The sequence below is a fragment of the Apteryx mantelli genome, chromosome Z, assembly GCF_036417845.1.
Source record: "Apteryx mantelli isolate bAptMan1 chromosome Z, bAptMan1.hap1, whole genome shotgun sequence".
In the NCBI taxonomy this organism is placed as follows: Eukaryota; Metazoa; Chordata; class Aves; order Apterygiformes; family Apterygidae; genus Apteryx; species Apteryx mantelli.
This window is the reverse complement of record NC_090020.1, coordinates 50,906,610-50,978,698: the sequence shown is the minus strand read 5'-3', so window position 1 is coordinate 50,978,698 and position 72,089 is coordinate 50,906,610. Positions and strand designations below refer to the sequence as shown.

The 72,089-nt window shown below is 39.5% G+C and overlaps 1 protein-coding gene across 1 annotated transcript; it reads right to left on the bottom strand.

The window, feature by feature from the left end:
* Nucleotides 1-15,800: 15,800 nt before the first annotated feature.
* PCSK1 (proprotein convertase subtilisin/kexin type 1) lies at nt 15,801-43,278 on the bottom strand. Its single transcript, XM_067315411.1, has 14 exons — nt 43,099-43,278; nt 41,835-41,939; nt 38,318-38,428; nt 35,939-36,085; nt 35,418-35,494; nt 33,499-33,587; nt 29,433-29,605; nt 26,911-27,123; nt 25,576-25,676; nt 24,354-24,587; nt 22,649-22,806; nt 19,964-20,097; nt 18,091-18,252; nt 15,801-16,526 (listed from the first exon to the last, which is right to left on the bottom strand). Exons 1-14 carry the CDS (start codon nt 43,276-43,278, stop codon nt 16,164-16,166), a joined length of 2,247 nt encoding a protein of 748 aa, XP_067171512.1. The 3' UTR covers nt 15,801-16,163.
* Between the last annotated feature and the right edge of the window lie 28,811 nt (nt 43,279-72,089).

Here is a 72,089-nt window from a genome sequence, read left to right as displayed (position 1 = left end):
ATTTTGTACAATTATTATATTTTAACAAGCTCAATGAATTTCAAGGCAATCTGAACATTCTGCATGGTTTGTAGACATGTTTAATAGGAAGGCACCTGGCAGTGTTTCAATTACATGGTCTTCTTGTTAGCTAGGAGAATAGATATCTTTTTTTTCTTGCTGAGTGTGAAAATGACAACATCACAGTCTTCACACACCAAAACACAAAATACACCTTACACAATTCATTTTCCATTCCAAAATACATCTTATTTATTAGCATCTATCAGACCACAAAATGAAATCCAGGGAAAACAGCTCTATGTAGTTCAATGTGAACAGGTACTATCAAAAATACTATGACACTGGATGCAAAGTTAAAGCTGGTGGCATAGTACAACTTAATTGGGATGACTCACTGGACACTAAAAAGCTATGAAGGGATGAAGCAAAGCCTGGTCCTTCTATACCTCAGAAGCTCAAGAAGTAAAATTCTATGCACCTGACTGGCAGTGGGATCACCCTTCTCACTGCAAATTCACCATTTTCCCTGGTCTCAGAGAAGAGGGGGATCTGTGATAACTTTGGGCAGTTATTTGGCAATATGTGTCTGCATTTTGCTGAAAATTGAGACTGTTAGATGGGCAGCAAGAATGAAGTTAGGCAGGGATGAACCAGTGAAAAACCCCAAACACAAGCTGAATGTAAATTGATGTGGAAACATTGATTCCCTAGGTCTGCAGATATTAGTAAGGCTCTGGCCTTAGAAAATTATACGATGACATTCTCATATAGTATGTCCTCCCCTTCATCTTTCTGAGGCTGTTCATAACTTCTCTTTGAGATTACCAGAAATGGTTACAGAGTCTCTTCCCCGCAGCAGCAAAACTGGGAGGAAGCCTGGAGGCTTGACGGTAGACTTTCAGGTGAGTTTGAGGCTGGAAGAGCAGCGTGCGCTACTGAAGGGAAGGGCAGGTACAATAAAATGTGATAGAAGAGACTGCTTCTTCTAGACAGTATTGTCCTTCTAAATGAAAATTTCAGGTAGCATAAGCCCAGTGGCTAGAAGGGCTCTTATGCTATTCTAAGTCAGAATGATACCAAGGGGCTCCACATATCCAAGTTATTCAGGATTTAGGCTATATGTTGACAACAGAATGACAACCCTAACTGCCCCAAAAACAAAGCATGCGATCACACTAATTTACATATATGTACTCTGTTCACAGAGACATCAGCATTTGGAAGTCTGCTGTTCCCCATAAGCGGGAGAAATATGATTTGTACCTTATTTACAGTATAGTAACTCCCATTAGCCAGCAAAATAATACAGTGGCAAAAAGATAAGGAATGAAAGAACCAGTTACAGAGAAGCCATAAAGCACAAGGCAATAAATAACATCAGTAGCACTACTGAATGCCTTACATGACTTGAGCTTTGAGTACTGGGAAGTCCACATGCACAACTGAAACCTTCCTTTATTTGTCTGCCTTTCAATTACACATTTTCTCCCTCCTTTACTTACATTCCCTCCCCCACTTTTTTTTAATCTTTACCTACAATAGTAAGGAACACTTCTAAGGCTTTACAGCTGAACATACTGAAAAATGAACAGCCATCAAAAAAGCATACAGTCGTATACTCATATGCTTCTGTGAAAATATTACATTTATTCTTATAGGTGCTTCTGGTTAAGAAATAATATACTGTACTAGATAATCCTTGTCACTGAAAAGACTAACTGAATCTTAATACAGAAGTGAAACAGAGGTACCAAATAATGCACTGTGATTTCTATCACTAGCAACTTAGAATGTAGAAAACCCCTGAGCGGCAAGAAACAAGTGTTACCTGACAATATTATTGATTTTTTTATTTTGAAAGCATCACCAAATAAGCACTGGAGGGCAAGGTTGAAAGAAAGCAAAAAACAACAAGATTTGAATTGTAGTAAAATATTTGACATGCTAATGAAATTTCCTTCTGATAAATTAATGCAAATTGGCCTTGGAAGGAACAGTCTCAAAGTGGGTTAAAAAAAACATGAACAAAATGATAAGTGACAATATACCTAACCGGGGAGGGTTTGTTTAATATCATAGAAAAGAGATAGGTGTCAGGACTTGTTTTATTTAACATCCTCATTAATGATCTAGAAGAAGAAACAAACAGCAGGTAATGAGATTTGATACTTGGGAGGATTAGTTAGCACTAGTGAGAGCTGCAAATTATTGCAAAGCAATAGACACCAAAATCATGGGCAGAAAACAACAAAAGGCACAAAACAAAAAGGTAGAAAATAAATTTAATAAAAATATACCTGGGGAAATTTAAGCCAGAAGAAATACCGCTTCAGTAAAAAACCCAAAAAACTAGGAAGCAGGAACATGGGAAGAGGTTTAAGTATGAGAGCAGATGACTTATTACATATTGGATTCTATTTTGAAGATGTTGCAGCTAACATCAAAGAAATGTAAGGCTGTATCAGATGGCAGGGGGGTGACAAGCATTCACATCTCTGCACCATTTTGGAATATTGTGTTTGGTTGTTCCAGTCTGGACATTTCTGCCCAGGCACTTTCAGAAGAGAATTCAGAAAAGAGCAGTAAAGGTGATAGTGAAGGAGCTAGATGGATTGATCTCTGTGGAAAGATGAAAGTGATATGTGTTAGCTATTAAAGCATTGCTTGGCAAAGTAACAATTTTGAAAGGATGGAGAGCCTAGCAGTCATTTACATCTAAGGAGATACAGAAAAGCAATATGCAGCTCCGAGTACTGAAATCACATCACAAGTTAACCTGTCAAACAAGGAAAATGCAGTGTAACTCTTTCCAAATTATTTGGGCCTTAACATATATGGAAATTGCTACATTTGAGAATGGAGAAGTAATTTGAATAAATTCTCATGAAAACCTATAAAATCTTACATAGTTAATGAGATAGTAATGATGCAACATTAATATCTGCTTGATAAAATCACTCTTACACAAAGTAAAGATTATCATTTAGCTGGGCTCAGAAAGGCAGAGTGACAGCATAAAAAGCATATTTCTAAGCAGTTATAGATGGTTACAAAGTCTGATCACGTAACTCAAATAATGCAAAAGACATAGTCAATGCCTTCAGATGCTTTGCAAGGAATGTCTTAACTACTATTATGAAATGGGATTTATTAATAAAAAGAAGCCAAGCAATCAGACTTACCTGGGATCACTGCGATGCACACAACATAACTGACAGATGGTGTTAAGTGATCATTTCTAGTCAATACTTCAAAATCCTTCGAAAAGTTCTTGATCCCAGCTAACACTGACAAGCTTCTTGTTTTAGCATGCAGCACACAGAGCTGGCCTACAGCTCTCTGTTGGATCCACCTGCTGAAAGAGCAGGGTTTGAAAATCACACCAAGCAATACCAACAAACATCAGGGATTGCACTGGGGACAGCAGCCTGTAACCCCGTGCCACAGAAAACCAATTGCTTTCCATTAGCAATCACTTGCTAAATCCAGTAGCTAACCTAGAATGGAAGCACAGCTTTGTAAAAAGGTTGCAGCTTTTTTAGCTTTTCTGTCACTATCTTTTGCAGAATCAGTTCTTATTTACAGAATATGGTATTCCTCAGAGCAGTCTTATGTATTGTAAGGCAGTTTTCACAAGTACACATGCTAGCGTAGACCGCAGTGGAGTTACAAGAAGTGATAAAAGAAAGGGCACTGGAATTGGGATCTTAAACCTCACATGCAATTTGCTGATGCAGCAGGGCCAGGACTTGAAACCTGTGGTCAAAGCAAGAATTAGGTATTGCTCTGCCATTTTATAAGAACTACCCTGTTGATAAAAAAAACTTTTGAAAAATTTCTGGACAAGTTCAGTTACTTCTCCCTGACAGGGCTAGTAGGTAAATAAGGTTTATCTTGAGTTTATTTCCGGTGTATCCAGCTGTATTTGTTCTGCTCTTAATTTCACTTGGGTCATAATGGTATAGTAGTGGTGGTGATGGTATATAGAGTGATAGTAGCATCTTACCAGATATTGCACACATCCATGCAGCAGCAATAAGATCTCTAAAAATCTTACAAAGTTCAGTGGAAAGTAGAAACCCCACAGTGTATTTTTCATCTCAACAGAGCCATGCCAAATTGGAATTGAAGTCCGTAAGAAGTAATTCATTCAAGTTCATGGGAAAAATTAGGTACCACAGAGAGGTAATTTCTCCACACAATACAGACAAGTAAGAATCCTCAGCAGCAGTCAGTTATTTCTAATTTAATAAATACGAGTGTGACAGTCATCTGCCTTGAGGCTTGGCTCACTTCAGAATCAAATGTGGCAAACTAGCCATCAGGCAGCTTGGGAATAATACCAGAATTGAGCCCAATCCTTTCCATGGCTTTCCTAAATCCAGATTGGATCAGAGTAAGCTCAAGCCAAGATGCAGAACTGCCACTGCAGAAACGCAGAAAGGTCAGTAGACCCAAGAAGAGGCTCATCCATCCTCTCAGCTCCTTGACCCAAACTTTTCGATTCCTTCCCATCTTTCATGCTAAAAAGGAAGAGGGAGGTTTGCTGACTGGTAAAATATGTCAGCCCTCTAGCCACTGCACTTTGTGTAGGTGAGCTATTGCCTGTCTAATGACAATAACAGGGAGGCTCCTGGAGCTTCTCCAGCTTTGGTGCAAGGTTTAGGACTCTATCACAAAAAGATATTTGTTTTGTCACACAACCAGGGTCTCATGGACACCTATCCATGGACAAAATAATTGCTCTATCAAATGAGCTGTAGGAAAGTGAACACTTTGGTGACTTCTTCTTTTCCTTTTCAATCTTTCTGTGGGACACGATGTAATCTATTCATCCACAGCAGGTTTGTGAGTTCAGAAACTTTTAGCTATTCTCATTTGTCCTTTTCAGATCATCCTGGGTTGCAAGAAAGGATTCTCCTTTCTTCTCCTTGGTTTTTATCTGCTCTAGAATGGCTTTACTGAGAAAGAACACACAATAAAATGTCAAGTATCAAAGAGGCAGTCAGGTGTTTTTTCTCATTTCCAGTTGTAATACCACTGTGAATCATTTTTACTCTTCTCTGGGAGATAGCCTTCATTTTATGTCCTTAATCTCTGATTTGTAGTGGCTCTGGTTTATGATTTTCCTCAGAGAAAGCTGTTAACGGAGAGTATACTGTGATTCCTCATTTGTGTTATAATAAGCATATATAACTCCTAGAAAAAACCTGAGTTGGATTGATAAATGTTCTATACACAACACACGGAAGCCCCCTCTGACTGTCAGCTTCAGTAGAACTGCTTGTGGAGAAAGTTGCTCCTCTGCATCAGTTGAAACTGCAGAATTGGAAAGATGGATCCTACTCTAACAGAGGTAATAGCAAATGAAGCGCAAATCTCTCTGAACTAGCTCTTTACTGGGCTATGTGTTTCTGTCTGTCTTGAATAGAAAACAGAACCAGGTTGAAAAAGGTGCTGAGCACTATTCAGAGGGCAAGACCTCTCTGGAAGCTGATAGTTCTCTGTAAATCTCCAGTCTTTCTGTTCACAGCAAAACAAAGCTAACCATTTTTGTAAAGAAAATTCCTGAAGCTGATTATGATTCTTCAGAAAACAAAAACATTTCCTTGGCACATGAAAGATCATGACAAGAGTAGCAAATGTGAATGCCATAATCACAGGCATGGTCTTTGCCACTCAAAATTGTAAAGAACAGCTGTTGGGTAATGGGACAGATATGCTGAGTTGTGATTATTGTGATTATTGCCAGACTGAGTAGGATCTATATGTACAGAAAAACAATGCCAAAGCATCCCACTATTGTTTGACAGCCAAATCCTCCCTTCACCCTTTATTTCTCTGCATCGTGCTTCAGGCTCCAGTCTACTTGGCCTAGGGACTGTCATACACTATATATCTGCTAACTGTCTAATGCAATACAGCTTTACCTAGATAAGGCTATATTTATCTTGATGAATTTAGAGTTTTATTAATCATAACAAAGCACTACTGTGGATACACATATTACCTAAACTTAAAAATATCACAAATACTTTATAATCTGGTTGAGGGGGTTCCAAGCAACCTATTTATCGATGGGAATAGTTAGGGCATGTTAAGAATAATCCAAAATTGGAAGGATTTTAATGATCAGTTATACAGATGGCACAGCAAGCTACTAAAAAAGAAATGTGTCTGAAGATGACTCGGCCTTCCACTCTTGCAGGGTAGACAAAAGGTGATCTTGGCTCTGCTGCATTACTTTTCCAGTTAGCTGAAGTGCTAGTGCTCATCTTTCTCCTGGCCGTCTGCAGACTGGAAAAAATTAAAACCTAAGACAGTTGATAAAAAAATGGAGCTGTTGTTACTGTGACACTCCACTTTCCAGTTGTTGCCTAAAAAACAGTGTAAAACACTATCACTGAAGGAAAACTAATGCTACTCAAGACAGAAGTTAAAGTGATGCTTATCTTTATCAAGTAGTTTTATCATTCTGTTTTATATATAGATACATGCGTGCATATATCTATATATGTTATCCTGTAATCCTAGAGGAGAATAGCCATTATCTTCAAGCTGGTAATTCTGTTTCACATCTCTCTAAGACAGCCCTTGGCTAATTTATAGCTTTCTAGTCCTGAAGCTGCCCTTACTTCAGATTGGTCATAATCTGGAATTTACTTGGTACGCGTGAAGGTCTTGGTCGGGAACCAGTAAATTCCTATGTGTTATTGGGACTGTAAAGCATGAACACAATGTACAGATTAATCACACTGGGAGCTAACTGAATGAGATACTGGTTTTTGTAATTAATTTTACCACACCAAAAATGCACAGGGATCCCATATATGGTGTTTCTATTTAAATTAAAAGAGACTAGAAATGTTTAGGCCACTAAAACATATATATGAAAACATATACCAGCAAAACAGTTGCTTTTGCTGCTATAATTTGTTCTGTTTGGGGAACCAATATAAACTACACTGGTGAAATCACCCTTTCACTGGTAACAAGTGCACCTGAACTAGCCATGCCAGAAAACACTGTCCAGTGGAAATGAAATGTCAGTTGTTTTATGTTTGGATGGTAAGATGGAGATCAACAGATAGAAATAACTTTTTATTTGGACATTCTGGCAGAAGACTTTAGGCAGGGCTGGGCTCAGCTGGTCTAGCCTAGGCCTGTAGCTGAAGTCAGCTAAAATACCAGCTTGATTCTATCAACCCTGCAAAAATTATTCAAACTTTCACAGGTTTGGGGAAAAGATATATTTTTGCTAAATTCTTGTACTGCATGTGATCAGTGCCATGCAGGTAGATTCTAATAAAAAATCTACCTTAAATGAGTCTCTGAGGTTTGAGGGTAACAAAGGTTTTTCCCTGAAGCAAACAGATCATTTCTTTTTAAATGTAAGCAGCCAAAGACCTTGTTGACTCTGTTTCTTGATTTCTTTTGAACAGACATAATGACAACAGTACTGCCTAATAAAAACTGAGTGAGAGCAGATCAGCTCCATTTGTGATTCTGGAAAGAATAGCCTGATTCAGACCCTATAGGGAGACAGTGTAAGCTAGACATCAGCCTTTTTTATGTGCAAGGTGCAATGCAGTAAATTAAATCTCTTCCTCTTCCACTGTTACTTCCACCCACGCGAAGAAACTAATTGTATGACTCTGCACACTGCAGATGCAGGCAAACAGAAGACATTTGCAGGCTGAGCCTCATCTTTGTGTTAACAGAAAATGATTATGCTCATTTTAGTGCACAATCCCCTAGCCACACCTAGCAATCCATACAGGGATATGTCCAGACAGATGCAATATTGCTGGGGTTTAAAAAGATCCAAAGGGATTTAAGTACTCAAATGTCACTGAAAGTTGAAGGGGATCAGGTCCCTACTTCCTTGTGTCTCCATTTAAAATTTAAACAATGACACACTTGTCCATCGACGCACCTTTGCAAGAATAATGCTTTGTGGTGATGCTTCAGATAGGCGTGTACAGGCTTTTTGAACAGTGCAAAATGCTGAGCTGACACAACTGCCATTGACTTTGCTGAGAAAACTGAATAGTGAGCATCGCTAAAAGTAAGCATGCATATATGCATGTGCCTAAACATGGACAATGGCTTAGAATCTCATTCGGTAAAAAATAACAGTGGTGAAATCAAGGAACTAAGGTGATTAACACGAAGTGCAGAGCTGCTGAACCCTGGGTATCTGGAAATGCTGGCCTTTGGCTTTTGTAATGAGAATTCCGATAGGAAGGGACAATATGAAAGATTAAGAAAGCAATGAATTTTGGTATAAAACAAACCAAATCTGACTCACCAGCATGAGCAGCAGAAAGATCTTTAAAATTTGTCCTTTAAAGCCAGGGTAATGCAACTGAGAACTCCTTTGATAAAGAAGAGAATGAGAGATGCATAAAATCCACTCTTTTTTGTCTGGGTCTGTTTCCAAACTGCCATGTCTTTCTTTTCTCTTCCTTTCCACTGCGGTGTGGTAATGCCTGACTCATGTTACCTTAGGCCAGTTTCATCTCTCAGGTACCCTGTTGAACATTTAGAACAAGCCTATAAAGGCAATGGAGTCATAAAAAACATATGCCAAAGTAAGTAACAGCAGATCTGTCTTCAGACTGTTCTTCAATCCCCATGCATTTGTACAGCACTGTAATATGGAAGTAAATAACTTATTAGAATATGTTATGGTCTAGCTCCTTCTGTTAAATGTATAGCAGTCTCTGAACTTTATAAGAAGACTAAGGTCACACAGCTTCTAAATGTCTAAACATTTAAAATGTTTAGTAACAACATGAAACTAACTTGTATGGAAGAAAGATGTCCAAATATAGGACTTGCTTTGTGCTTTGTAAATGTTTCCCTTCCTAGGAGGGAAACGTTTGCCCTTTCCTAGGGAAAAGTGATTCACCATATTAGGTTGAGATCCAGCACACTGCAGTGTAAGCATCTCATGAAATTCAGTTGCACGCTGTATGGAAATCTGGGCATGACTCATGACACAATACAGAATTGCAAGCAGACATTTACAATAACTAAGTAGAACTTTTAAATCACATACCCTTACTCTGTGCTGAAGGATCCTGGAGCAGCAATCCTTTTGGATTCAGCCAAGCACTTAATCATGTGCTTAATCCCAGATATGTGCTTAAACAGGACATGAGAGTGATTTAAGAGAGTGAGTGAGATTAAGCACATGTTTAATGGTTTTATATGGCCCACAGCATGTGCTTAAATTACTTGCTAAACTAAAGACAGAATCGTCATCCAAGTAAATTTTGCCTGCAATCTGAGGGTTGCATGTTTCTTTACAGAGAACAATCCTGGACTGAAATTGAAGATCCTTGTAAAATTTCCGGTAGTGCTCACTGGATTGGAGGGTCACATTGTCTGAATGGATGCTTAATCTGACACAGCATCAGGCTGTTTTTTCAAAAGCACTGAACAGCCGTGCCCAGTTATGCTCGGCACCACTGAATACCAGCCTGGAGGGGAAGAGATGAAGGGAATATTCACCCTACCTAACTGTGGACACACAATTTGAACACCTGAATTAGGCACCTGATTCAGAAGTAAGTTGCTACCTACTCAGCAAGACAGTCTTCTCCATAGAGTGATTCAGGGTAACCTTTGAATCCTCTGGATGCTCTAAAGGAACTATTTCCACTAATTTTAAAGGAAACCTAAAGAAATACTCAAACCAGAGTGTTATGAATACCTTTCCCTCAAGAATTTCAAATCGGGTGCTCAAAGCCCTGACAGAAATTTTGACTGTAGTGTCTTCAAAAGAGACCTAAGATCCAGTATTTACAGTTCCTTATACAATACTTACCTATTGCCATTCAAACCCAGTATTTTTTAACTGTCTAAACCCTTCCATTCAAAACCCCCTACACAGTTATGACTATTTTTTTATAAGAATAGGGTTATTCTTCCATCAGTACAGCTGCAGAAATACAGAATTATTTGGCAAGATGTACCCCAGCTGTTAAAAGGATTATCAGATGAAGAAATCTCCCTTTCTCTCTGCTCCCACCAAAACCAGCTGCATTATCAATATTATATTGATGCAAAATCTGAGCAAATATATAGCTTTGAACTCTTGTTCCAGCATATTACTGCTGCTTCTTCTTCCTCATTCTTGTTCCTGCTAAGAGTCTGCTATCAAAGTGAGCTTACACAGAATCATGTAAACTTGTATGTAGATTTTCTTCATATAAAGGTATAAGCAGTGAACTGTACTGACTTCAGAAAGCTGGATGTTAAGTCACGGATTAACAAGTGTTTTTAATATCTACAGGTATTTTCAGAAAAGTTTCATTCAAGTATGGTGACCATTCTAATGCAGAATAACTGAAATATAATGTAAATATGAGAAATTAATAGCTATCTTTTTTAATTATTGTTTAATATGTTTATTACAAACTGTGAATTAGCATGAAGATAACTGAGTTACCTATTGATGTGTGACACTGAATATTGTCTTTACTTCCTGGATGTCTGTGATGCTGTGCATCACACTTTCACTATTCTTTAAATGTAGGACTTCAGCACTAATTCACTACATCTAATGGTGCTGCCATATGGCTTTATTCTTTGCCTAACCTTAACAGGACTGGTTCACATGAGCACTTTATGAATCAGCATATGTAAAGCTGCACGTCCTTAGTTCTAAGTGCATTTCCTTATCAGAATATATGGCACTACATTATGCTTCATGTTTATGATTTGAAACACTGACTGATAACATACAGGCATAGTCAAACAAAATGGTACAACATGAAACAACAACCAATTCATTTGTTTGGGGGAAAGACTATGACATCAGAAAGAAAGAATTATATACTCAGCTATATTTGATTGGTGGTAGTCAAATAGCTGAAATAATACAACCATTAAGATCTATTTTCTTGATAACTACCCATATCCACATAATACTATCTATTTATTTTTCTCTGGTATCTTAGTGGAACTTTGAGCATATTTGACCTATTTTTTCCATTGGGTATTTACTGTGTTGTTGGAAGCAAAATTTCTCGTTCTTTCTAGTCACATTATCCTTATAAAATGTAATAAGAGAAGCAATATTTTTAATGAGTACTTGTGCTATTAAATAGAAAAATGTTTACTGAAATGATTTTTAGGAGTGCCCAGCAGGACTGGAGTTTGAGCCTTTTCAGTCTGCAAGCATAAATATTACTAACTGATTCAGAGCAAAATATATGTTTCTAGAGTCGGCCCTTTCCAGAATGTTGTTACGACTGGATAGTTTCTAAGAGCTCTGGAAATGGGTTTTCTGAATGGAAAGATTTGATCATCTGGAAAGGCTTTAGTCTGTGCAGGTATTCTGCATCTGCATAAACTCAAAAGTCATGTCACATAATAATGACCAGAAAGACTTTTCCTAAAAGTTTTAGACTACAATTATTTTCAGAGCTGAACTAATTTAGAAGCCAGCTTTCCTTAGGTTTGTAATATTTGAAAAAAATCACTGATAGAGCTTGGTTTGCTGTTGCAGAAGGAATTTCTCAGATGTAACAACACTCCTTCTGTTACTCTTATGCACATGGAGTTAAGCATGATTGTCACTTCTGTGGAATTGTGATCTGTACATAAGATATATAATGATTCATAAACAAAGTTCAAATGTTTCCCCTTCCCATGAATGTGCTCTTTACATAAACAGACTATGCCTACTCCTAATTTCTGATATTAATATAATTTTAAAGCTGTTAACGTATTTCAGAGTTCCCTTTTTCTCTTTAAAAATAATTTTCTTTATATTGAAAATGCTTATGATTATTTTCAGCTTGAAATGATTTTGGGGGAGGTAAGAAAGATGAAAAATTTTTTGAAAACTGATTTTCTGAGTTTGGAGCTACAATATACATCTGATCAGAAACTCTGTGCTTGGATAACTCAAAAAGGCTAAAACTAGGAAGTTCAAACTCAATATGACATTTAAAAATCAAGCTGACTTGAGAGAAAACCCACTGGTTAGTGTGAAAGTCAGTTAATATTGCTTGTATGTACCTTTAGATTTTTTTAAACTACTTGAGAAAGGTATTTTCTACATACATTTATTTGAAGTATTTCTACTATGGATCTGTAGCTTATTTAAAGCACAAAAAATATTTTAACTTTCAAGACAGCATTTGTTAAGGCAGGTTTGTTAACTGAGCTGTAGTTACCTGAGACTTGAGAAGCAAACTAAATCTAAGTATAAAAATGGTTGACAAATCTTCAAACCACAGAAGTTAAAACTTTGGAAAGCTCAGACTTGTTCATCTCAGCTCAGTGTCTCCCTGAACATGGTCTCTTCTCGGTGTGACAGTGAGAGAAGGGGAAGTTCCATGGAGAAAGTTACATCTCTGAGGCCGTGGCTGGGCACCAGGGTAAGTTAGAGCAACCCACACAACTCCCTGAACTCTACGCAATTGCTTTATGCTTCCTAAGGAGTTGTTTGCCAAACGTTGCACTGCCAGCCTCGGGCACATAGGCACAGGCCTTTCCTTTCCTTACACCACAGGGGCTTGAAAGACAGCCAGAACAGGAGACATGTTCCTCTGTATAGACCAGCAAACAGCTTCCCCTGAAGAGACAGTTCTCCATAACCATTTACATTAAGGTTATATTAGGGCTTGTTTCTTTACTGTCTTGAAACTTGAGTAGTTGGAAAAAACATTTTAACCGCTACTACTCTGATGCAAGGAAATACGATCTGCATATTTAATTTGACCCCCTTGACTCATTCTTCTGTATTATTTATTTATACTTCTTCCAACACCTGTATGCCTGTATGTGAAATAAATAGGCAGAAGAGTGCTATATTTCAGACCCACAGTGACCAATACTGCGGTTAGCGGTGTCAGCAGCAGAACTTACTTTGACTTTGGTCATGAAAGCTAAGCACTGTAGTGTTCTTTCTTGCCAAGAAATCCTCAGCAATTCTTTGTTTTCAATAAATTACACATTCTCTCCACCCAACCCCTCTTTATTTATCAAGCCATACTTCCCAGTCAATTTAAGTCATTGGCTTGATTTTAGCTTATTGTTTTCTTTACAAAGGTTAAGACCACACACTCTGAGCTCTGCTAACACACTGTATTATGCTACTAGTAGACAAATTTTAACATCACATCACATACAGTTGCAGTTGCTGTTGGAACATGCTTTTTAAAAAATACCTTTATTGGATGAAATTGTCTCTTTCCCAAGAAAAATCTGGTTCTTTAATATAATTTATTATCCCTTTTAAAATTCTGTCTGTTCAATAAAATCTTTGCTATATTATAAATACCTGTAAAGAAAATATAATTTAAAATTCTGAGAGAAAACATTTTTTTTCCTTTTACATTTTTCACAAAACCCACACAGGTACCAAGGAAAGACTAACAATAAAAATAATTTACTCCTGTACAATCTCCTCTGGGTTGGAAACATTCAAAAGAGAGACGTTAAAGTTGTCCCCTGATGAAACTTTGGCTACAACATGGGAACTGAGCTTAAAACAAAGGAGGGTCCTACGTTTTCCCCCTGTTTAATCTGAGTACTTCTTTCACGGGCTGATTGATTGTTGCTAGTACTTTCCTCACCTTATCATACCTGATTGATGACTGGCTAAAACTGCTGTTCTCTGAGGGAAGCAGCCTCTAAGCTTCATTGCACAGAAGTAAAGCTCATCCTAACACACCGTATAGGAGTATTTTTGTAGAGATTAACTCCCAATTCTGAAAATTAAACATTGGTGGAAATATGTTAGTGCTCTCAATGTCCAATAGCAGCAATTAGAAATTTTAACATTTTGCTTGTTCAGTAGTTATAAATTGCCAGAAAGCTTGTGTGTTGAAGGGACAGCATAAGAAAGCTTTCTGATTTGGACGACTTCTGTATTTTTTATCACTTCTTGTTCTAAGCAAATTACTTAGTACAGAAAGAGTGATTAAGTATAAGAGATATCCAATCTCAGAGTTGCTGTTTTTGAAGTATGATAACATGGAGCAGAAATATGGAAGAATTCTTCAAATCAGCTAAGCTAAATTAATCCAAAGCTGGCAAAAATGCAGACTAAGTCCAAGACTGGCATGAAACTATCAGAATGAATGAATAAGCAGAGATTTCAAATCTTAAATTTGGTAAGACTTGTCTTTAGGCAGTTCTGTTTATCCATAAAATAAGATCTAAGTACTGTTACAGTAAACAGATTTTGTCTTAAGTTACAAGATTTAGTGTGAAGTTTGAAAAATCACTGTCCAAAGCGATGATTTATCAGCAAAATGTTAAACTCCTGTTTTACAGACACTTGCATCATTTAATGGAATAGATAGTGAAAGATAATAAGTATTTCTCAAATGTTTGGAAAATATATTTCAACAGATAGATATGAGAGAGAGAGCAAGAGTGAGAGCAAGAGCAAGAGAGAGAAGTAAAACCTAGTTAGTATTTATTCAGATTATCTTTAGCACTGTAATTAGATAGTGTTTTTCCTTCTATTAGGAATCTTTATTTCCTTGATCTAGATCCCCTCCAATTTCTGACTGTCCAACACTACACTGTTTTTTTAATTATGAACAACAAAGTAATAGGCCAATATTGACTTTGACTTTAAAGAGGCATGTGTGAAAAACTATTTCTCTAACAAACACTGCCATTCATATCATTCTGCTCCAGATTTCATTTTTTTCACCTGGGATAGGGTGATAGACCTTTCTGACCGGGCCCCTTCTCCCTTCATTACCCCTTTTCTTCTCACCACAGGATTCTCACCACGTTTCTCACTACTCTGTTTTTTCCTCTATTATCTCTCTTTCCATTTTTTCTTTCTTGCAACTGCTACTGTCAGGGAGCAGCCTGCCCTTGCTGCTGTCTCAGAGCTGCCTCTATTTCCTTCTCTTTTACCTTTTCCTTCCTCCTTTCCTTCTTCCTCCTCCACATCCCATGCAGTCTTTCCTTCTACTTCTGACTCCTTTCTCTTGATATTTGTATCTCAACCCTTTCCTCATCTATTTTCCCTTAACTTGCTAAATATTTAGGAAATGTTACAATCCACCACAGACATTCCAACAGCCAGTCTTTAAGTGGACTTTGCAGAAACAGCTCCCCTTTCTATACCACTTTGGCCAGCTTTCTGGTCCTGACTGCTAAGGATGTAGACATCTCAGGAGATGTTTATATTACTTAACTTTAGAAACCTAACTGAAGCTCCAAAGGTAGGAGGTTGGTCCCCCAAAACTCATATAGTCAAAAAAAAATAGATGGGTACTCCAGCAGATAATTCAGAACCAGTGTAAAAACTAGTCAAGTCTCTGAAATGCTATCTATAGGAGCCTCTGTCTTCATTAACTATATACAGCCTATAAAGTCTAGGCTTACAATTCAGGCACTTCACTTAGTTAAAATTAGGTGGCAAGAATGCCATCCCATGGTCTGGGATGCCTCATTTGGGGCTCCTTTATGTTAGTGTATATCTGCCTGTAGCCTAAATCAGGAATAACTTCATTACTGTGTGCTTAGAATAAAGCTTCTTTCCAGGCATGGATAGTAAATGACTGGTTGGCACTTTCCTGCAATGCTCCAAGCCATCTCCAGCTTTACAGCTGCTCCTTTCCTAGAGAACAGAAGGTTGCATTGTTTGGAAAAGGAACAAAAAAACTGTGACAGAAGCAGTACTGGCTGCCAGTCTTAAATCTTGAATAAATGTCACGTATAAGAAAAACTGCAATATTTATTACAAATCCAGGGATAAGAGTATCTCCCCAAAGCTTTGGCAGTTCAGTTCAAAACTGCTCGGTAATTCCGGTTTTGAATCTTACTGCATGCTAAGGGAATAGGGTGGAAGAATAAGTAACATAAAAATTGTTTAAAATAGAGCATTAGTGTTTTTCTTCAAGGGAATACTGTTGCATTTCATGCCTGAGGGGGCAAGTCTACTCTGATGGTAATGAATAAAGGCTTTGAAAAAAGCTATTACTAAAAAGCATCAGTTTATTGCCTTATCCTCCCACATCTGTTTTTTCCTCTTCCTTGATATTTGTGTTAAATATGAAGCAATCAAAGCAGCAATCACACAACTAGAGCATACAATAGACTTCTGAAAAAAACTGTGGAGGTGGGGTGGGGAGCATGAATATTTCCAACTCAGCGCCATACCCTATAGTTTAGTTTCCTTCATTTAGAATATCAGTCAAGGCCTGCAGCAGTCTATCATCTCTATGCTTGTATGGTTTGGCATTGTAAAAAAGATCAACATAGTCACTGTACAGACTTTCTTCTGAGTCTTTTAATTGAGAGGGCTTGTTTAACTTTTCAAGGGCTTGATAGAAGTGTTCATATGGAATATTTAACTTCTCACTTGCAGTCTTCTCTGGCAGATGCTTCTGAGCCATCTGTCTGCTAAATGCACTTTGCAGTAAGTGTAGCATAGCCTCTGATGGAATTTTATCTTCTGCTTTGTCACTGCTACTACTGGCACCGTCTGCAACTTTGGGTTTTTCACTCAGGTACTCCTGTGTGGTACGGTCCTAGAATACAGAATAGTATAAAGAAGATTAAGTGTCAATGAAAAATTGACTGGAGTCAGATTTGCTCTGAATATTGATGTGTGTATGTGTGTGTGTGTGCAGATAGATGCTATTTTTTCATTCAGGAGCCACTAGCATCTAGAAAAGAACTAGATCATTACATAACAAAATTGACTATCAAAAGGACTGTATTGTATAAAGCATCAATTCTCACAAATAATTAGGAAGTTATAAATTCACATTCCAGGATAAATTCAGATTGGCAGAATACAGCATGCCATTTTACAGCATGATCTTTCCCAGCCTTAGATATGCTTGGCTGTACTGAGGGAGAACAGCTCCCCAGCTGTCTAACTGGAGGAAGTATATGAAGTGGTGACGGTGACTAAATGTGGTGCAAATCCTTGCGAAAAGGACTGAACTTGGGCTTCCATATAATCTACTCTGGAGATGCTGTTTTGCACTTTTCACCTGAGACAGGACAGTGAAGTATGGCTAACTAGTGGTCATGACATATATCTCAGTGGGAAGATTAATGCCAAATACAGATTTACAAAGAAGTCCGAGAGGTGTGGCCTCATTTCAGCACTGTCTGTTATGCCTCCCATGTTGACACAGTAGCATGTGGCTGCATAGTTTCCTAATTTTCACTGGGATTGTCTTTCTAATTGAATACTAATCTTATCCTGAGCTGTTTTACTATGTCCACCAAACTTCTCCTACAGTGCCCCCTGAATCCAGATTTACCTTATTTCAGCCTCATATTCTTGCACACAGTTGCCATGCCTGTGCACACTGGCTTTTAATGTATCTGAAGACCAGCCTCATGTCTCCTTCAATCTTCTCCTTCCTAAACTGGCTGAGGAAGGGATATTTCCTCTATATTTTATGCACACACTAATTACTTAATGGGGAGAGAAACAGATGTGATGTGATTAATAAAGTATTCTGAAGACCTTCAAATAACTGAGCATTGTTAAAATGTACAATATTACCATCATGTGCATCCAGAAATCCACCACTACTCCCAGAAGCCTAAATGGTTTGTTTTCCATAAAGTGCTACTTCAAAGGTAAAGAAGGGGTCAAAAAGGAGCTGGAAGCAACAGATACGGTTAACTGAAACCCTCTGAATCAGTGAGTCCCTGACTTCTGTGTTGTCATTTGTTACAAACTTCATGCCAAACTTCCTGGAAGCACTCCCAACAGGCAAGCTCCTTGGGGTCTGAGACTTGCTCTCACTGGACTTACGATAAATTTATTGTACCTGTTAGAGAAATAATCTTCCTTCATTGTACCACTCAACAGCGTGAGATATTGAGTTCACAGCTTTAGTCCAATATCCTCTTAACATCCCAATACCCTTAGATGTTGGTATATGAAAACAGAGTCTAAAGAAAATATCAGTTGTTGACATGGACAAAATCACAATACTCACACAACCTACATGTAGTTAAGGGCTGGAGGAAATGAATACAGAATGAATATGTGTCTTCTTACTAGAAAAGATACCATTTTCTTATAAACTGAAAAATACATAAGGAAGTCAATTAATGTGACACTACCTCTACAAGGTCTGTCATCTTCTCCACTCCTCTTCTGTCATTTTGCACAGCATTGTAGGATGTGTACACACGTGGCTGCTTCATGTGTTCAGGCTGGGTAGAAGTGCCATGTAAAATCAATTTCCAATTTACAATCCTCCCTTCATTTTGTATTCTCCTGGACTAAAAGAGAAGCACGGCATTAGCACAGGTTCTCAGGAAGTATGAAGATGAAACAGAGGATACTTGATCTTAAGGTAGACAGAAGCCACTAAAATAAATTATATGGCTTTCAATATTTAAATTTAGACAATGATTTATAAGCACCAAAAGACATTAGAAACAGAATATGTCAGAAGGTGGAATTTAATACAGGGACTTGACTACTCCAAATATTCATATTTTAATGCAACATAATTATAAATGAATCATGTGAGCATCAAAGGAATTTCATCATAACATAGAATGCCAAAAATTACTGAACTAGTATTTTATGTTGTTAGAGTTTGTTCACCAAGCCAGTCCCTGGCAATGTCACCACAAGAGTTGCCATTGAAATAGTCATTTGGAATAATATTCCACAGTGGTCGATGTACAGCAGTAATCTGAAACACAGCTTGTGGAGGTGAGCAACAAATGCTTTATGCATTACTTTTGATGACAATATTTAAATAATTGAAAGCAGTAGAGACAAGTATGGAGAATGCTGAAACTCACTTTTACCAAAGTTTCTTTTCATAATATTTGCTCAGACATTAGTTACTTAAGATAGCTGCTGAAGCTCTTATTTTCTGACAAAACCTTCCACTGAATTTTACATATGTTTCTTGTACGTTTCAGGGACTGCTCTCACTTGAAAATGGAAAGTGAGAGGTAACTACAAATAAAACGCTCTTCTTAACTACATTCCAAAAAATGTGTTATATTAGTTACAAAGAGCAGGATATCTGTAACCATGGGGTTAGCTATAAGCTCACAGTATTAACACTACACTATTGATAATAATATTTACTTCTACTGCCTTGTCCATCTGCTCAGTACTTGGCATTATCCTGCTGTTTACAATTTGAGGCCAATAGGGGTTGGAGACTCAGTGTCTGATAGGAAGCATTCAGTTTTTGTCAGGACCTGACCCCTAATGACAAGCTTATTAACAGACCACTTCAATGAAATTCTCCAGAGATGAGTGAGCTTGATCACTCTCTCTCTTTAAGAGGATGATTTTTCAGTTGCCTATCAAACAGCTTTTTCTGGTGTCTCACTGTTGTAATCCATATCCCCAGGTGGTTTTAGTAAACGTATTTATTTTATATCTGTAGATTTCTTGGCTTTAATCCTTAAAGGTTTTTCAGCAGTAATTATGCTGAAAAGAAGGTAAAGAAAGATATACAGCAGAATAGCTCTCTAAGGTCACCTGAAATTCATTAATTCAAAGGTTAGGAGTTAATGAAAATTATGAACAACTACCAAGAAGAGACTAAATCTATCCTGTGTTCTTCTCTGCAGGAAAATCTAATTTGCAATTAATCATATATAAATTGTATTCCATATTCCACTCCATAAATCACAGAAAATTATATTAAGTGATTTCTCTCAGTGACATATAATGTGAGGAATATATAGGCATGAACTTTTATTGATAGGTATACATCAACGAAATGAAGCTGGTTTTGTGTTTATGTAATGAACAAGAAAATCTGACCCTCTCTTTTTTGTGTGTTTCAGAAGAGCTAGTCTAATCTTTTAACCAGATGGATATTTACTTTAAACAATGTCCTGTGGGAGTCTGCTTAATGAGAAGACCCTCTCTTCAAGATGCTTGATAGTGGCTATCAATCATTTTATCTATGCTAGTTTCCACATACTTCGCTATTTAACATACAGATTTACTTACCACATCAGTAATTCTTAATACCCAAGTGCCTGTTGGATTCTCTCCCCATGTGTGAACAGACATGAAGTCCCAGTTCTTAAATCCATTAGGAGACTTATCTCTCTCTCTCTGAGCCAGTAAGACAGTGCTGGTCCCTGTGTTAGTGCAATAAATCAACAGAAGTAATTGTTCATCCACATCTACTTTTATTTTTCAGATTATTCAGCTTGCAGACTATACAGTGCATGCATAGGTTACCTGAAATATATGGTATTTAACACTGGTTTGTGGAATGGGAAAAATGCTATTTCTGATCACTGGTTACTTTAATTCTTTTCATAGAAGTATTTAAGAGCATAAAACCTGTCATATTAGGTCATATTAGAAAGGTACACCTTGCTTAGTATTCAGTCTCTAATAGGAGCCAGTAGTAGATGCTCATAAAGAAGCATAAGAGACAGATCATACGTGGCCCGTCTTTCTCCAGCAATAAGCAGTTCAGGGAATTTTTGAGCTGGAAGTTTCTAAGTCAAACCAGCATTTTAAAGAGCCACTGATAGATATATCTGCCTTTAATTTTTTTGCTGCATTTAAATGCTTTTTTCTAAATTCAACAGCATCCTGTGACACTGAGTGTTGCAATCTAACTTGCTAACCTGGATTACTGCTTGGAATGTGTGGAAGGTGACTATCACATCTTTAAGAAACAGACGTGGTAGCAGAGAAGAAAATACTCCAAAAAATGAAGATTGTACAAATTAACATATTTTTATGAAATGCCTAAGCCAAATAATTTTTTGTGGGCATCAAAAAGAGGAAGCTTTGCTCTCCTTCCCACTTCATCATCCCTGTTCTTTCTCCTCCTTTCTCACCTTTTTTTTGGATTAGTTTCCTGCTGTTTTAATGAGTTAGACTGGCTTACCATGAAAAGAGACAAGCAGCAAGGGAATGGGAACGTGCACTGGGGAGCAGGTGAAGGGAGAGGTAAGACAGTTTGGGAAGTGGAAGTGGGACATCTCCTTTCAGTATCAGTGAGTTGTTAATTCATCTCACACAGTATTGTGAAACCAAAGGCTTATACAGAACTCATCATTTATGTTTTTTGGTGAGTGAATGTAAATTTTGTTACGGCCTGAAACTCTAACATGGTAAAAAGCATTCACATTATTATTATTATTATTATTATTATTATTATTATTATTATAAAAATGCAGCAGTTTGGAAAATATTTCTGCAGCAGAAGAGATTTTGCTGCACAGTAGGAGACTTGTTGTGCTTGTTTGCATATAAAGAGAGAGCAAGGGAGCTATATTTACATAATATAGAGCAGAAAGCCCCAGGGAGCCTTATCACAAGCTATAAATACATTTAAAGATAACACCATAAATACAGAAAAGGAACAAGATGCATTCGGTAGGAAAATTTTAAAGAAAAGTGGGAAAACTGCAAGAACCAAGGGAAAGAACAGTTTAACCATGATAGGAACATGATACTATAGTGGAGGCAGTAAAACCAGCCATTGCTACCTCAACTAAACCCACAGAAGCACATAGGGACATGAGAAGATATTACTATCATCAGTCTTTCAAAAGGTGTGTTTCACTGAGGTTCACCATAATTCCTAGACCTTAGCAGCAGAACAGCATCTTGGGAGTGAAACACTTCTATAAAAGTGAAGTGAAGGTTACTGTTCCTGTCATGTGCCTTCTCCATCATGTGCCTAGAGACCATCCATCTATTTACTCCCAAGCTAAAACTCATCTAAGATGGAGTTAAATTTGAAAATACACACCAATAGTCAAGAGTAAAACACATCATAGTAATATTACGGTCATCTCCCATAACAAAGAAGGTAAACTCAGGAAGAATTAAGGTTAGGTTTGAAAGGAATCACAGACAGGTAGGGTTTGGAAATACACAGTATATACACCACCTTAACTCTGCTCTCTAGTAACGTCCTGCAATAATGATGTGAGCAAGGCTCTAGCATTTTATTATCTGTGAATTACTAGATTAGCCTTGGTATTAGTAAATTAGATTAGACTGATTTTTAAACTGATATCTGAAGGCTTGTCTGTTTTTTTTCTAATAATCTCAGCTGACTTACAGAAGATCTTACTCTCTGCAAAATTTTTTAATACTCATTCTGCTCTTTTTCTTCTCCTCATAGTGTTATTTCAGGGCACTGACAAGGTAACTTGCCATACTCTAGCACATTTAGAGTAGTGGTACTAAGGTGCTTAACAGAGACATTGTGTTTTTAAATATACCACTGAGAAAACACAGTTACATGAAATCTAGGGAGCAGATTTCCTCAGTTTTCCATTAGTTCATCAGAGCACAGTAAGGCTGATAAGCACTATCAAACTGTAATTCATTGTCTGTCAGGAACTCTCAGTTTTTGCAGTGTTCATGTCCTGTCTCTTAAATGTAAGGTATTAGAAATGATGCCCTCGTTTTTTGAGCTATGATTTCCCAACTTCTGTTTACAAAAATAACACATGAAGGCAGAGAAGGGGATTCAGAGAACCAGCTGCCTAATTCCAGGACGCTTTGTCCTCACACTCACCTGTTAGAAGTGACTAGTTTTGTCTAACAATGTATTGAACTACTTTTAATCAGGTGAAGAGCAAACAGATAGCTTTTAATGAAATAAATTTTACACACTACAACAGCAGAAACAAAGCATTTCTTTTCCTCCTTTACCTGATGGGGATACCAGGGTGACATGAAGATCCCCCCTACGGGAATATTCAATTGTTGCCTCAAGCTGCACATGCTCCAGTGACGCAATGGAGTTTTCTTGACCTTCACAGGCTTTCGTGGGAATTTCAATGATGACCTCCCCATTTGCTCTTAATAATCTGGCAAAATTACAGAAATTCTTTGATTATTTACAGAAACTCTTTGATTCTGTATTATTATGTGAAAGGCAGCTGACACATTTGACACTCATACCAGAACGGTAAGAAAGGAAGAAGTAAGAACAAATTTTGCATTTTTTTTTTTGAACAGTCCAGTAAAAACCCTGGGAACATAATCCTTGAAACATAAATAATACTAAAGTGGACCAAGTTCTAGGGACTCCATAAGCTTGACTTGTGCAACACACTCTGGAAACAAATAAGCAAATTTTATAATTGAGGGTTTCTGTCAACACTTCCTTATCCCACAGGAAATACAGAAAATAGTCTTTGCAGTCAGCTGTTTCACATGACTATATCAGATTTACAATTTCATTGCCTCAATGAAATCTCCAGAAGAGCTGTTATCATGGAGCTAAATTTTGCAGGAGGCATACCCTTTTTAACCCTTTGTTGTAAGTTCCATTTCTAGGAAAGAAAGCATACATCTTTTGTACATTCTCAGAGCACTGGGCATAGCTTTCTTTGCGCAATTTCCATTAATTTTAATGAGAACTGGCTATCTACATCTCCACATAAGTCATTCAGAATTCAGGATCTTGAGATCTTTGGTTTTATAATGTAAGACAGAGTATTGCAATAATAATATCTAAACAGTAAGTATCACATACATCACTACTGTATTTAACAAAAAATAGAAAAGAAAAAATAACAGATTGTACAAAGGAGAGGGAGCATAAAAACAGATTGATAATAAAATAGGATAGATAATCGGTTACCAATCAGTGACACTCCACAACACTGTAATATGTTTCTAGAGAATGATTTCTGGTACACTTACATAGTATAATTTGTAGCTTTGAAATAACTGCATTTATTCTATGTGGGGACAAAAAAGGTGTAAAGATCCTTATTGATTAACCAAGTTAATGATTAATTGTAACTTACCTGTATTTTGAACTCAGTTTAGGCTCAATACAATTGAAGCATCTGTGAGTATGGCTGGTAGGTCTGCTCAGCGAGCCTTTGAGACACTTGCATTTCACAAGAGCAGTGCTATGAATGTGACTAAAACTCAGTATATCATCCTAATTTCAACAAGTACTATGTATGGCACAGAAAAAATTGCTAAGAGCAATTACAGCTTTTTTTTTTTCTTAAGGCCTGTGGGAGACTTTGGTAGCCTTTTCTTCATCTGCTGATAGCAACATAAACTTTTATATCTTATCTGATCACCTTCAGTCTCACAGTATCATCCATCCATACACTGGCTGCACAATCAGACACAATAATCTTATTCTTTGTAAAAGCTTTTGTGGTAATAATTTCCATCAGTCTCACTAAATGGCAAAAAGCAAGAAGACAAATGCTGCTTGCCTGCCCCTGGACTCCTGAGGAATACAGTAAGGCAAAAACAAACAAATCAAAAAGAAACCTCTTGGCTGTAGTCTGGCTTGAAGCAATCTGTGCAAAATACTACCCTTCAGGCTTTACTATGATAGATGCAATCTGACATAAGATTAGCTACTGCTAATGCAAATTCCTACCTTGGTTCAAAGCTTTTGTCTTTGACAATACACTCTTTCTTTTCTGGTACTCCTTTCCATCTTTCAGGATCAGCTAAATCCACCAGTGCATTGGCATTGAGTAATCCAAACCCAAATCGGCTGTTTACCATGAGTCCAGCTCCATTCTTTTTCCATCCTGGATTGCCAGCCAGTGGATCATATTCAGAGGTCCAGACTACCAAGTGTTGCATATCCCTCCAGGTTAGATTTGGGCTGTTGAGAAAATGTTCCTAGTTAATTTTTACAGGACTATCTATCAATTTTCTCTCAACTATTAGTCTGCAATAGAACATGTTTAGGAACGTATATGGCACCCGCTTGTTTTAAAACCAAGAGCATGACATATGCTTATCCTCACAGTACTTCTTCAGATAGATCTCTGTTTAAATGAAGAACTGATACCTAGCAAGATTAGAACCCAATTCTTCTGAATTATTCAGGCATTTAAAGCTAAGTATCCAGCAAAGCTGACATTTCCTACCACTCTTTGTGGGACCTTAACTTTGAAAATTCACTGAGTATTTGATTCTGCCTGGGGTTATCTACACCCTTTAAAATATGGCCCTAAGTATCTTGGCTTATGTCATCAAAGAAATGCAAGAGAAAAGGGAGTTGAACCCACATCTTTACAGGACTAAACCTAAGCCCTAATGCCTAAAGTGTTTTCTTTGAAAAGGCTATTGTTCTCCCTCCTGGTCCCTCCTCTCTCCTTTCTTCTTTCCCCTGTGTATCATATATTGGGACTACCAGCCCCACAGGATTTGCACCTGCCTGCTCTGACAGTCCAGCTTGGGTACTCCCCATTTTATGCCGCATCACCAGCAGCAAAGGTTCTGCAAACTGAATAAAGACTTCACGTAAACTTGTGCAACCTATTGTCCTCAAATTATATTCTCCTGACACATGTGCAGCCTCACCACCTTTAATGCAATTGATTGGAACTCAGTAAACAATTGTTGCCCTTGCACAAAAAGGTCTAAAATCCCTGGCTCATCATCTCTTACATGTGTTGGCCCTGCTTTGCTAGGTAGGTGCTGAGGCAAGTAGCTGCTTATTTTTATCATCAGATTGAGCAGATTTGACTGACAAAAAGCAGAGCTGCAGCATAAGATGCTGCCACTTTTAAATAGACAGCATTAGGGGGAAGATAGTGGGATGGCTGAGACAGAGGAGTTTCAATGGTAATTTTAGGACATCTTACTTTGCTTCCAGAGCTAGAGCAAAAATTCCTGCTGCCAGTGGTGCAGATGCAGAGGTCCCAGTGTGAGTCTCTGTACATTCATTGTGAAGATCAGCACTTGTCTGATAGGAAAACAACAAAAAACAACTGCGTGAAAAACAGTGGTAAATACAGTCATATCCATACTCAAAATCATAACCATGTATCCTTTACTCAGTGCGTATTAATACATTCCTCACCAGCAGACTAAGTGATGGATGTTTAAATCCGTTCATATTTCCATCTACTCTTTTTACATCAACTATAATTTCTGTATCAAAATGCTTTGTGTTGGAACAAAATACTCCCACTGAACATCTTACTTTATTCTACGGTTTCACAATAAGTGTTTCAGGCTTACTGGTGAATCATAAAAACACATCATTGTGTTGGGTCTAGAACATTTAAAATTACTGCCTGCTTCAAAATTACTCATAGGATTAGTACTAGTGTTCTGCTCCCTCTTCAGCAAAAGAACTACAATTTGCAATGAAGCATGTGCTTTATACCAAATACCAAAATCATCTGCCCTGGTATCTCAAGATGGAAAGGGGGAATGCTGAAATCTCCACATCTCAGCTAAAAAGAGAAGCCATTTAGGAAGGACCAATCTTTTGACTAACCTGCAACGACATTATTTTAATCCCCATCCATGTAATTTATTGTAAAACTAGCATCAACCAGAGCAGAACAGAGAGTAGAGCTCCTTGAACATTATTTTATCACAGCAAATTCCTTTAGGAGAAGTTATTTCTTCAAAAGGTAATGAAGGCACTGATTTGTCCACTTGCTAAGTACCTTTTACTAGTTTGGAAGCACCACTGTGGCTGTCATCAGTGGGAATGGAGGGGCTGAAAATCTTACAGAAGGTAAGTGGTAAAATGGCAAGGAACATCAGAAGTCCTTATATTCTAAATCTTTCTTACTTTTTTATTGTTACAATCCCATTAATTCTGTATCAGATCCTACCCATTGGCGGGGACCTCGCTCTCTTAAGGAGATGAGATCTGCTCTTTTTAAAGAATGGGACCATATCAAACTTGATGCAGAGACCTCTGTCACACCAAACACGAGAATATTTCAGCATACTGATATAATTGCCATTGCCGTTTAGCCATTGCTTTACAGTAGAGGATGTTCTGGGAATAAAAGCACTTTTTATATTTCTAATTCCCCAGTGTTTTAAGATGGAAGTACTAAGCATGTAAAATATAAGTAAAGCAGGCACTTGAAATTAGGCATATAAAAGCTCTCACTTGTTATTTTCATATATAATACACATCTATGTATGTTCTGAATCTGGTAAAAACAACCTACAATTCTTTGGTCAGTATAATCCCCACTGCTGTATGCTGTGGCCAGAGTTGAAGAGCACTTCTCTGCATACCAGGGAGAAAGGCCTTGTTGAGAAGCACTGCTAATGGAGATAGTGTAGATACTATCAGTGTAACCATCACAGTCACAGTTGTCACCCTGACGACCTCCATTTCCAGAAGCCCATACGAAAATGGAGCCTTTTCCATTTCGGCCCTAGAGGAAATGAAAGAATTGATTACCAAAGGAAGAAGAGAGTTTTCAGTCTCTGCAATACATTCTTAACTACCCCTCCCTGCAAAAATGACAGCATAATATCTCAAATATTTTCAGATGGAAGAGGACAATTTTCCATATGCACTGTGGAAGATGGAAGAAACTGACTAGATGATATATCCTACTTCACATCCTATAGTAATACTTTTTAGTTTGTCTAGTCTAGATTTAGTGTTCCAGGTACAGCAACTTTCCTCAAAATAAGTTTTAGATTTAAAAAAAGAAGCTGTGATCAACAGGTAAGTTTTTCCACATGCTGACGTTTGGTCCTAAGTATTTCTATGAAAAATCACCATTTTTTAAAGAAATGACAAGTTCATCAGGAGTTATTTCACTTGCATTTCTTGTAATCACAGAAACATGGGTAAGTGGTATGAATGATCCATGATAGGAGTTTTCCACACAATTCCCTTTTGTAATGAAGCCTTTCACTGTTTGGCATTCACTTTCTGAGTAACGGCAAACCAGTAAGCACATCTGACTGAAAACCCTCCTTTCCCTTAAAAATTTTTGGGCCAGCAACCATCAGTCTCAGGACACAACCACTTTCATTCCCTGCTCTGGTCTCCAGTGTATAATGAGGTAGTGGCAGCTAATAATTGTTGCTAACAGTGGAGTGATGCAGCAGCATGTAAACCATCACAGCTATCCTAGATGAAATAAATATCAAATATTCTGTCTTAAACTGTGCTAGTCCTTCAGCATAAAGAATCTGTTTCATGTGAAGAGCAAAAGCTTGTATTTTCATTCAGTGTTAACAGATACATAGTCACTGCAAACAGCAGTCAGAGATACAGATTTTTATCATCCTCCCTCAGACAAGACTTGATTTTACTTGTGCAAGGGGTAAGAGACATATGCAGCACTTAAAACATTAAAAATAAAGAAACAGAAATAGAAAAATAAGCTGTACTCTTTATGATACAATTGCTAAAACGGGAAGGACAAGCCATGTCCATTACAGTAAATGAGATAATATCTTCTTTTGAAAATAAAGGCTGCAGTCCAGTGAAGCACTGGTATATGCAAGCAGCTACTTGGTTTTCACTTGGAGTGCTACTAATGCATCTCATGCTTAAGGCTAAACATATGCTTAAGAGCTCTGCTCAGCCAGCAATAAAACTGGTGTGCAACTCCGTCTCTGACTGATTTAAATGGGAGTGGAGAGCACCCAGATCCTTGCAAACGGAAGCCTTGCAAATTAATGGGTAAGTCTGCTTCTCTTAATAAATTAAACCTGTAAAAAATATTTGTGTTCTTCACCACAAAGATAATCCCCTTTTTCAGAGTAAAACCACAGAACATTGGCTCCCTAATTCTTGCCTTTAATTCTTCTTCTTCTCTTGCAGCCTACTTACGGACTTAGATCTCTGTTTATCATCAGCCCATTCCTCTCAGCCTCCATTCTTTTCTCAGTGAATGCCCGTCAGTTGTCAGACTCTTCTTTGCCTTCTCCCCTCCTTCTGTCTGCTAATGTTAATTGCCCTTTTCTCCAAAATCCTTTCTTTGCATGTGCCCTTCAAGCTTGCCTCCATTTCCTTCCTTTCTCATCTCTTTGATTCAGTTTTCTTCTCTGTATTAGTACCTGGCCATCTTTAGATGTCTTTCCACCTCACTGGCAAGAGTAGTTTATTTATATATCCCCAATAGCTCTCAGTCTGCACCCTACTTATCATCCAACCAGATCTAAAGAGGATAACATAAAAAAGAATTGTAAAACCAATGTTTTCAATACTCTCAATCACGCATTTTTACTGTCTTAATTTTAATTGGAACATGGTATACACCAACTTATGAACTAGTGCAATTAACACAGTACAAGTCCATCCACAGGGTGCTAAAATGCATCACTATTTCACCAAGTAAAAAATTCACAAAGCAGAAACTTTGTATTAAATTTTTATAGGCTCTCAGTGCAGAAATCCAATTACTGTTCAGAGCAAAACAAGCAGGCAGAGAAGGGTGGGGGTAGGGTGAGACAAAGGCAGCAAAAGTAACGGTGGAAAAAGAAAGGTTACCTGTGGAGGATACCAGCCTAAAACCAGCTTAAAAAGCTCTAACAGTGTTTTTTAAAAGTCATGTTCCGGCTGGTAATTTCTCTGACCTGTACAATTAAAATCCCTTTCCCCCTTCTCAATTGTGTTTGAGCAACAATAGCACAAACTATTTTCCTTTCCTCCCCGATATGAACCATTTTAAAATTCTACTCCCTGTCATATTTCACTGTAGCTTTCTCTTACATATCCTACCTGTTTTATCCCATACTCAAAAGCCTTCTGTGCCAGTCTGCCAGGTCCCTCTACAGTTTTACCATCATCATTAGGGCCCCAGCTTGCACTGTAAATATCCACGTGTTCTGGATTGAAGCCAATTGAACTGGCTTCAATGGCATCAGTGACTATTCCATCCAGCATACGTATACCTTAACAGAAAAAAAACAGGCAGATTGGATTTATTTTCTATTCTCTCTTCTTTGTCATACTTAATCATTTGTAAAGTTTCCAGCACAATTAATACATAATTATTGCACTATGGGCTACTGCTGTTCATTTAAGTAATAGTCAGCACAGTTATAAAGTCAGTGTGAAACAGTACACTTACCCTTTATTTGCAGGGCTTGGCGCTCTCTATGAATATTAAAAACAAACTGTAAAATCTTGGTTGCACCTTATTTACTTTTTTCTCTCTTTTTGCAGAGAGCCAAAAAGATATGTTATATACTGTTCCTACTTTTTCTCATTGCATTGTGAGTTCTTCCTTTACTTCTTCTTCCTCTCTGTTAAATCTGTAACAGACTTCTTTCCTCAAATTGCTAATAAGTCACTGAAATTAAACAGGTTTTATCAACATTTCTTTTATCCTTAAGAGTTCTAAAAGTTTTAGTTCAAAGAAGCAGTTCAAAATGCTCTGCCTAAAACACTTTATCCTCACAGTCATTAAGCTTTTGCTGTCTTTGTGATGCTATTTCACTAGCTCTTCAATCTTCACTACAAAAAAATTCTCACTGTTGTTTTACTACTCCATTTTTTCCACTGTGAGCAATCCAGAGATGCTCATGATATCTAGCCATTAACATTTTATTAGGAACTGCATGATCTAACCTTCTTCAGAGAAAGCCTGATCTCAGGGATACTTAAAATTCAGTGGCAGACGGCAGCTCATCTGCACTGGATCTTTAGCTCTGCAAATCTCTAGATCTGCACTAGGATGGCTACCACTGTCCACTGCTGGATGGGGATAGAAGTAGCAGGAAGTTTGGCAAAATTCCCGCTGTGACACAGCTCTCCAGCAACAGCAACAATGTAAGAGCCAGAGTAGTCAGGATTCAGCTTGTGCATTCCAGCAATAAAAACGTCTGGGTTCTCTTGATCTTGGCAAGTTAGTACTACAGCAGCTGCACCACTGCAGGCAGTGGGTGAATTATGAATACTCATTTTCTAGTGTAGAAATTCATGTGGATTTTTCCAAAGCAAAACAGGCAAAATGTGAGTGTTCTATACAAAAAAAAAAAAAACACCAAAAGCCCCTTTGCTGTGCATCTCAGTCACTCATGCTTTTTTATACTATTAAGAAGGAAAAAAAAGCCTGTAAGCATAATTCTTTTCCCAAATGGCTAATCTTTAAGAATCCTAACATCTCTGAGAAAAAGCTGTTTTATTATTTCATATTAGTTAGTGGCAAAATGAGACATAAAGGAGCTAACCAGCTCAGCCACTGCTACTCCACTGTCAGTGGTAAAGGTGGAAATAGAATCAAGGTATATCTTGTATTTCAGATGCTAAAAAACAACACTTACTCTGGCTAGGCTTAAACTCATACCATTTTGAATACTCATTTTTTGGCTCAGAATCATGAGACTCTCTCATACCAGTGTGCTGTGAGCAAAGATCTGTCTGTGTGGAAAAGACTGCAAGCTCTGGGTGCTAGGTTGTAACATGTAATGAGATACTGGGAATGCAGAGACTAGTATACAGATATTTCCCAAACAGGACAAAGCCAACAGTGCAGATAAATAATGCAATAAGGATGAAAACAAAAACACTGGCAACACACTGGTGAAAACAATTCAAGAAAAAAACTGCTGTCTTAGCTTTATAATCAGTAAAAATCCTGCCCATTTAAGTCAACTCAGAGATTTGATGACTACAGTGATATTTCCCTAAGCAGATTCCAATTATTTGCTCCTGCATACTGTTTCCTGTTCTTCCACATGCTTATTCCTGTCATCGGTCCCACAAATTCAAAACCAGGCAAAGCCCAACACAATTTCAGTCAGATACATGTATCTGCCTGGCAGAAGGCTATTTTTAGCAACACGTCACTGTGCTGGAACTCTCAGCCCAGTCCTCTGTAAAATGGAGCTTCTTAATCATTTGATTTCCATGGCAGCACCAGAGAAATATCGTAGCACAGTGCTATGGTTAGATATGTGTAAATACATATACTCTGCTTTATTACAAAGAGGATTGATATGCACACATTTCTAAGCTCTGTACAAAATAATAAGTGGATATTAAATGAGACTGAAAGGTATCACTTTTAAAACTGACATTAAGAAGTACTTTTTCACACAGTGCACAGAAAAGCCTGTGGGACTCACAGCCATACAGTATTGAAGAGACTCATCAAGTAAAACATTTCAGAAAAGGGCCAGACGTTAACGTGACTAATGAGAACACTCAGGATTATTAAAGTTAGTACTTTTAAGGAAAACAAAAAATTCGAATGGAATATTTTGTTTTATCCCTCAAGGCAAAGTTAAACCAACCTCCAATGGGGAAGATTAGAGAACAGGCTATTCCAAATGTCAGGGTGTCTTTCTCTAAAGCAGCTATTGCTGACTGTCGGAGAGGAGGCATTGGCCACAGACTGCTGAATTTATCCAGTATGGCAATTGCTACAAGCAAACAACCACTTAAAGTAGTCATCCTGAACTAATGTCAAATAGAACTGCGTAATGCATCCTTTCATGGATTTAAAAAAATGCCTGTGAAGAAACAAAGCCTATATAGCTTGGAACATCAAAAAAGCCTTCCAATGTTTAGCCAGTCCAAATTTATCTGAATCCTTTGAAGACTTCTCCAATCTCTCACTGTTCTTCACCTACACTTTTGCAACACACCTAGGTCTTATCAGGCTGGTCACACATACCATCTTATAATTTCTTTCAACTTTTTCATTCTCTCTCCTCTCCTGCCCAGGTATAAACAGCTTTCTGGATAATCTGGATTGCTGGATTGCATTTCCTCCCATTAGCTCCCTTTTCTAGACAAATCAGCCAGCACAGATTTGTAGTTTGCATTTGCAAATGAAGACAGAGCACATGCAAATAACTGTGAAAGAATCTTCTCTGGAGATGCAAGTGCCTTAAAATATGGGCACAGTGGGAGTTCAAGTATCTTTGCAGCTTCATCCATTTTGCCCTGCTTTGAAAATTTGGCGTCTTTGTCTTATGAAGGAGATATTTTATTTAAACAGAGTATGACAGTGTAATGCATTATGGCAGACTGCAAAGTTGACATCTATGACAGCTCAGTAGAGTAAATGGGAACCTACAAACATAAGACTGAAATGGTGGGAACAGCAGTTATGGTTGTCAGTTGCCACTCACTGTCCTTTGTTTAAGAGGAAAAAAGACAGTAATGGAAAAACTAGGATTTTACAAGTCTCTCTTCCTGAGCTAAATAAGCATTTGCAACTGATACTTTGAGCGTGTCTATTTCATGAACCTATAATGGATTAAACTTTCAATCACCTCTTAAAAAATGGCAATTATTGATTGATAAGTAAGCAAGACTTTACCTATTTTCAAAATTAACTTATGATTGTAGCAGAGAAGTCATCTGTTGAAACAAAAGCCACAACAGTATGAATATCTTGACTGACATGACCTTCCAAATATAATTGTGTAGATGGCAACAATATGCTGCAAAGTGTGGGTAAAAATTTGGATATGCTTACTTTTACTCTGCTTAGCCCCTTCTCCTCTCCCATGCCACCTCCTTCCAGGAGAAGCAGCTGTAAGAAGTGAACTTATTGTTCATAAAAAGATAAAGTCTCATCTCTGGGCACAATCTATACTGAAGATATAAACCAAATTCCAGAGAATACGTTGGCACTTAAGAAATTGTGTCATATAGATGTAACACTTTGCACTATCACCAGACAGGATTTTGTAGTCTAATACTGGGAGTGACATTTCCTGAAAAGGACAAACCATTCATATTTCAGATTAATGGTGACTGAGAATACTCAGCACTTCCCAGAATCTGTCTGGTTTCCATTCACATCAGACATCTATTTTTGTTTTCTTACCTCCAACTTTTGAATTGTAGGCTACTCCAACCCCACATTTTCTATTGTTGGCTTGCATGGCAATTTCTCCTGCACACCGTGTCCCATGTCTGAATAAATATAGCAAGAATAAACAACATTTGATAACCCATACACTTCTCTGTAATGTGCACAAAGACTCACTGGTGATCTTCCTGATTTGGCAGATGTCTTCCTTTACCTGAATGTAATGCAACTATTGAATAACTTTTGAATTATGTCTACCTGATGCAAAAATACTTGTTCCCTTAGGCCTCAATCGACATAATCTGACCCATTTAATCATCAATGAATCATCACAGGACGTGATAAATACCTAATCCAAACCACACTGAGGTCCACAGACCTATGGGCTATCAATACTTTAGCAGTGTGCAAGAGAGAGGTAACATTATGGGGCTAAGAAACTGCAAAACTCCTTCAGAAAGAAATATGAACAAGTCACTTTTAATCACATATTTAGATATTCTTTTTTAATTACTGCATTTACTTAGGATTTCAGACAGCCTTTAAAATATCTTCACCATTGCTAATTTCTTCTTGTTACCAAGTATTTTCTATGCAAATTTTTCTTGCCATAGGGGATTCTTGTTCCTCAATACATAAAACCTTCAAATAAGTGTAACTGTAAAAGAGTAGTATTATTTAATGCTACAGATTGTTATCCAGTGAAGTGTTTGAATGCTTCTGGGCTGAATTCCATTTACTTATTAATAAAGATTAGAGATAATACAGGTAGATTTAAGAGATAATGTCACTGGAAACAAAGAATAAGGGCCTCCCACCCTTAAATAATGCTATAACAAAGCAGAAATGTCATTCTCTAAATGTTTCATTCATGGTACATTCATCCTTTGATTGATTGCTTTATTTCCACACACTTACTGATTTATGTTGTGGATGCTATCACACTGTCTGACAGACAATAGGGAACCAGAACATCAGTTCCTTACTGTATCTGTACTGAATAGTAGCATCCTAAATGGCTTAGGAAATTGACTTTTTTTGAACACCAGCTTTTAAAGAGATCCATTCTCTTCTCTTTCTGATGGACAAAATCCCTCCCTGAACTACCATGGGTGAGCCTAGGTGTGACAGCCCCTTCCTGATGTTCCACTGAGTTCCAGGGAGGTGGCTCTAAAGAGGGCATGGGAGAAAATTCCTCACTCCTTCCAAGCCATACAGTTCCACTAACTGAACGGGCTTTTTATCTGTGCTCAAGTCTCCCAAAACTTTCAAAGCTATCATTGTCTCACTGGAGACACTTAGGCCAAATCTGATCTACAGGAGGCTTCCATCTGTGTTTTTCTTCAGAAGAGACAGAAAGATCGTCCAGGAAGTGCACCTACCCTCCTTCAGTGTCTGAACATGTGTCACACCGATAGGAGAAGGAGGTCTGAAGCATGAATTTACCTGTGCACGCACACACAGAGCTGGAAGTTATTCTGCCATTCCAAAAGGTGCTGCCAATACTAGAAAATAGCATCTTTAGATGCAAAAGCTGACCTGAAGGGATGGGTTTTTTGGTAGGTTCCTCTGAGAAACAATCTCTTCCAGAGCACTTCACAGGGGATATGTATTCTCTTAACATTCACAGTGCAAGGCAGAGAACTGAAGCCAGTATCTGCTTAGGTAGATGTCACTCTACAAACACACATCATGACATAAACAGATTATTCCTTTCAAATATGCAGAATTTCAGAACATTAAGGGGAGATTAAAATTAAAGAGCTCTTCGTCTAGGAACTTCCTTCATTTCCAGTGTTTGTGCAATGTTATAAGGGCTTTTCCTTTTGTTTGTAAGTGTTGCATTGGGTGTGGACAATTCTGCACTTGAATATCCTAACGCAAAGTAACAGCGTACTGTTTCGTTCTCTTTACACAACTGGGAAGCTACTCACTTGTTTTCGTTTGTTGGGTCATATCTAGGAAAAGGATCGTGATCATTGTCATTGAAATCATAACTTGCCTTTGGATCCTATATTAAAAAAAAATAGAATTAATTGTGACAAGCAGAAAGTGCATTTTAAAATGTTTAACGAAAGGGTTTTTACTGTCTTTATTTATTCATTTGGTGTGCCTCATGTTGACAGGAATCAAGTCAGTAAAATTTGATAGGCATTAACAATGCCATAAACTTTTTATGGAGCTAGAAAGGTTTTAATAATTCAGCATTAAACCATTGTGTACAAACATTCGTGGAAACTAAATTCACTGAAAAAAAAAGAAAGCTATCTTTGTTCAATAACATTCAGTTTCCTGTGACACAGATCAGGTTTCAAACTATGCCTTAGGCAAATATTTCCGTCTCCATCATGTAGGGGCTGCCTTACCAAACAGACAGCAAGCTGGAGAAGAGTGCCTGTATATCAAGTTTGCAACTGATGAAGTTATTTCACAACATTCTAATGCCCAGACTTACGTAGTTAGCATAGATGTCAGTATGATTCCACTCCAAGCCATCATCTAGTACTGTGATGACAACACCTTTTCCTGTAATCCCTTTTTGCCATACAGGAAGAACATGGAGATCCAGTTTGGGCAGTGATGGAGTTATTCTCGTATCTTGCTAGGGGACAGAAAAGGATAACAAATACGTCAACATTTTTATCATTTATATTACACAGGTCCAAAGTTGTATTGTAAAGGTGCTCTAAATCATCCCAGCCTTAACTTGTATATTATGCATAAATTTCCCAAAGATCAAACAAAAATGAGTTTGTCCAAACGCCTGTAGGACCGAAACACTTCCCCCATTACTTGAAGCTCCCTGAAGACCACTCCTGAATAAAGATTATCTCATATTTTATTAGAGATGGGCAACAAAAACATGGGAATGGTAGGGATGTACTGATGATCCTTGGAAAATTGAGATAATCAGATCTACTAATGTTTGTTCTTTTCACCTGATGAGAAGCTAAGGCAGTAATCCACAGTGCAACAAGCTGCATTTTCTCCAAATACACTTTCTCCTTTGAAGTCTGAGCTAGCCAGAGCAAAATAATTAATGGATAAAACAATTAAGGTAGTCGCTTGGTTAGGAACAACTGTGCTGAATCACAACTTGCTGTTTACTGCCTTCCTTATTGTTCCTGTGGAAAATCAATGGGAAGCATGAATCATCTACAGCCTTCTCTTCCAAAGCAAGTTCTTTAAAAAGTAGCTCCTAAATGGGTCATTTTTCCATTCTAATATGAAATAGGTAGTACACACATCTAAATTAGAAACTTTGCTTACTACCCCATAAAAACACAGATGTAAACACAAGCATTTTCTTCGTTTTTCTCTGTGCATAATTACCTAAGTCAATTGCAGGTTTTTCATATCTTTGTTTCCAAAAGAACGCTGCACAAAATACGAGGCTTAGATAAAGAAATATGACCTTTCTTTCACTTTACTTCTTCCTTTCTGACTGCTGCAGTTCAGGAAATTATTTAAGGTTTTAAGTTTTGTTCTCTAGAACCCATCAAATAATCATTTTTCTGTTGATGCACGCAACACCTTGAATGGAGTTAAAAACTGTTGCCATCAAATCAGGCAATAATAAATTTATTATGACAAGGCAAGGGAATATTTTGAAAGAAAATGTTTAACACATATATTTAATCTGAAATTTCAATATGCAGTGGAAACAAGTATAAGCATCATGTTCTCTGTTTCTCTTGTGGGAAAACTGGAGGGAAAAGAAGTGAAAAACACACAAAGCTGGAAAGAGGAACTATTTCTCCTAGAAAGCAGTACATTGCTTTCCTCACAAAACTGCTTTTTTCTTACTCTCTGTGTGTTTGTGTACTTGTCCAAAAAATCATCTTTGAAATTCTCTGTTTCCTATAGGAAATAAGCACAGAAGAAAGAACATATTGAACTTCAAAGAAATGTGAAATTCTTTCAGATTTCCATTTTCTGTGTTAAGAGGAAGTTTGCAGGAATCTTCATGAGAATATTTTATGGTATGCATTTTATAACTTTTTTCTTCCAACTCAAAGGAAAGAGAGGGCAAAGCATTATACAAACAGGCTAGAGTATGGTCTGTTTTCTCTAAACTGAACTGGAGAAGAAAAAAAATTTCCAGCCACTGGGACCAAGTTTGTGTTTGACTATTTCTCTTGATTTGCTATCCCCATCCTTAATCCCATCCCTATTCTGAGCAAAAGCAATGAAGCCTAGACTAAAGGCACAACTAGATGCACAGTGGGAATACAGATTCCCAGAGAAACCATATAAAACATAAACGATCAACTGTATTTCTGAGTTGTCACATACAGACAGAAACTATAGAGGGCAGGAAATTCCTTTTTATTGAGGTTTTGAACAAACGAGCTGTAGAGAACCTCTTCACTTTAAATCACAGTCTGAAGAGGATGAAGGTGCTTGTCATACGCATAACAGATTTTGTTTTCTTCTGGAGGATGCACTATGCACTACCAATTTTAATAAAGAAATAAATCGTCAACTTCAGAGATGATAAGGCAAACCTTATATGACAAGCACAAATATTTTAAAATTCTTATAAAGTTGGGTTTTATCTCTTATACTGCTTTCTAATGTCAAGCACCACCCTGAGCAGCAGCAGCCTGAATTGGCTTCTAGAATCTTTGCACAAACTACACTTTGAAAAAGACAGAAGGTTGCCTGCAAATATCATGCACGGATATCTCTCATTTTTATAGCCTATGCTAATGAGAGGGACTCTTCATCTATTCTCTTCAATGCAATTGCTTTGATACTGGTAAAAATAATACAGCTGATCAGCACAACTGAAATTCATCATCTCCCATTTAACAATGAAACAAATTCTTACCAGATACCACTGCTGATTCCACATAGGATCATTGAAAAGATTTTCTGCTGAGTCTCTCAGGGTGGCACGCTTAGTTCGCTTTTTTTCATATTGCTGTTCTGCCCATGACACCTACAATTATTTGTATAAACATGACAGGTAAGCAAGCCCCTATAGGTTAAAGATTTTCTTAACCTAGAGATTAAGGGTTTTCCTTGCACAGCAAAATTTAGATACCTAAAGGAAAAAGTGGAATGTTTGATGCTGAGAGGAGGATTATTTATACAGTAGTACAGACTACGTTAGGGAAGAGCACTTGGTGAAATCACAATATTACAATAGCAATTCATATAAAATCATTTCAAGTTAACAGTGGAACTCCTGTGAATACCATGCAATGCAGGCTTTTGTGTTGAATGTGTAGTACGGTTAGAAGGTTATCTAAGCTGTGGTGGTTACTCAAACAACCAAAACACTGTTCGTTTCTTTCCCCTACCTACATTTTAATGCCTCTCTGTGTATACTGGGAATTTACAGAGAAGCCAAGATTCACTCTGGCTTTAGTCTAGCAGTTATAATGATGCTGTTACTAATAGTCCAGCTGGACCTTCAAGTCTCCTTCCCAGCAGTGTTTTGAAGTGCGTTCAATTAGACTAACTTCATCACTGGCATAATTCCATTTAAGGCAACTGGAAGCCAAAATGATCACGTGTGTTTTGCTAATGTGTCTATGCACTGAATTGCATAGCATTTATGCATGAACACAGCCATTTCTGAAGTTACTAGGTTGCATTTTGAAAATGTTTCCAGATTTGCTCTCCTAAATGGATTAGTGAAACTAGTTCAGATCAAATCCAGATTCTGATACCTTTCTTTAGGCTGTGTGCTCCATCTGTAAATGGGCATAAAATGTTACTCACTGCTAGCACCTGGACTATCGCTCTGACACAGCGCAGGTTAGTGCTTTTTATCCCAATTTCCAAACACGCAAAGCAAACTCAGGTTCAGTAGATTGCCATGATGCTGCTACAAGCCTCAAGTGGAGGATGCCTTTGTATCTAACCTTTTGCTTTAAAACCCTGAACAGATTTCAGTACTTTTCTCTACTGTCATCCAATGTCTTTATGGTTTTTACATCTGTCATCATATATGATATAATAATAAGAGTGGCTCAGAAATTATTATAATAAAGAAATATACTGATTTGCTCAAAATACATTTTCCTAATGAGAGCCTAATGGAAATTAGGTACAAGAACACAAGATGTTCATACAGAACGGAAGATGAACATAACCATGCAAGCATAATATTTTAAACCGCTTTATTGATATCCAAGAGCATATATATTTGTGCACAGGTTAGAGCAGTTATCTTTCTCTCTCTTCCCTGCTCACAGCAAAGCTTAGCCTCTTCATCACCTAATGGTAATTAACATTTGTCATCTTCCATGCTTGTTATTTTTGTGATGTGGACAACTGCTCTGTGGGAAATGAGCTGAGACCACCAAGTGCATATGTCACACAAACAAGCCAAATGTTTGTCACTCAGCAGCTGGACTAGGTTCAAACTGCTCATCTATTACAAAAGCTGAAGGCCCTATGCCAAATCTCCAGTCACTGATATATGAAGGAGTGAAGATGATTTTGATTCAAGTCCCTTGCAAGAAAGTAGATTTGGGAGCTAGTGCAAATATTGGAAGGAGTTAGGAACCAGATAATTATATCCTTTCAAAACATTCACAGCCATTATCCATTTTACAGCAAACACCGGGACATCTATAGGAAGCAGATGAATATTCAGATTGGAGCCAAGTTTTGCCCCAGCCGTCACACTTAGCAGACCGCATAATTCATGAAGGAGCTATGCAAACAAAAGCAGGATTCACTTCTTCTCTTTCCCTTTTTCAAAGAAAGGATTTTAATCTTTCAAAATAAGCTGTTACTGAACAAGTATAGCTCTTTGGAGTAAAGGTCATTTATAACTACATAGCATTACATGATTGCTTTCTGTTTATATACTTACATAATGACATAATTACATCTCACTCATTCACATAGCTAATTTGCATACTAGATGGTAAATAAAAGGGGAATTGGAGAAAATTTAGCAAATCACCTGTAGCATTTTGAAGCCGCATTTTTAGGACCTAAGTAAATAAATCTACCATAATGGTTGGCAGTAACTTATGTAATGCAATTGCAATCCATTCTGCTTACGACATTAGAATTCAGTGTATTAAACATGCTTATGTTTCCCTGTATAATATATGCATTTCATGTAATCAGCCCAAAAAGGGAGGAAATGCAACCAAAATTCTGTTCCTGAACATTGTGTTATGACAGCATTGAAAATTTGAACATAGGTGTGGGTATTAGTTAGAACATTTGTGTTAGGTCCTTTTTATGTCCTTTATGTATTACTTGCCTACACTAAAACTGTGGCTTTGAACATCCCAATTTAGAATGATTTCACCTAACAGACTTAACTGTTAAACCAAGTTTACAATGAGATAGATGGGAATGTGCAGCTTTCAAATAGAATCGGCAAAACAAAGTATTTACTGTCTGCCCCTCTCCTTTTGTTCTTCTAGATACACATAGAATATTTCCTCCTAATTAACATCTGCATCCCAAAACATCACTCAAATAACCGATCATTTGTTCTCAAGTGATTTGTCCTTAAATGATAAAATGATATTTTTCACAACTAGATTGCCCACTGTTTTGGACAGCTGATATTTTGACTTTGATTGCTGCAATAATGCTAATTTGAAATTCAAATTTCATTGTTCTGAACTTTACCAGAAATTGCGTTTCGGAGGGGCTGACAGCATTCTGCTCCATTCTTTAAATTTGCCGCCCACCTTGCTTCCCCAGCATGTTTATGAACAGGCTTGTGTATCTCTTAAATAAAGTCAAATAAATGCAGAGTCTCCTTCAACAGTGAATCTACCTTAGACCATTTAAGTCTTGGCAGGCTGAACTCCTCTACGCTGTGCTGGTTGTCTGATTTCAATGGGATCCAAGAGTATCACAAGACTACAAGCCTAAACCCTGTGATGGATCCTCTTTGAGAGGTTTTAGCTTGTCACGAAAGCAAATACAGCAAAATCTCAGTCTTTTTTTCCTTACATTTTTGCAATATTAAATCACTTTAAATCAAACCTAATTTCCATGGCCATTGCATAGACATGGTCTAATTAAGCTCACTGTATCTACGGATTTTTATTTTGAATTGAGTCCTGTGGTTCCCCATTCATATTTTCATCAACACACATTGATATCTGAGATTCCAAAACTTTGCAAGGCTGCAAATCTTAAATCTTAATTTGGAAAGCACTTGCAAAAAATATGGTAAAAGAGGGTCAGATTCTGTCTGTTAATGAGAGAATAATGAAGTATTATTCAACATGAGTATGGATGGCAGAATATATTAGACTTGCAAAATGAGTAAAGCATGCCTGTGACCTCATTAGAAAGCTAGCAATACGCAGACAGCATAAATACAGGGCATGAAAAAGAATAAATGTAACACTTACCCGCTCATCATCAGAAAGTCTTTTAGTGATATGAATGGCACTTCTTCGAGATCGTCTTGGATGGTTTTTATGTCTGAATAGGTAGTGATTTTTGAGTGATCCAATCTATAAGACAGAGGCAGACTCTAAATACTGAGAGGTATTTCCCCACTGCAAACAAATATCAACAATCATAACCTGTCAGAATTTATTCAACAGATGAAAGAGCAAGACACTAGCCTTTAGATATTTTAATCTAAATTAAAACACTTTTCAAGAAGTTCTTATCACAGCCTGTGTGCTGTTAGAAGGAATTGGGGGGAAACGACCTCATGTAAGCTAATGTAGTTACTCTTGTAGTAGCCACCTGTATAAAGGCACTACTCATATCTTGACATAATCACATTTTGAAGGACAGGTTTTAAGTATCATCATATTGCACAATTTTATCTTCTCTTATTGGGGTTCAGGTGAACAGGTGGAAACAGCTTTATGTGGCTTCACAAGCCTTATTATAGGATTTGTGTTTTTTCAGCACTTCCTGAACTGGCACCTTCCTTGCCCAGTAACTGAGAGCTGAGTACACGCACTCCGGTGCAAGTGTTCCTCCTTCCTAAGCAGGTGCTGTTTGAAACTGGTGGAAGTGAATCCGCTAACTTCAAAGGCAGCAAGATCAAGGCTTATTTAGGGGCGCGGGTTTGTGCCTGGACGTTGGAGGCCAGCCGTGGCGGGGGACGCAGGGCCCCTTCGCACGCAGGCGCCGGGGCCGCAGGGAGGCCGGAGGCCGGGAAGCGGCCTTGTGGTGCTCCGGGCCTCGCACAGGAGCTCGGTCCCCCGCGCTGCCAAGCGCAGCGCCTGGCACAGGCCCCTTGGCTGGAGCGGGGAAGGCGCTATTACGCAGAAGCAGTTACTCATCCCTGACAACGCTGACGTCACGGCATCCCGAAAAAAGAGGGAGGGCAGCTCTGCAGAAACCCCGCGAAGGCACCTCGGCGGCGCGGCCGCGGGCGGGCGGGGATGCCCCGCCGCCGCCGCCGCCTCCCCACAGCGCCCCTCCGCGGCGGGGAGCCCGGCCTGCCACCTCGGGCCGGGGCGCTGCGCTGCGCTGCGCGGGCAGGAGCTGCGCGCAGCCCCCGCGAGCCCGCGCAGCGCCGCGCGCGGCAGCCGGCAAAAGTTTAACAGCAGCCCGAGGGGAGCGAGCCCCGCGGAGCCGCAGGTGGCTCCGCCGCGCCCGGCAGGGGGAGCTCCCGAAGGGGGGAGCCCGCCGCGGCCGCGCCGCCCCTACCTGCCCCACGAGGTCATACTCCAGCTCCTCGGCGATGGCGATGGCGGCGGCGGGACCCGCCGGGACCTCCGCCGCCCACTCGTTGAGGAACTGCCGCTCGGCGCCGCCGCCGCGGGTCACGCAGCAGGCGGAGAGGAGCGCCAGGGCCACGCACCGGCCGGCCCAGCGGCGCCCTTCCATGGCCGCGGGGCAGGGGGCGGCGAGGCGAGGCGCGGCGCGGCGGGCGGCGAGGGCAGCGGCGGGCGGCGCGGAGCTGCGCTCCGGAGCGCCCTCGTTGCTAGGCGAGCGGAGCGGGAGGCAGCGGCCCCGCGGCGGGGTCCGTGTGCCGGCTCGGTGCGGCGCGGCTGCCTGGGGCTGCGCGGCGCCCAGACCCTCCGGAGCCGGAATGGCAATGAGTGTTTACACGTCAAAACTACGAAAGCCATCCTGACGTCAAATGTACCTGGCCCCCGAGCTGGGTGGTAATTCCCCAGGGGGCGGGCGAGCGAGCGGGAGGAGTGTGCTAAAATAAGCAGGAGGGACGCACGCATGTGGAAGCGGCGGGGGGGAGAAGCAGGGCCCGCCGCGCCCCGGAGCTGCCCCCCCCGCCGCCGCCGCGGCGCCCCCGCTGCCGGCTGTGCGCGGGGGCCCGCGGCGAGCCCTGCCGCCCGGACAGCACAGCCCCCCGCGGCTTCCACGCGGGTCGACTTCGCCGGGGCGGCTGCCCCAGACAGAGATTTTTAGCGCGGCCGGAGCAGAAGCGGCCGCGTGACAGGGGCAGTGACACGCGGTGGCTGCGGGCACAGGGTGATGCTGCGGCTCCCCGGCCGCGGGCGGAAGGAGAGGGAGAAGCACACGGGCGCCTTCACCCCAGCCTGACGGAGCCATTCCTGCGCTTCCCAGCGCCCCGGGGCTGCTCGGTGACCCTGCCGGGTGGTGACCGGCCGTGACCGTGAGGGGCTGCTGCTCAGCGGCTGCTCCCAGGCTCTGGCGAGCCGCCCCTGTGGCGGCCGTTAGGGGCCGGCGCGGCGCGGCGCCCCCCACCGGCCTCCCTCCTCACAGCACGCGTCCGGCCTGAGGCGCGGGGGGGCACTGCCCTTCCTCGCCCTGATTTATTTTTTAAATAAGGCAGCACTCGAACTGGGACCGTGTGTGGCGGCAGGCTGCTCGCACTGCCTGCTCAGGGACATACAGCTGCTCTGTGCTTGGGGTTTTGCGGGATTTTTTGTGTGTGTATGTGGTTTTTTTAAATATATACAATCTGTAAGATTCATCCTGAGCTGACGATTAGAAATGAGTAAAGATTTGTCATCTCATTAAAACCAAACTCTTCGTGATGTGATTTTTTTTTTTTTTTTTTTTTTTAGCTTTTAGATGTCGTTGGGAGGAGCTGTGCTCAAATCTGAGCATCGTTACAAGAGGAAAGCTGGGAAAATAAAACATTTTTCAATTAAGCTAATAACCCAGGACCAACTGTGCAGTAATGCTTGATTAATGCACATCGTCCCCTGATACTTCCAACACACTGTAGGTATGCTGCATTAATTGGCACTGCTACCCGGTCTGATTATATAACAAGTACCTATTTCCTGAAATACAATTATTCTTTTTAAAATTATTATTATTATTATTATTATTATTACATCCAGTGGTCTGCATGTTGCATTTCTCAGAAAATATTGGAATTTGTTAAATGTTAATTTATTTCTATAGTTTCATTTTTTATCTACATATCCCTTCTCCTTCTATTTTATTTTGCTTTCCTGCTGCACTTCCACTGTCTTTTCTCTCCTCACATTTCAGAAAACTTCTCTAAAAATTTCCTAATATTCCATAAATGCTCTTGCTTCTACCTCCAGAACTAAACCTTTCAGCAGTTTCTGTTTATAGTTAGCTACATTTAATTGCTTGATTCTTCCAACTTACTTTTATTATGTAAAAGAAAATACTCAGTATAGAGGGATATATTAATATTGTATATTTTTGCATATGTGGCCCATATAATCCTAATACAGCTTTTGTGGTTTTGTGTTAAAGGTTAAACTTGGACCTCAATGTACATTCCTTTGATATCAGGACAGCCAGTAGAATATGATGCAAAGAAATACAAAAGTTGCTTTTAAATATCGAGTTGTGCTTTAATACTGTTTTATTTCTGTTTTCTAGAGTGACAAATATGCCTGCTCTACTCTTAATTGGCTTCTAAAATGTGAAGATAATGTAAAACATAAATATGAAACAATGAAGAGTGGAAGACAGAGCAATTCTGAAAGGCCAACATTTTAGCATCTGAAATCTCAGCCCTGAAAATCATTGTATCAGGATGGGTACAATGCTCTAGAGTCCCACGAGGACCCCTGAGTTCTTGTGGGGATCAGGGAATTCTGATGATCACAACTGAAGTACGGGCCATTACGCTTACAGGAGGCCAAAATAAAAGGAATTCGAATGGATCAAGGGAGGGGAAAAACAATGGTGAAATAAATATGCTAGAAGTGTCAATAAAATATCAATAATTATCAAGATAGAATATCGATAAAATGACACTACAGCACCATGTTGATATTCACAAATGCTCACTTTCTGCAGCATGGTAATGGTAGTACAGGGTTTTTCAAAGTTGAGGTAGAGACTAGGAAATGTGTTTTCTGTTCATTTTAATTTTTTGTATTCTCTGCATGATTTTTTTCAGTGTTCACTGCCAAAAATATATTTTCTTCACTTTCCTGGACAGATGCCTTAAAGATTTCTCTGTTCCATTTTTAGCACTGGATTTCTGAGGCTTTCTTCAAATGTGTTTGTTTTCCAAGCAATTTCTGGGTCCATGCAGGTCTCCTGTGTCAGTTTTATCAGCACTGTTCCACTCAAAGCACAAAGGGTTTTTTACCTCTCATTTCTCATCATTGAGATTGCAACTTGGCCTAAGTTCTACATTTACTATTAAACAACTGTGCAGAAACTTGGTCTACATACAAGAAATGAAGTGAAAGCCATATATATATAAAGAAAATTTAAATTTATATCCCCAAGTCTTAAGTCAAATAAGTGGTGGATAGAACACTGAAATGCCTAAGACTCTTTTGAAAATCTCAGTACTCTCTTCTAAATTATTAATTCATTCAAATGTGTTTATTTACTGGGAGTCCTTTTGTTTAGGACTTCAGTTAGATTGCTTGTGTACAAGGGGACCTGAACTGTGCTACAGAATGAGCTGTGTGCTATACAAACCTGGCTATCCTACCATTCCATTAATGAAGGGTGCTACCCAACCCACTACATTCCCATCTAATAATAGCACAATAAAAAGGAACAGCTTGCTCAGCAGCATCAGGTGGAGTCATAGATAATTGTTTCATGCTCCATAAACACTTTGGGTTTGTTGTTTATCAGTGAAAGATTTATTTAGCCCCTAGTGCACCCAATGGTATTGTGCCTTAGTGTAAGATCAGAAACAAACATAAGACCAATTATGAAAAGATTATTTATAATGTATAACTTCAATTTAGCGTGATACTCAGGACTGACTTGCTTCTAAAGGACCTGGGTTGAGGTAAGGACCTTCTTATCTGTTTGTGGAAAAACGTTTAATAAAGAAGCTCTTGGTTTTTTTCAGTGTGTGATAGCTAAGTGGGAATCATTAAATTTCCCAAGTGGAAGTATATTCTTGTAGCCCAAGTGCAAAAACTTCACACAGGTAAGATGTCCATCAGTACAGTCCATATTGCTCAGTATGAAATCCTAAGCCACCAAAAGTCCCATTGAGAATTGTACCCGCAAGTTTCAGGAGGGACAGGAATGAATTCTATCACTCCTGATTTTGGTCAAACATGGGTGTAATCAGCAGTAATTCTACTAATTTTTTTCTTTTTTTTTTTTTTAAAGAATATTATCTTTAAAAAGAGTGTATTACAGCAGTGTAAATGAACTCAAAATCAGAACCCATGGAGCAAGTGTCTTTTCTCAGGTCTCCTCAGCAACTATAAATACATATCTTCATCTATTTATGTTTTAGATTGCTCATCTGCAGCATGCTTAACTCACAGGGATGTTTTGCAGAGCATTTTGTTAATGTTTGGTATCTTTCTCCAAGACATCCAGATGAAAGTGATATTAGAAATGTCCTTATGCACCCCAGGTGAAAACTTATTCCCATTACAGCCAAAGGCAGTACTCCAACTCTCTCATTATGCTTAAGAGTTCAACTGATTGATTTTTGCTTGCTCTTTGTCAAAAGGCGTTTAAAGATTCCAAGCTGTAGCTAAATTTTTGCGCCTGCATTTTTGATCCTTGAAAAAGATGCCCATGACAAAGGGATACTAGTTTTGAAAAGCCGAGCATGCACACACAGCGTCATACTTCCTTGCTCATTAAGAGAGCTAAAACATTTAAACCTAAAAATTTATATTCAAGTCTCAACTCTATGTTTTTGAGTCCAGCTTGCTGCTTAATTGCTGCAGTGTCATTCAGGACACCCCTTCCTGTTTGCTGCAGCATGTGCTGGGGGATAAGGGCAGTTTGGGAAACCTGGGACACAGGGCCGAGGAGAAGTAGCAGGGATGTGGAGCAGGAATGAGTCTCTGCTCCAGCTGATACTACTTGGCTTTACCTGAGATACATTACTTAGCCCAGCAGCTATGCTGGGGCTGCCTGGAAGGCACAGATAGCAGACACACCTTGTTGCCTAGGTCTTCCTATCATCTTTATGCTTTCTGGTTCCTAACAACTTTTTCAGCAAGTTTTCCCCAAGAAATGGCCCACTCTGCTTTGAAGCAGTCCAAGGCCAGGGCCGTGGCTGGAGGCACTGATCTGGACTTCGGTGGGGCTGGCGGGGTTGCCCTGGTTCACACCGGCAGCAGAGCTGACCCATCAGCTTTTCTGCTTGCGAGATGGTTCAGAGCCATGCAGCAGGCCATACGGGCCATGCAGCAGAAGCCTGGCAAATCCAGAAGCTTCACGGCCTCGCAATGGCAGCCCATTTCCTAACAAAGATATTGATTACGAGGTAAGAAGCACAGGCATGAAACACTGACACTCATAAAGTGAGAAAGCTGTCACTGAACTAAAAGCACCCCAGAAAGCTATAAAGAGATAAAATTGTATTCCTTCATCTTTGTGCATCTTATAAAAGAGGAGCAATTGTCTCTCTTATTGAGACAAATAAGGAAAGAGTAGATAAATAGGAAAAGGTCACAATGAAAACTAAAGGCAGGTGAAACAACATATTTTGATTTTATTTGCAGAAAAAAATCAAAATGTTGCAGGTGAACTCCATTGTTTTATCATATTGTTATTTTGAAAGAATATTGCTGATAAAGAATATATTGCATAATCGAATTTATTTTTGAATCAGTCACAAAGTGAAAGCCAGAGAGCAAATTCATCTCTGATGCCACTCATAAGGTTGACCCATTTGATTTTGTAGAATGAAACTAAACACTTTTGCCTACCCATAGAGCTTTCTTTCCACAAGTAAATTTAATTAGGTTAAAACACTGGTCATTCTTCTTGGCTAAACTATCAGTCTATCTATGCAGTAAGCCAGAAAAGATGTGTTTATGAAACAATCAGGAAGAGATCCTGAACGTGTTACTGCCTCTCTGCACTCTGCCGCTGAGCTGACAGTGAAAGATGAGACCAGAGCTCAGTGCTGGGGAGTTTCTACAGTGACAGATAGCCAAAACAGAGGCTAGTGCACCGCAAGCCTTGCTCCGAAAGAGATAGTGATACTAGCAAAGATGGGGACGCTCGTTCAGGCAGAAGAGATCAATGTACAAGGATCAAAGATCAACCCCATCCTAGTTTAAGTGTCTTGACTGCTCTAAGTATTACAAGCTTTCATAATTCAGGAGTCGCTTGCAGGCTGTTCTGAGTCAGTTCACTGTGCGCTGAGCAGCTCCAGGACCGGGAGTCACGCCAGTTTTGCAGAATAACTCTGACTTTCCCCCTGACCGTTCAGGAGCTGCTCTGTGCTATCATCCATTCAGAACAAAGCCTGAAAGTGACTCTTCTTCCTTCTTTTATTTCTCACTCAAATGCATTAACCTAGAGGAGCAGTACATTGTAAAAAAATGTATTAAAAAAGTGACTGCTAATATTTCTACCTACATCTCACTACAAAATCTGCCTATTACTAACTCTGCAAGATTAATAGGAGATCTTACCCAGCTACTAGTAGCTAAACAGCTCTGCAAGGTAAAGCTTCAGGTTGTATAGTATAAGAACAATTAATTATGTAAGTGTCAATATTATTTTACTGATTGTCTTTGAAAGATCCAATTTGAGATGATTAATAACATTTAAATGGGATTTGGTGTCACATGTAGCTTGAATTTCCTAAGTCAGAGCACCAAATTTTAAAATGGCAGTAGCTGACAACACAATTTGGTGGCTAAAGTAAATGCAGTAGCTGGTGTAGTTTAATTATTTAAATACAAAAAGGGCCATGCTGCTTAGGTTTAATTGGACTCTCGCAGGAAGAATGCTCTTGAAACCCACTCTTTTTCAGTAACGCTGTTTCTTTTTCTGCAGGAGCCAACACTACAAAGTCATTGAAGGATAATATAAAAAAAGCCATATGTGTAGGCAATCACACAGAATATGGGAAACACCTGTTTTTTCCTTCAATTACAGCCTGCAAACTAGTGGGGCATGTTTATTTTGGGGGTATTACATTTGCTTGTGTAATAGCGCATGACACATTTTCAGTTTTACTGCAGATGAACACTGAGAACAGCTAATCATATCTGAATAAATGAAACACAAACATGCCCTCCCAGCCATACGTGCAGTTAAATAGGGCCTAATGACACCACACATTACCCGCTGCATCCACTTGGGCAAGCAGGAAGCAGTTGGTGAACAACCTTCCATTTGTAGCAACCTGGCTCATTTTGTTTGCTTTAAGTCTCAAAGTAATTCAGCCAAAAAGCATGGAAAAATGCATAGGCAGAACAGTTCAAGACACAGGAAAGCCTGGTAAACAGCAATAATGTAACTATTAGGAGGAGACAAAGTCTCCCCAAAATATGAGTTTACTTCTGGCAATAGAGAGAGGCAGAGTAGCAAGGTCTTTCCCACTTGCTAGCAATCCAGATAGCAGAAGTGATCAAAAAAAGGAAATGGGTTAGTGAAATGTTTTATCAATTTCATCTAAAAAGATATAGAAAACCCACATTTTTTTTAATTCTACATTTTTGGGTAATACTTTTAGTAATATTTTATTTACAGTAAAGGACTTTTTTGTCCTCACAAGTTCTTCAATAAATCCCTGGTGAGGGTCAATAAATTCAAAAATTGTTGTACAAATATTTTAATAACAGTATAAATAATATCCAGTATTGATGAAAACACTGCTGAGAATTCAAAATGACTATTTTCATGAAATATTTAATTTGAAAGAAGCATTTTTGTTGAAGACTTCTTAGCAGATTAAGCACATTGATTAATTAACTAAAAATGGCTCTCATACAGTGTTCTTCCTCTTCATGTTCTTTTTCAAATGTAATGAAAAAGAGAAAGGACAGGAAAGAAGAGAGAACATAAATAGGAAGAAGAATGCCAAGGTAAACAGACCAAACTACATTCAGAGAAAAATGGAAGCTATACAAAAATTTTTATCTGTTCCCTCTCCTCTTCCTGTTGTTTGTAACAAGTTATGAGCTATTTCATACATGATTTGTATATAAGTAACAAAATGTGACAACAAGAGATGATTTTGGATTAAAAATTCAGAAAAGTTTCTTTCTTTTGTGAGAAAAGGGTGGTCTCATTGAAAACCTATGAGAAACAAAATTATAAGCACTTCTTACCAAATCAGTACTGGGCCAATGCAGTGCACATATAAGGGAAAAGAAGTAAGTCATATTCTGGAAAATGCACATTTCTGTGGCAAGTAAGAACTGCTGTTAGTGGGTCAGCCTGTCTCAGAGGGTGGGAGCAGTCTCCTGTTACCTGCCAAGTCCCTTTTTGTCACTAACCCACGAGCACTGTGTGAGTGGAGGTGTGTGGCTGACTGCTGTCTTCCCATGGCAGCACAGGGTGTCCCACCCCACCGAGCTGCAATACGCTGTTTGTTTCTCATGGTATCTGACCGCCATTTTGAGGCTCCATTTCAGTGTCTGAGGTCATCTTCTCACTAGTAGACACACCTATCCAGCTATCTGTAAAACTTATATATTAGGCTGATTTGTTCAAACTAGGCAAAATTCCTCTGTGGCCATCCTTGTTCCAGTTTAAAACACTTAACTTAGGTTTGGATTAAGTCAATGAAGAAAAAAAATTAAATGTAACCATTTTTAAACTGAAATTATAATGTCCACATTTTGGTTTGATCAATACGCTAAAGCAGCATCAGATTGTGGCTAGGCAAGGCTTGTGTCAGTGCTTTACTCTTTCTCAGGGCTGTATTTCAGATATCTGTATTATCCAACCTGTATTACTGAGTGACACTTAGCCATGCATATTTTGCATTTGGATGCTTTCAAGGGCTACCTCTGCACTTTTATCTAAAAAGTCAAGTGCTGATTTATATCAAATGTTTAAAATCCAACTTGAAAGGTACAAGTGTTTGAGCCACTAAATCACCACTGACTATTAGACAACAGTTTTGAAACATTTTTTGAGCTGTGGTTTAGCTATGATGAAGCAATGTCACTTCAAAGGAAATCACTAACCCACCAAAACTGCTGTTTAAATACAGAACCAAGTCTTCAGTGTGTACATGTTAATAGGAAGCATTTTCACTGGTGCTCAGCAGTGCGCTAGCCAAAGTAAATATAATTTTTAGGGGTGGGAGGTGCATTTTAGACTGTATTTAAATATGCAGTAATAAAATCACCAGATTTCCATGGAAGATTTTCATAAGAGTGTACCAGGGATCACCACCTCCATTTAATAGTGTCCAGTAACAGGTCCTTCAGCTTACCTCCATGCCGTGTGGGACTCTACTGCCTGCTTGTTAGAGACTTTTCCTGATCCCTGAAGGGCGAAGGCTGAATAACACGTTTGTCATATTTTATGTATGTACTCAGCCCATAAAAGATGTTTTGGTCTTGCTGTGGTAGGATCTGCACATGTTATATTAAAGAATGCTTTCTCCAGAGAATTTATAGTCAAGTTTTCAAAAACTTTCAGCACTCCAGGAATTATAATTCCAAAATAACAAAACCAAGACGTCACCCTAAGTAAAAAGAAGATTAAATATTAAGATACAAAACTGTTAAATATCTTCATAAGTCATCACTACGAAAATATATAAATGAACCCAAAGGTATCTAGTTTCATGTGCACATGTAGAGATTTAGGACTTTCAACACTTGTGGATAAAGGCAAGAGAGTCAAAAAGAGGTGCAAATGGGCCCCCTCTAAATGGACAGGAACCTCCCCACCATGGCACATGCTGCAGGATCACTGAACTGAACAAGTACCAGAGCCCAGCTTTGTGACTTTTTTAAATATTAAATGCCACTGGGTGACAGCAAGATATCTGAAGAATCATTTCCTTTATAATTTATAAAAGAACCTGCTTCAAATGTCACTGTGTGATTTAATCCCATCCTGTATTTGGGGGAAACTGCAAAAGGAGAAGGATACGTTTCTTACAAGCAATCTTCCCTAAATTATCTTTCTTATGCCAAGTAATCACAGATACTTCTTTCTCCTGCATACATAACACACAGTGTGATTTCCCTAGCTCCTCATTGCTGAGTTCAGGGAAAAGCAGTCTTCCATTCCCATTTCTAAAAAAAGGCAATCTGGGCTGAGCATGATGCTGTGGGATGGGAGTGTTGGGCCAGGAGGGAGGGTCATGCAGGGCAACGGCAGCTGAGCGTGGAAGCAAAAAACATTCAACAGAGCTCCCACCAAGCTAAACTTAATTCCAGTGACAGCTGAAGACATTAGGCATCTTCCAGGATGATGGTGTTTAGCCACAGGCACAATTATGCTTTCTGGGGAATACACTCAACTGAGTATCATTAGAAAGGAAACATAAAAGGTTAACAAAATCAAAGCAAATGCATTTGAAACTTCAGGCCAATGGTTTTGAATAAATGTTTCAGTAGTTCTGCAACACCCATCCCATTGGATGTTAATTATAGTCAGAATAACCTTATCCGAAAGATAAACTACGATAACACTGCTGGAAATTTGCATGGAATGGCATGGAGGATAGAAATATCTGTTTTATCACAAAAATCTATGTAATATTTAATAAACCCTCTCCTGTGAAATAGGCCATTATGGACAGTGTGTTTATCTAAGCTGTTTTCCATCTCCCAGTCTTCTTTGTGTTCTGTCATCTGCGGTATATTTGAACAGCCAATATAAAACTTTATTTAATCAAATTAAAAGACAAAGCTGTATTCAAATATAAGAAAATGCTTCCACTTAGCTTCCCGCTGATCAAATACTTTAGTTTTGTATTTTATTGCTCAAATCTTCCAATTTAATAACACTTCTGTCTGAGATTAATATCCACAATATTTCTAGATCAGGTTAACCCAAATAATTTTGTTGTTTTTTGCCAACAGTAAGAGGATATTTGCACGTTTCTCTGTATTTTTATATAACCAGCATGAAATCCTGTTGCTAAGCAGAAAGAAAAATCAATATAGAAGGCAAGCCATACCAGCTCATCTTTGAATTGCTGTAGACATTGCACTTTCTTGTAACCTCTTTTCTTTTAAAGGTTTTCTTCTGCACAAATCTGGCATGACTTTGTGAATAGTTACAGTATTTTGCGTTTCACCTTATTTCCAGAATATATCACATAAAAAGTCATGCTGTTTGGCTGAAAGGTACCATTTTGATGAAACTACTAAGGCAGTCTTCGCTGTTAAATAACCACTTCTGAATGCAGTAAGTGAAATAGGCTACATTTTAAGTAGAGACTCCTTCCACCAATCTGCCAATACTTGTATGGCTCTTCCTCTTCCAGACAAATCATGACATTGAAACTTTCAGTGGCATCTAGAAATTTTATATGGTTATAAAAATTATTCGTATTTCCTGTTACAAGAACAGTTTGAAAGTTTACTATCTGCAGAAAGGAAAGAGAAAATCTTTTCCTTGCATTTTATTTAGCGAGAAGGATTCTGTGAGCAGTGTTTGCGGGCGCCGGGCGGGCGCCATCAAGGGCTGCTCTCCCATGCGAGGCGCGGGGGCCCAGGGCCAGGAGCAGCGCCTCTCCCAGGGCCAAAGCCGAGAGCGCAAACAAGCACTCCTTGCGATGGAGGCCCCCCAAATTTACCAGTGTCACCAGGAGGGCAGTTAAATGCTTGATTTGCATTTCCTCTAGCTGGCACTGCGAGGAGCAGGTGTGCTTGGTGGTGAAGGCTGCCAAGCTTTTCTGGGCTGGGGGAACTTCTGAGTGGCCAGGAGAGGTAGCAAAGCTGAAGGGTCAGAAGGGCTAGAGAAAACCTCTCTTGGGCAAATAACCATTTCAGAAGTGTATGCAGTTCTTCTTGCTGCGTCTCACACCATTTCAAAGTATTTCTCTTCATCTATAAAGCTGTTTTCCCATTTTACAGAGAGGCCGCTGTGGTATAGACAGATGCCCGGCCTTCCAGCTGCTGCGCGGCACAGCACAGGAACAGGAGCAAACCAGGCACATTCACCCCACGTGCAGAACCCATGCTGAGAAACACCAACCCCTTGCGGCTACGAACTGGTTCAGACGGCTCTGCGCTGGGCCGTGCAGCCCTCCCTCGGGTCACGCTCAGCTGCAGCTCTCTGCATGCCACTCTGCACTGCAGACCTCTCCTGAACGCCTTGCCAAAAGTCACGCCAGTGGGGCCTGAGGGCAGCCGAACCCCGGCGCCTGGGCTGATGCCCCCGGCGCCGGGCCGCTCGCCCTCCGCAGAGCCACCAAGGACGCCGCATGGAGTCACGTTCCCGATACGTGGCATGCATACTCGGAATCTGACCTGCATGCTACTCGTGCGGTTTTATTTGTGTACTCAGATGTTGCCTGAAGCTGTGGAGTAACTGCTCAGCCAAAGAGAAACAGCCCCACTCTCCCAGTTCCCTAGGACAAGCACTCTGCTAAATCTTCTCTGCGTTTTTGTGGCTACCAGTCTCTGCAAAAATCATCAGCTTTAACTTCTTTAAATTGGAAATTCCTCTTGGTGCTGATGAAAAATAGAAAAGATAAAAATATTCCTTTTTACTCAGCATCCTTGATACTCAGGACAGAAATAAGTGTCTCGTGATTGAGCAGATATAGCACAGCTTTTGCTGGATTAAAAGGATGATTAATTCATACACTTTATAACTAAGAGTTATTTTGGAGAGAAAGTGAGCAATAAATGCCTGGAAATTCCCAATTAGATTCAAGAGCATGCTGGAGTGAGTAACGCACACCCACTGGAGCAGCTGTTTGTTTGCACTATTGCAGTGCGTGTATCACCTACCCAACTGACTTCAGAGACAGTGGGGGGGCAACAAAAGATGTGGCTGGATTCAAAGTGACCATGTAATTCTTTTTGTTATGACACTTCCCGGAAAAAAACGGTCCTTGGAGAAAATTTCACACCGAAAGGCAGACAAGAGAAAGAAAACAGCTCTAAAACCAGCTCCCTGAGTAGGGGATTTGGGGCATCTTTCTCTGAGCTACAAAAAGAGAGAAGGAAAGCACCCTTAATTTCCCAATGGTCAGAGATGTTCAGGGAAGCGAGCAGGGCTTCAGCCACCTGACCTCTTTTTAATGAGCTCTGTCTCTGCAGTGCCACGGCTGCAATCTCCCAGCCTTGCTGCCCTCCAGGCACCCACTTCCCCTTCCAAATCGGGGGCCTCGTGTGGCTGCTCCTCCGTCTCTCCCCTCCCAACAGCTACGGGCTTGGTGCATTGCTCAGCAAAATATCTGCGTTTGGAGCAATGGAGAATGCAATCTTTCTGACAGGGTTTTCTCTAGCACCAACATTCAAGCCCCACAGAATCCTATTTACATAATCTCATAAAGTAGATGTGATAGGATATGTATCTGCTTATTTGCCTTCCTGCTCCTATAACTAACAGAGATTTGTCTTTACTCAGAGTGTTGGGAGCAGAGATGATCTCATTAAGTCAGTATAGCTGCAGCTTGCAGTACAGGGAATAGCTGCAATATTTCCATCACTAAAGTAACTGCGAAGTACACATTTGGGGGATATGTAAAGGGAAACATTGTTATTAGAAATTTTGCTAAGATTCCTCCCTACCTCTGATTCTTTTTGCAGAAAGACACAGAATTTGTGTAATATACAGAAAACCTACGTAACCTACAGTTCTCCTTATTACACAGTCTTTAGCATAAGTTCCACCAGCTTCATTGCATTTACCCTGCACTTCACTAGTGACTGAGGTAAACAACTGAGAGAGACCTTGCAGGTCTTGCTGCTGCAGTTCAAGACATTGTGGCTCCCCTAGCTGTGTGCCCTGCTCCTGTGATGGAGGTTATCTTTCCTGCAACAGAGCTGGCATTGGGGAAGGTGCCTCACTCCAGTGCAAAGTCAAACGTTTCAGATTGAACTGCTGAGGGAACTGTGTTTGAACTAAATGCCAGAATTGATATTGATGTGGACAAGGAGCATTCATAAGTTCCGCCAGCTGATCATGGGGTGAGAGTAGCAGAGGAGCAGGGCAGATCAGTTGGGATGGTAACATACTATGCTGCTATTCACATACTGCACCACTACAGCTCTTTGCTAAGGGAGAGCAAGCCAGAGATCTCAGTCAACTCCAGCTTCTGAGATGACCGTGATAATTTGTGTCACTAAAACATCTTTCCTGTGTCACAATAAATGGACACAGGAATCACAGAAACTAGCTAGCTGGTCACATGCATAAGCTATAAATATAGGGATTAATTTATTGAATATACATTCAGTTTTGATTATTATGGATGTGCATCTCCATCTCTAATTTCTATGATTCCTTTAAAATCTTTTATCTTTAAGCTTTTATAAAGACAAGAATTAAAATATTATAGATATGCTGAGTCCCATCTCTGTCTTTGATCAAGACATATAGGCATCATTTCAGGCAAAAAGTGAAGTTGGATTTAATTTACTCCTTCAGATGTTTTTGTGTCTTAAACAAAGGAAAATGTTAATCTAAACCCAGGAAAATTCATGGCTGTGTCACTTCGATAGCAGTCCTACCCAGTTTTTCACTGGTGTCCCCCAGCACAGCCCAAGTAAATAGGTCTGCGTATAGAGCAGAGGGTGTCAGAGACAGAAATCCTCTTCCCCATCCTCTGGGGAGATGCAGGCAGCCTGAGGCAGCAAGCGTTACATCATTAGGGTTTCAGGAGTGTGCGTGCCCTATTACCTAACCATGGTACACCAGCTTCTCCTCTCCGGGCTCTGCTGCAGAGGTTGCCATAGAGTTACTCACTGCGTCTGAAAAAACATGGATGTTGTCTGACCAGAACAACGCAGTTGGGTTAGAGGTCTCCTGCAGTCCCTCCCCGAGGCAGCTGCGTAATTGTGAGCCTCTTTTCTATCCACCACGCTCCTCTAACAAAAGGGGTGTTTGATCCTGATGTTTTTTAAATGACATGTTGTGCTCTCTCCTTGATAATTTGGTTATTTCTTCTTTTTCTCTTTCCTTTGATCTGAAATAGATGAGAGTCAAAATTACGTTCTGGCTCTTTGTCTATGAGAGGACTCATAAATACACTGCTATATTTATAAGGGCTTGAAAACATTGCAGAAATAAGAAAGAAGAAACAAATTGCATGTGAAGAAGCAGGACCCCTTAAGGCAAGTTTTTCATGTCAAAACACTTGTTGGCTACTTGTTTAGACACTCTCAATTTAAAAAATACATGAAAGGCAGTGGTCTGAATCCTTTCAGCTGCAGTTTTAGGGGGATCAAGGAAAGTGTCGTGGCTGCTGCTGCACTGTGCAGCTAAGATGCTTTCATAATGTTCTCTCGTTTTAATTTATTTTTAGAGATGGAAACCTCTGCCTTTCTGTGATTGTCAGCTTTGCCGCACCAGGAAGACTGTCAGAAGAAATCAGCTCATGTGCTCCCTTTCCTGTGACCTTAACAGGGAACATTGAGAGCTCTGAGCTCTGTTCAACATTTGCAGCAAAGCCTTCTTCTCCAGACTGGCTTGGTTTTTTTAAGCACTAACGCCACTCATAAAATTTCAGAAAAATATGACAATTAGTGCTGCTTGTGAGTAACTTTCAGGGAAATGTCAGCTACTCTGCATTCAGCATATGCTGAAGCAGTATTCTTCAAATGCTTCATATTTCATCTCCAGTTTCTCGTGGGTGAGCAGGTCATATCCAAGCTGTATTATGACTGAAATTGCATTAGAAAGTATAGATATTCGCTACCTGCAGACTCTGTTAGGTATGGAAGACAAAAATGACCACTGATGGGAATAAGGGAGCTGAAGTGAGATTTCTAATAAGCCATAATTCCTCTTTCTTCAAGCTTTTCTGTACTCCATCTGCTGTAAACTCTCACTCCCATGCCCATTTCCATTTGTCTTGACTCACATAGGGTATTAGAGTTGCCCTAACGTGTCAGCCTTAACAGTCTTCCCATAAGACAGAAGATGGAGTATGACAAGTCTGGGACACCTTAAAGGCATTTGAGTTAGTGGAGGACATCTCATATCACTGATTTTGGGAAGGACAATTTATTTACCAGAAATCTTGGTAATAGAAGCCCTGATCTCAGCTGTCGTCTGTCATGACTAAATGGTTAACATTTGTCCTCCTACCTCATTTGATAGGGATATTCCTAGCTGTGAGCCAGTCAGTGGTGAGTGTCTTTGAACCCCTTTAAACTTCTGTGCTGGCTGACCACTCTTTGAGAAGGAAGGTGCTGGTGAAGGAAGCAAGCCAGCGACAGGAGCCATTGGCATCACCTCAGATCACCTCACATCAGGCTGTTGCTGGCTTCTCTACCACACTGTGAATAGTCCAGTGGGGCCAGCTCACTTGGGAGAATACTTAGCTAAAAGACCATTAATCTTTCAAGGCTCGGATCTCTTGCTGGTAATCCCACAGCATTTCACTCTGTGAATCAACCACAGAAAGGGATTTGTTTTATGTTCTGTTTTTAAATATTGTCTTGTCATTCTCAGATGTCACAGTAACCTTGTGTTCTTTCTTGAATCTTTGAATATACAAAAGTAGTCAAGTATTTTGTTCCCAGCATAAAAGTAAGAGAAAAAAAAATCTGTTTATTGATAATTTAGAGTCCAGATTAATAATGTTCATTTACTTTGACAGTGAAATCCTGGTTCCATTGAAATCAATCAAAAGCTTTAAGGAGGAGGAGATTTCTCTCTGTATTTTCAGGTTTCTGTCTAATTTATACAGCTATTCTGTTTGAAGCAGGCTACCTTTTTCCCCCTATGTTCCCCTCGAGAGAGGAACCCACTTGTTCTTATGAAGAAGTATTTCCCTTCATCTTTGTAGTGTCTCTCATCCTAATTGCAGTTATCTTGTTTCAAATGTCTCATTGTCTTCCCAATTAGAAATCAACCGCAGGGTTTGATTCCCCATCCTACTTGCTCCCTGACAGGCGCTGCGAGGCTTGCAATCACGGCTTGGATTTTGTTTCCCTTCTCTTGAGCCAGCAGTCTGATTCAGAGGGTCTGATTAACACCGAAGATATTCTTTGTGCAAGGTTCCTATCAGCAAACCAACGACACAACTCACAGACACCCGCGTGGTAGCCTTACAGCTGACAGGCTGTGGCACAATAGCTTCTTAGTGTTACAGTTCTCTTTGGCTTTCTCATTAAAAATAAAGGGGGGAAAAAAAGCAAAAAAGGGAAGCTTTCTGCATGCTAAACACTTTTGCATCTCTGGATGCAAAGACATTTCTGAACGTTTCCCAGGAACGGGGAAGCAGAACTGTAGCTTTGAAAAAGCCTTGCTGGAGTCGGTGGGAGATTTCACCTTTGACGTTCATAGGGTGAAGGATTCTCCTATTGCTCTTACCCAGCACAACTCCTAGTATGAACAGCAAGAGACCTCCCTGAGCAAGGGTGGCAGGCTGAACTTCTGGAGGGAGGCTGAGTCAAAGTTAGGTGTACAATGAGATGATGTAACTCCAAGGGGAATAATCCCAGAATGAAATTAGAAAGAAAGTGAGATAAAATAAAGGTCAATACTCTTATTAAAAGTGTATTGGCTTGATTCTCATAGTCTTTTCACCTCTAAATCCCCACTCATTCTGTAGATTTGCTTTTGCGGTAGTGCAAATGAAAGGAGTGCTGGGCAATCTTTACGTTAATGGGAGTGCTACTGATAATGGTTAACAGAATTTGATAAAATTGTTAGAGGTTTGAAGCTGTCTTTCAGCAGCTGAAAATAGCTTGAATGTTCTAGCTCCAAGGGCTAGTGGGACAGGACATATACAGCACATTTCTTCAAGCCAAGGCAAGAAATTACACATTCATTTCAGTCCAGGGCTGCCTTTTCTCTCCCTTCCACCATTCCTTTTGGAGTCTGACTAGCCAGGCCAGCTGTCTCATTGCAGTCTGGCTAGATGATTTTTTATTAAAACAGGGCCATTTACTTGAATTGTACATGAAAGTGCAAGATTTGCATATAACCCCAACTGCCAAGCAAAAATATTCCAAATCAGCCATTTTCATTGATGAGAGCATGATGCTTAGTATTCAGGATACAGCATCTGAATACATTGAGTAAATTATATGAGGTAAACTATTCACGCATTGCCTGACTGTAAGATTTACTCACACAAACAGCCACGGAAACTACATAATAAGAAATCTTCAGCATAGTTTCAGAATACAGATATCTTAGCTGTAATGGGTTGGGGAGTGAGTTTGAAAACAAGGCTTATATTTCATGAGAGTGTTACATTATATTGATTAAAATAGGCTATACTTGGGATTCTCGCATTAAAGTATAATCACAGGTGGTGGGTAACTGTATGGTCTGATGAACTAGGTAAATGATAAGCGAATCTTGGCAACAGTAACTGAAGAAACCGTAAATGGGAAACAATCATGTAACTTAGCAATTCTGTTGATTATGTTAAGTAACCGAATACTATAGCAACTCTGTTGATTGTATTAAAATAGTGTTATATAACCAAACACTATTAATCAAATATCTAACTTAGCAACTATGTTGATTGTATGGAAATGATGTTATATAACCAAACACTATAAATATGTAACCAAGGTAAACGGGGGTTGGGATTCTCAGCTTTGGACATGAGTCCCTGAGACCCCGGGCCCTGAATAAAGCACCGCATATAACTGCTTTCGTAGTTATGTGTTTCTTTACGGGCAACAGTTTTCTGGTGACCCAGGTGGGACTTCGGGAGTAGTGTTGACGGTTCGCTTTCTGATTTTGCTCCGTGCCGGCACCGAGGAATTCTCGGGGAGCCATCGGCTGCGCCCGCTCTGCACTGCTCCTGACATCCCAAAGTGGTAAGCCCGAAGGTGCTTTATTGTAATATTTGGTTGGGTGCCTGCCTAATAAGACGTGACGGCGATTCACGCAAGGTTGGGCTAACGAGCTCGAGGTCTGGTCTGTGGAAGCCTAGGCGCTGGCCGTCAGACGGAGCGAAAGCCCCGCAGGTCCAGCACTCACGGACATACGTGGCTGTCTCGTGAGTTTGGTTTGGTCTTTTGTTTCCCATCAGAGGCTATCTTTCCGTTTTCTACCCCGTAGATTTAGTGTGTGTGTGTGGAGTGAATGTGTAAGACCATGGTAATACCGGATAATTCTCTGTTAGGATGTTTATTAAAGCATTGGAAAAGTGCGGGATATTTTCAGAGTATGAGTAAAAGTCGATTTATAGATTATTGTACGAATTGGTGGCCACAATATGAGTATGATGGACCCCGGTGGCCTGAACACGGAAGTTTAGATCCGGGTGTTATAGGTCCATTAATGAGATATTGTTAAGAACTTGAAAAATGGGATGAAGTACCATATGTTGATCTATTTTATGATTTACGTAATCATCCAGATATGCAGAGAGAATGTGGAATGTTGTTGGTACATCCCGAAAAAGATAAAACAAAATGTGAAGGATGTGTAGGTAATAAGAAGTGTATGACTTGTTTGGCAATACAAAATTCAATAAGAGAGCCAGAGGATGTATCACTTTTAGTATCACCGACGGCCCCTGTGATGTCCGATATAGATGCAGGGGACGATAGTGATACTGATAGTATTAAGGCGGTAAAACCGTCAGAATCAATTAATACTGGAGCGATCCAGATTAAGTTAACACCGAAGGGTTCGCCAGGGCATTCATCATGCCCAAGACAAGCGCAACGAACCCCAATTGCACAGAGAACAAGACAAGGGAGGAAGGAACAAGAGCAAAACAGTAAAGTATTATTAGCCCCTTTACGAGAGGCAATTTCGGGGACTGATAAAGTATATGTGAAAGTTCCTTTTTCCCCAGGAGATTTAGAAATTTGGAAGCAATCAGCTGGAAAGTGTACAATAATAGGAAAAAAAAAGAAACCACAAAGAGAAATCAGGCAGGATTATTAGCAATGTTACAACGAGTAAATCAAGGAATAAGAGGCAGAAGTAGAGGACGAGGTCGAGGAGGATACAGGGTAGGAGGCATGCGGGGAATACCTCAAAATCAGCTAGGGATAAATCAGTGTGCGTTTTGCAGACAACAGGGACATTGGAAAAATGAGTGCCCAGTGAAAATGAATTTGGCCCAGCAGACTTCAGTAGGAGGAACACCAATGGCAGAAACAATGATGTTAGGACATTTGGGGCAACATAGTAGCTGACTAAGTGATGGATTAAAAGTGACAATAGAAATTGATGGGGAAGAGAAACAATTATTGGTAGATACTGGGGCAACTTATTCTGTTTTAAATACTTGTTTAGGAAAGATGGGGGATACAATGATAACTGTGGTAGGAGCTACAGGAAAAACAGAGCAACGGCCCTTTCTGCGGCCATTGCATCTAAATTTTAGGGGAAAAGAATTAGATCATGAATTTCTCTATGTACCGGATTGTCCTACATCTTTGTTAGGACGAGACTTATTGTCAAGATTTAATGCTAAAATAATATTTGAAAATGGAAAAGCTAAATTGCAGATACCTGAGGAAGAAATAGCTGGAATATTTATAGTAAAAGAAATAGCTAATACAACAATACCAATAGAGGTAGAAAACGCTGTAGTACCATGGGTATGGGAGACACAAATACTGGGATTAGCGAAAGCAGCAAAACCTGTCATAGTAGAATTGAAAGAAGGTGTCCAACCGGTAAGAGTTAGACAATATCCTATACAGTTAAAAGCTAGGAAAGGGGTAGCACCATTAATTGCAAAATTTTTGATGCACAATGTGTTAGAAGAATGTGAATCTGAATATAATACACCAATATTTCCTATAAGAAAACCTAACGGAGATTATAGGTTAGTTCAAGATTTAAGAGCTGTAAATGAAATAGTTAAAGATATACACCCAGTAGTAGCAAATCCTTATACATTGTTAACATCTGTGGCAGAACAATTTAGATACTTTTCAGTAATTGATTTAAAAGATGCTTTCTTCTGCATCCCATTGGCATTACAAAGTAGGAAATTATTTGCGTTTGAATGGGAAAATCCGGATACAGGAAGAAAACGACAGCTGACCTGGACCAGGTTACCACAAGGCTTCAAAAATAGTCCTACAATATTTGGGAATCAACTGGCACGAGAACTGGAGGATTGGAAGGAGCAAGGATATTTTCAATTACCATCAGAAGCATACTTATTGTTGCAATATGTGGATGACATTTTCGTGGCGACAGAAAGGTATGAAAACTGCATTACTGTTACAGTCGCGTTATTAAATTTACTGGGCCAGAACGGTTATCGAGTTTCTAAGGAAAAAGCCCAAATTGCCCAGGAAAAAGCAATATATCTGGGATGTGAAATTTCCCAAGGACAAAGACGGTTGGGGGTGAACAGAATACAAGCGATTTGTGCCATCCCTGAACCTAGAAATTTGCATGAGTTATGAACTTTTCTAGGAATGACAGGGTGGTGCAGACTCTGGATTTTGAATTATGGACTGTTAGCCAAACCACTGTATGAAGCTTTAAAAGAGCCACAATTAGTTTGGAGTTTAGAGTGTAAAAGGGCTTTTCAAGACTTAAAACAGGCTCTGCAAGAAGCCCCAGCATTAGGATTGCCTGATTTGACAAAAACATTTCAACTCTTTGTACATGAGCGGCAACGACTAGCGCTTGGAGTTTTAACTCAACGAATTGGATCATGGAAGAGACCGGTGGGCTATTTTTCCAAGCAGTTGGATATGGTAAGTGCCGGATGGCCTTCTTGCCTCCGAGCAGTGGCTGCTACTGTAATGTTAGTCCAAGAAGCTAGAAAATTGACATTGGGAACAAAAATGGAAGCATTTGTGCCCCACATGGTGATTGCAGTTTTGGAACAAAAGGGGGGTCATTGGTTGTCATCCAGTAGAATGTTGAAATATCAAGCAATATTGAGAGAACAGGATGATATATTTTTAAAGATAACAACATGTTTGAATCCCGCTGAATTTTTAGGTAGCAAAATAGAGGAAGGTGAACTGGAACATGATTGTATCGAGGTGATTGAACAGACTTATGCCAGTAGAGTAGACCTGAAGGATACACCCCTTGTAAATCCTGATCGGACATTATTCATAGCAGCTTTGTTGAGAATGGAACGCGATATTCTGGATATGCTGTGGTTACTGGGCTTGAAGTAATTGAAGCAAAGGCATTAATGCCAGGGACGTCAGCGCAAAAAGCAGAACTGGTTGCTCTAATTCGGGCTTTAATACTGAGTACGGATAAGAGAGTGAATATTTGGACAGATTCTAAATATGCTTTTGGAATAATACATATACATGGAGCTTTGTGGAAGGAAAGAGGATTGTTGACGGCTCAAGGTAGTATTATTAAATATCGAACCGAGATCTTACAGTTATTAGAGGCTGTGCTACTACCTCGACAAGTGGCTGTAATGCATTGTCGAGGACATCAGAGGGATGACAGCGATGTGGCACAAGGAAACATGAAGGCAGACCAGGCAGCCAAAATTGCTGCACGGCAAGTATGGACTGAATTAGCTCTAATACCTACTAAGGTAAGCCCGATTACTGCTCATCTCTCTGTAAATCCCTTTTATACCCAAGAAGATGAAAAATTAGCCGATTTGGTAAAGGCACAGAAGAATTCACATGGATGGTATGTAACAGGTAATGGACAAGTAGTAGTGCCTGCTACAATTATGAAAAGAATAATACAAACTGAACATAATAAATGCCATTGGGGAGCAGAAGCATTGGTGCAGTTTTTAAAGCGGAGCATTATATCTGCACAAATGTTAACAATAGCAAAAGGGGTTAATGCGAAGTGTTCAGTATGTTTAAAGAATAATCCGGTAATACGAAAACAAATACAAATGGGAACTTTGAAAGTGGGAATAGAACCAGGTGACTATTGGCAAGTGGATTTTGCAGAGTTACCTAAATCAAAAGGGTTTAAGTATTTACTGGTATATGTATGTACCTTTTCAGGATGGCCAGAGGCATTTCCCTGTAGAACGAATCAAGCTAGAGAAGTAGTAAAAACTTTATTAAAAGAGATCATACCTAGATTTGGGGTACCTTTAGGAATTTCTTCAGATCGAGGCCCACACTTTGTAGCTAAAATAGTACAGGAAATTAGTGAAATGCTTGGAATTAGCTGGGATTTACATACACCATGGAGGCCACAGTCTAGTGGAAAGGTAGAAAGGATGAATCAAACATTAAAAGGGCAAATTAAAAAGATATGCCAGGAAGCTAAAATCCAATGGCCACAGGCATTGCCCCTTGCTTTATTGAGGATTCGCATAAAACCTAGAGAAGGGTTGTCCGTAAGTCCATATGAAATTCTGTATGGTAAACCATATACTGCACCAACGAAGGGAATGGGAAGTGCAGATTTACACCTCCAAGGAGATCAAGATGTTTATAGTTATATAATTTCTTTAAGCAGATTACTCACAGCCTTACGTGCCGCGATCATCTGGAATTGCCCTTTGCCATTGGAGAATCCGGTGCATGATATTCAACCAGGAGACCAAGTGTATGTTCGAAATTGGCAAACGGAGCCTTTAAAGGAACAGTGGCATGGACCTTATTTGGTACTATTGATAACATTTACCGCTGTGAAAGTAGCAGGAGTTGATAATTGGATTCATTATACCAGAGTGAAGAAGGTACCATCACAATGGGGGGTAAAAATGATCACTCCTACAAAACTGAGATTTACATCTTGGTAATACTATGCTGGGTAGGATTGCGTGATGGTTTCACTCAAATAGTACATACATATGCTACTGTACATATAGAAGAACGAATGGATGTAAATTTGACTTGTGATTTTGTTGGAGATACGGGAAGTTCAATCCAAGACGTTAGTTGCTATTGGCAGAAGAATGAGTCCAAATTGTCAACTGGGTTTACAATTCGATGGGATAGTGATACACGAAGGGGTACTATGATTTTATCATTGCGAAATGCAAGAAAGACAGATGTAGGAAACTACACCTGTATTGTTTGGATTAAAGAGAGTTTTGATTATGGAAAAAGGGCATTAGAGGTTACTGCAAAATCAGAGCCTATGCAGAAAAGAAACAGAGCCAGGAGAGAATTAAAAGATTTGGAAAAAGATGAAATGCAACCAATACAAGTAATCCAGACACCACAACAGGAAACACAAGATTCGTTTATCATTTACCTAGTTCATCAGACCATACAGTTACCCACCACCTGTGATTATACTTTAATGCGAGAATCCCAAGTATAGCCTATTTTAATCAATATAATGTAACAATTGGAAGACCGCACTTGCCATTAAGATGCTAGACTGGGTTCAGAAATCTGACTCCATTGCTAGCTCTGGCATGTCCTGCCTACATGACCCAGGCAACCTAAATCCATCTGCATTTCAGAAATATCACTATTTCCTTTCTCCCAACTTTTTCCTGCTTTGATATGTCTCAGCGAATTAGCTTCAATCTGCCTGGGAGGTGTTGTAAGGAGGCTGTGTAGCCACATGGCCACAACCACACTGTGTGAAGCCTAAATGTCTATACCATTTCACATAGTACTAGTACAAGTAAATCTGTGCCTATCTGATGCTTTTACATATGCTCTGTCAGTATGCTTATGTTCCACAGTAATACAAATAAAAAACTCCACACAATAGCTACTAAAGGCAGGTAGGAAAGAGCAGCATTTTCAAGTAGCTTTCACAAAAACACCCAGCAAAATCCTGCTTGAAAGGTTCAATTGCATTCATGGTTAGAATTCATAGTCTCTGTTTAAGCGTTTTGTGAGCTCACAGTCATGCTAAGGAACTACAGAATGCCTGAGGATTTGCTATGTCTTGTAAATGTCCTACACAAGTGACCTGAAACAAAGTTTCTGGCTGGTTTTAAAATGGCAAGTCTCTTCAGATTGAAATCAAACTAAAAGCAGGGCTGATCCTCTTTCCACTGGCGTTCATCACAATGATAAATTGAAGGAGAAGAAAAATATTGATGGAAGGAGGTGAGTGGCATCTATGCGCACATTGCCTAGATGGAGGTGCAATGTAAAAGCCAGCGGTGGGTTTAGGAGAAGCTTGAAGAGGATGGTAGTTCTTTGTTCATACTGACAAATATTCCATGTACTCCAGGTGTGATGGGAGAGACAACACCAATAAACAGCATTTTCCCTTCTTTACCATTGCACCTGTATGTAGCTTTGGAGATGCCTCAAAACTTGGATATAAAGATTAACTGAGCTGGATTAAAGTGGACTGGCCAGTCAAGTCCCTGCCCATGTGTGCCTCTGAGCTTGTCACCTTCTGTCACCCAGCCAACCTGCCCCAGAGAGCTCCGGAGGAGCCTGCAGTCACATCTTCCAGTGCACTTGTGACAAATGTATGGCAACGAGCCTAAAAGGCCAAGTAGATGGAACGGCAGCAAATCCCAGTGTTTTAGGATTCAGAAGCCAGGTCTGAGCAGAGACATCAAGTCCGAGTGCTTGAGACTCAAGAGCGTTTGCAGTGCAGGGAGTAGCACAGTCGCGGGGAGTCAAAAGGAAACCGTTGGGTTGCAAGTCCCTTTCGTGAGGTGACTCACAGTGCACCGGAAGTACCATTTCACTGGTCTGACAAATGTAAGGACGATGAAAGACCTGATGAAGACAGCACAGGGATGAGGATAAATACCCCTGGGGAGAGCAGAGGAAGGTTTGTATCAGAGAAATGGTTAAGAGAGCATCTTAGTTTTGCCTCAGGCACGTGAAGCTACAGAGCATTTATACTATGACCTGGTCTCAGATAATGGGAGAAGCAGCAGAATTTCATTTCTATATATAGGTTCTACAATTGCTGTGTTTCACCCTTTTTGCATTTATTGAAGCATGATTTTGGTGAATTTGCTACCCTGTAGGGAAGCAAAGACTAAAACTCAGATCATTAATCCTTAATACTGAGTAGATGCAGCTTGTTAGTTTGCATTCCACCATGTAATTATTGTTGCTGTCAACAAGCCTCAGAAATGTTGAGCTGAGATTCTGCACATCCAATTTAGAAAATCAGAGGGAAGATGCTTAGAGCTGACAGACATCACGGACGTGTGATTCTGGGAGCTGTGCTCTCTGGTTCACAGGCGTGAAAACTTGTCCTGGGAGATTTCTGTCAGAAGTCTCATGTATATCTGTGTCAAAGAGGGGGAATATAGGCTTTCAGCATCGCTGAAAATTGACAGCATATTGTGGTGATTAGTTTGAATTTAAAGGTAATATTTTCAAATATTTCACAAGTAATTTGGACCCTAAATTGTACTAACCCTCCCAAAGAAAATTCCAGTCAATCCCTTTGTGATCCCCACCCACAAATACCCTTGATAGGTCCCTAAATCTGGCACCTGGTTTTGACAGTGTTGATCTTTTTCTACAAAATCACTGAGTCTTGAATCCATCACACCCCTCCTGGACTTCTTGTTAAGTATATGACACTTAAACCTGGTATGCTAACTACCCTCCCCCCATTTCATCTTCTTCATTGCTGTATTGAAAGCAATAATTTAATTTATAGTGAATTGCTTTATGCAGATATTTATTAAAATCTGTATCTTGAAAGACACTGACAGTTTCATGCAAGAGGATAAACACTCTCACCAAACAAGCACATCCTAGCACATTTGTGCTGTCTGCATACGGAAGTAGTAAGATGTGTTTACAGTCATTTGGAAGTAACAGTCACCTAGTTAACAGATTAACAGTCCTTATGCCATTAACTGGTCACCAACAAAATCTGCTTTTAGCCGTAGATGTCTTTGCTAAACTACCAAAGTGCTCTGTAGGAGATCAGCAAAAGCTTTTGGAAAAATTAGTTGCTCGTATGTCAATAATCAGAAGCAGAGACTTTCACTGATATAAGTGGGCAAGCAGTACAGACAATAGAACTGAAGCATGAATGCTGTAATAACCATTGGTAAGCATAAGAGTGAGAAGGCAGCTGAACAGAGTTCTGCTTTTTCACAGACCTGCAGATAATTTTGGAAAGAGCAAATACATGTTACAGAAGTGTGGAGGATTTTAGGGAAGAAAGCAAAGATGTACATGACCGTTACTCATTCTGCGGACAGCTCAAATCATAAACGGCCTGACCCCACCTTGTGGTAGTTCTGAATTAGGTTGTTTGCTTTGTTCCTTGGAATTGCAAACATTTCCTGAGGTTTAGCCAACTATGCTTAAGACCCCATATAGAAGGAAAGATTAAAAGGGATAACTGAGGAATGTTCCTGGCCATTCAAGCAAAATGAAATGCTGGAGAAAGCAAAATGGTTGGCAAAGAGAGGACAATAAGTTTAGTCATGAGCAGCTTGAAAGTTGGATCTACTATTACTGAATAAGCTTGAGAAAGCTGTGATGTGAAATCACTTGTATTTTAAATAAACTATTGTGAACTGGATACAAATACTGTCTGAATTTGTTATACTTTCAGTCCAGCCACACCTGAGGGGAAAAACTACTGTCTCATCATTTATTCAGAGCATCTTCATTTTCTCAAAAGGTGTATTGGAAACATACTTTCAATAAAAACAGCCTTACTAATGGCCGTGATTAACCAGCTGATGCTTTCGTGTATGCTTCCATTTAATAGTAACAGTCTGCTACTAAAAAGCACGTATACAATGCTACACTTAGTTAATAAGAAATGTAATTAAAAGTGGATGAAAATGATCTCTTTTTAAGAGATCCCTCTGTTTGCCCTGCTTTGTGAAATGAAAACATCAAAGAAACAAATATTCTGTCGAATGACTCACTGGCAATCTATTAGCATATTTGTGTATCTCTCTGCCAGCCATTCATATACCAACATTTTTACAAAAGCTGCCTACTGCAGACTGGTGTATGATTTCTGGTTAGCTTGCTGGTCACCATTGTGATATAATCTCCTTCCAAAGCAATTTAATTAGCACAGTGAAAGAACTGACCTTTCTCAAAAAAATTTTTTTCCACTATGCTAAAAATATCCTACTGAATATGTCAATAGTATCCTTGATGCACACAACACTCTGATACCCTATTGTAAGGAAAGAAGCATTTTCAAAGAATAATTTTATACAGAATGAGAAGAAGATGCTTTTAAATGTGTTTTAAAATGGGCAATGTTATTCAAATACAACATTATTGTGAATGTTCTAGCTGAGAAAAAGACCTTAGATAACAAAGTACTGTGATTCTCACAGAGTATTTTATAGTAATAGATATCAAGGCATGACACAAAAGAACTATGTATTTCTACCCATCATTCATGTATATGGCACAGAAAAAGAGGCAGAGAAAACTGAACTGTTGTGCCAAAGTCCATCCCACAAACTGTCCGTGTTGCAGATTCTGTCCCCTAGGATCCACCTGAGATATTTGCTCCTTCATCATCATTTATTAATTTAATTCTTGCTGGCAGTGTAAAAGATTCGGCTCATGTTTTGCCCCAGGGCTCTTCAGAGGCTCCTTGCCAGATGACACTGTGGACCGAAGGCTACCCACCCCCAGCAGTCTGGAAGGAACAGCTGCCGGGTCTAGGTCTGCCTTTCCAGTACATGTCTAATATTAGAAAGAACACAGCTTGAAGCAGCACTTGTAAGTAGACAGAAATCAAGCTTGATCGGTAGGTGCACACCATGTGTCTCTCTCAGTGAAAATGTTCCTCGTCATTTCTCAAATAATTTAAAAAGTGAAAGGCAAGCAATTATTTCAAAGCAACTTACAGACCAGGCGTGAGCTACATATGTGGTTTACTGGTAATCAAGTGCTGTCTCACGAGCAGTGATATTTTCTTATTAGATTGCTTAGTCTTCAAAGCTGACAAAGTTAGTGAAATATTCTGTATGTCCATATGAAGGACAAAATTGCTATCCTCTTAATTGCCTCTTTCTACTACTTCTTTGCGAAAGATAGTAGCAGCTAGATGATCTGGCTGGACCAGGGCCCCTTTCTGCTCTCGAAGAAGGCAGTAAGGAAGTAATTCTGGGCTCAAAAAGCTGCAGTCTTCATCGCTTTAACACTAATTCCCTCTCCAGTAAAGACACACTTAAAACTGGGGTAAATGCATTTTTAGAAGGATATAAGGGTCTCAGGGGAAGTGAGAATCCGGATCATAGTCCTAAGCATGTAAAAATGTGCTATACAGGCACATTCGTAGAATCGCACAGAGCTCCACCAAAACCAGTGACACTCACTGTGAGTCCAGGTTACACGTCTGGAAGTTTTTGTTTCCAGTGCTTTTGTATTACTAGCCACACTGATTTTAACTATTATTTCTGTTTAGCTTGTGGTAGTAGCCCAAGCAGGCTCAGGACTACAAAAACAGAGTTCAGAACGCATGGTGCTGTGAACTTTCAGTGATGAAAATGGAGAAGGTATTACCTGGCTTTGTGCCACCAGGAACAAATCAGTGCAGAAATCATTCAGCATTCAAAAGACTTAAGTTCTATTTACACAGGCTGGAGAAAGGGCAAA

Excerpts from the sequence above, each read along its gene's own strand:
- PCSK1 (XM_067315411.1), bottom strand. The coding sequence starts at position 43,278 with ATGGAAGGGCGCCGCTGGGCCGGCCGGTGCGTGGCCCTGGCGCTCCTC. Across the intron at positions 38,429-41,834 it reads GACTTTCTGATGATGAGCGG|GTGTCATGGGCAGAACAGCA; the intron begins GTAAGTGTTACA and ends AAATAATTGTAG. Across the intron at positions 16,527-18,090 it reads AGATGACAGACCTTGTAGAG|GACCGTACCACACAGGAGTA; the intron begins GTAGTGTCACAT and ends TCTGTATTCTAG.